Raw genomic sequence first — 72089 nt, 5'->3', positions numbered from 1 at the left:
CTTTTTCATTTCTTCTTATTTGTTGTTTTTTGGTTTGCTTGGTTTTTGCTTTATTTTCAGTTTTGTTTTGTTTGTTTGTTTTCTTATTTTGTTCTGTTAGCACGAAACAATAGCAGCTGGCATGACTGGTTGGGTTGACGCTCACAGTCAGCCAGCCTGAGAGCCAACCCACCTACAAATGGGAGCAGCAATCAAGACCCAGTTACACATAATCCACACAAGGGACAGTCCCAGAGTACACAGTTCTGAAGATCAATGAGACTGCACCGCTGGGTCCCACAAAGTACACACTATAGAAGGCTACCCTAACAAAACTGGGATCATAGCAACTCTATTTCATGCATAGAAACAAACACAAAGAAACAGCAAAATGGGACAAACAAAGAATCAGGCCCCAAATGAAAGAACAGGAGGAATTTCCAGAAAAGGAGCTAAACAAAATGCAGGCAAGCAACTTATCAGAAACGGAGTACAAAGTAATGGTTTTAAGAATGCTCAGCAGGGGGCTTTATCCTGGTTGCCCTTTTGACCTCTTGGGTCTGTTCACAGAGTCAGAGGCTCCAAAGTGCTGGGTCATGAATAGAAGGAGGCATCAGAGGCAGGTTCCCCGCTGTGCAGTGGTGTGTCTAAGGCAGGGCAGGGGCTGGGTAGAGGGGGTGGCAAAGGAGGGGAAAATGGAGGACATATGTAATAGTGTCAACAATAAAAAATAATAATATATATGGAAAAGAAATAATTTTTTTTTTAAGTGAACAGCCCTTCTCTAGCCAGTTTGGCTCAGTGGATATAGAGCATCAGCCTTTCCACCAAAGAGTCCCAGGTTTGATTCTGGTCAAGGACAAGTACCTTGGTTGCAGGCTCCTCCCGGGCCTGGGTCCTGGTCATGCTCATACTGGAGGCAACCAACGGCTGTGTTTCTCTCACGTGAATGTTTCTCTGTCTTTCCCTCTCTCTCCACTCCCTCTAAAAATCAATGAAAAAATATCCTCGGGTGAGGATTAACAAAAAATAAAAGGTGAACAGTCCCTAGGAGGCCCTGCAATGAGACCACTTTCCTGAAGGTAAAATTTGTTCCCTCGCTCACTCACCTTTAGAGCTGGGAGCTTTCATGCTGTTGGCCCTCAGGATGGAGGACACATCAGCCCAGATCCTGCAGAGCTACCAGTAATGAGGCTGCAGAGAAGGATTCTTGACTCATCCTAATTATATTATTATTATTATTATTATTATTATTATTATTATGTCAAACTAGTTCAGTGAAGCAGTCTAATTAAAAGTAGAAAGACATTTAAAGTAGTAGGCAGCCAGCTCTATACAAATCCCAACTCCACCACTTACTAGGTATTTGGTCCACGCCCCTGAGCCTCTTTATGTCTTGATTGCCTCACCTGTAAAAGGATAGTCACAAGCAGCATCTACTTACAGGGTTGTTACAGCACATATGTTTACGGTGGACTTGGGGTATAATTTTAGAGTGAGCAGGGCTGCAGGTTAACCTGATTCCAAATGTAGCACAAAGTAGGTCCTCAGTAAATATTAATTTAATGAATCAAGATCCATACTACATTCTTCAGGGGAGACAGCTGAAAATGAATGTTCATGACATATAGTATGCACAGGGTGAGTTTTACAAGGGCATACTGATACTTTGTGAACAGAGATGGCGCTGAGTCTTTCATCAAAGGAAAATTCCTGAAGAGAAATTAATATATGGTTCTGTGGAAATGGTCTTGGCATCAGGATGCCTGAATTTTATTCCTGATTCTGCTATTAATTTTCCTCATGGCATTGAGCAAGCATACTTTGTGTTCATGTTTTTAGGTGTTTTTTTTTTCTTTCTATTTTCTCTTTTGTTTTTATTTGTAAACTGAAGAAGTTGGACCAGATTACATCTAAATTTCAGGTCTACTCAGTATATAATTTGGGGAAAGATCTCTGGTACTTCTGAGGGGGGGGAAAAAAAAGTTACTTGTGAAGCAAGTCAAAACTGGTTTGGGGGAAGGAGAGCAGCACAGGGGCAGATCTGTGACCTGTTGAGAAATATGCCTATTTTCACTAGGATAAAAATAATCACTATCATGAGTCACCATTATCTATGGCGGGGTCTCTCTTTTCTGTGTCCAGCACAGAAAGAGAGATGAACCGGTTCTGAGTAGAGGCAGCTGGGGACTGACAAATAAAAGAAAGAAAGAGACAAGACTCAAAATGGAAGGAAAAAGTGGGGAACTGGATGGGACCACTGCACTCTTCTGCTGGAGAGACCCAGAGCCAATACAGCATGTTTATTTTATACCCACAAATACCAGGAAGTTTCATCAAAAGGTCAAGACAAAGAAGATTATTTGCATTCTTGAGTAGGCCTGAGCATTCCTGGTGCTAACCTGGATTTACATATCAAAACATACTATCGGACACCTGGGCAAAGATAAGAGTCAATGCTGATAACACATCTGTCTTTTTGGTAAGTGTGTACCCAAGATCGGTTTTGCCTATGGCCTTGGGTTCAGCTGACAATAATTAAAGAATGCCCATGTGCCTTCCCAGGCGCTGTCTACAATTATCATTATCATCATCATCACCATCATGTACTGTTCACTGTATGCCAGACTGTGCACTACAGCATGCTACACGTATTGTTTTATCCAATCCTCTCAACAATTCTTATCATTTTATAAGATCCATTCACCAAAAAAAATGATTTGTTTTCCCTTAAAAAAAAGAATGGGATAATTATGGATTACGTGACTAAAATCTACCTTTCATTAGGAGTCCCCTACATGCCAGGTGCTTTACCTATCTTTTTTCTAATCCTCATAACCACCCTGCAAAGTAGGTAAAACAAGTCCTGAGTTAGTTTTCAACTGCTGTGTAACAAGCTTAGCAGCTTAACTCAATATATTTCCATGGGTCAGGAGTCCAGCATGGGTTAGCCCAGTCCCCTGCTTAGGGCTTCACAAAGCTGCAGTCAGGGTGTCATCCGTGTCTTCTTCCAAGCCCACAACTGGTGCCCCCAACCCCAAGATGGCCGGCCCCTGAAATGACAGCCAAAGTTCCCTGAGGTTGTCACACTGAGGTCCCAACACTTTTGCTGTCCGTCACCTAGAGCTGTGCTCTAGCATGTGGTCTCCACAACATGGCAGTTTGCTTCTTCAAGGCCATCAGGAGAATCTTCCTGACTTCTGTCTCTGACCTTTAGACCCCCTTTTCAAAAGCTTACTGTTTAGCCCAGGCCTACCCAAGATAATCTCCCTTTCATTAACTGAAAATCGACTGATTTAGTACCTTGATTACTTCTGCAAAATCCCCTTACCTTTACCATACAATGTGAGAGGATCACAGGTGTGATGTTCCACCACATTCACAGGTCTCACTACACTCAGGAGAGGGGTTCACCCAGGAAATGCACACCAGGGAGGAGAACTCTGAGGATCATCCTGAAGCTCTATCACAAGACCTGTCTTAAAAGTCATCAGGTGCTTGTCTAAGGTTCCATGGGCAATAGGGAGGGACATTAGACTTGCAGTCAAGTGTTAGAGTCCCGAGCCCAAGCCCATTCTTATACAACCCACCGCTGTCCTAACTGCAAACTTCGCATCTCCAAAATAAACCTCTGACTGAGGTCATCTGAGGCAGCTGCAGTCCATAAAATGCCTTTCATACAGTGACATCGCTGTGATTAAGTAAAATTCAACATCCTCCAGAAGCACTTCTCAGCTCCCACGTCAATCAACTCTAGGCTGAGCCATCAAGCCAGTTACCCAGAAACCAGCTGATATAAACTATGAATAAGACCATATGGAGTAAGGGAGCAGACAGCTGTACTCTATCGCCTCTTTTCTCTTTCTCTTCTCCTCTCACAGTCTTTGCCCAGGTGTCACACCATTGCTCGTGAAGCCTCTGTGAGTAGCCAATTACCTGTTTCAGCTTGTCATCATTCTTCTCTTCCCTGGCCTTGCACCCGTTGTAGATTGAGCATTCAAAGAAATGACCGTTGCGCCTTAACTGGTTTGGCTCAGTGGATAGAGCATCAGCCTGAGGACTGTAAGGGTCCCAGGTTCGATTCCAGTCAAGGGCATGTACCTTGGTTGCCAGCATATCCCCCAAAAGGGCGTGTGCAGGAGGCAGTTGGTCGATGTTTCTCTCTCATCAATGTTTCTAACTTGCTATCCCTTTCCCTTCCTCTCTGTAAAAAAATCAATAAAATATTAAATAAATAAATAAATAAATAAATAAATAAATGACTGTTGGCCCAGGTAATGTGGCTCCGTGATTGATTATGTGACTAAAATCAATCACCAGATTGATTCCTTGTGAGGGTACATGCCCGGGTTGCAGACTCAATCCCCAGTAAAAAGGGTGCAGGAGGCAGCTGATCAATGTTTCTCTCTTATCAATTTTCCAATCTCTCTATCCCTCCCCCCTCCTCTCTCTCTAAAATCAATAAAAACATTTTTTTAAAAGAAATGACTGTTGGATTGAATACTTCTCACCTGGTCATAAGCATAGTTCAGATTATCTTGATTTTCTCCCCTAAAGTTTCAATTGTTTGGGGGCATTTGAGTTAATTGACATTTCCTGTGGATAGAGCTGTATAGACAGTGCCTTTTGTCCACCAGCCATCGGCCCCAGCAAGCACGTGGAGTATGGGGCCACACCCTGGCTCAAACACTTTCCTCCTTTCTCAGTAGCATGATGCAATTCTTTTTCTACACTCGAGAGCAGCGTGTAAGGAGCTAACATCTGTGGAACACAGACAACATAAATACAATTATTTATGGCCTTTTGCAGTTGTAGAACCCAAGGCTCAGAGACATTAAATAGCTTGTCTGAGGTCACGCAGTTGTTCTGAACCCAGAACTGTTTGCTGGCAAAGCTATACTCTTCTTATACTTGGCTGTTGAGTTGTTTCCTTCCTCCAATAGAGTGTCACCCTCAAAACTCTGACTAGTGCTTAGATAGGGATGAGTTTCAAGAATTCAAATGGGGCCTCTTCTTAACAGATATGCATTTCTCAAATGGGACATCCTAACAGATTAAAGCTATATGTTTAAGATTTGATATTTCTATGGAGTTTTCTACATGTTTCTATTCCTTAGTAATTTGCAGGCAGGAGACATATCAGTCCTTCAGGAAATATTTGAAGAGAGAAAGGCAGGAAGGGAGGAGAGGATGGCCATGTGTGGTAGCATGAGAAGTGCATGCTCCTGGTGATCGGAGGAGAACCCAAGACTAGCTTGTCAGTTACAACTACACCAACAGGAATATTCTCACTACTTTTGCATGCTTCTATCGCCACCTAGCCATCTTGGGGAGAAATGTCCCTCTCTGAGCAAATCTCCACAAATGTCATTGACAGTCCTTTCCACAATGTACACCTCTGTGCTTTGTTTTTTGTTTGTTTGCTTGCTTGCTTGCTTGCTTTTTCATTAGGAGACCTCTTTAGCAATTGTTTCCAAGGTTATTGCATTTAAAGAGAAACATGAAAATTTGGTATCACTGAGGATTGGCGTCACTTAAGTCTTTTCAAGCCCCCAAAGTGGGTTTTCTCAGGTTTTGAGATGCTTTTTGCAGGTAAGAACCAGGCCTTGTTCATTCCTGAGGCCCCGACTCTACCACGAACACCCACGTGCACATGTCCATATCCCGCCTTGGCTTCAGGGCCAGGTCAGATGTCCTCTCCTCTGTGAAAGCTGCACAACAATGGCTTCTGTGATTCCACATTTACCATGTACCAGGGGCTTTATGAGCTTGTCTCAAGTATTCTCATGACAATCCTGTGAGGTAGGCAATATTGATTTCTTCCAACCTTCAGTCAAGGCCTCCTGAGGCAGAGTGAAGTGACACAGCTCACCGTGGCTAAGCTGGGATTTACACTTAGTTGGCCCCTCCATCCTCAGCCAGCATTTTCTTGTCTTCTTCAGGCCATTTTTGTTTCCCCTGCCCCAATACCTTCAGATTAAATTTCCTCTTTCTCTAAGCCAAACACTCAAATTCCATCAGGGACACTGTTCTCTGCTGTTTGATCTATGCACACACAGAACCTCACAGGTGGGGTGCCCACTCAAGTAAGACACGCTCATTCATTCACTTCACTTGTGAAATTGCAACTGCTTCAAATGCCAAAAGATTTTTAAGTTCTGAGTTTGTATTTTCCAAAGATGAATCTAAGGATTCCTGGGGTCAGAATGACTTGGGACCTTCAGCTAGTGACGTACATGGGTATTTGAAGAGAGACCCGCGGCTGTCTGAAAGCAAACACATCTGAAAACAGTCTCGATTGACATTTTTTTCCCGGTAAATTGGTTGACAGCCGAGGAAGGGAGCAAGGAGGTCAGTGTGGGTGCCTTATCCTTGAGCAGGCTGAGTAGAGGCATCAGAGCAAACAATTCCCCAAAACCTTGGGAGTCTGGCTGCAGTGTGAGTGACGGGCTGTCTCCAGGGTCCTCTGCCTGAGGTAGGCTGCCTGCACATCCTAGATCAGATTCCTCCTGGGGAAGGTGAGCACTGACTGCTGACTGCCCAGGACAAGGCGGGGAAGGCAGCCCTTGGTGAGTGTGGGAGGGAGAAAAGTAACCACAGGATTCTGAGAGAGAGGAGTCCTGCCCCACATTGTTTGGGGGGACATTGGAAAAGGGGACTAGCCAAAAGCAGAATTTGGGTTGTGTAAGTAGGAAATGAAGAGTCCATGGGGGCAAGGAAAAGAAAGAAATACTAGGTGAGGACAAGGGTTAAGTTCTCAACATGATACCAGCATGTGGGGCGGAGGCAGATGGTCCTGCCACCCTCAAGTCCCTGCCGTGCCAGGCATGAGCATTCACCCCTGGACTCTGGGAGGTTCAGGAGCCCCTGGACAGGTGCCTGGCAGTGAACGGGCACTCAGGGCTTGGGCACTGGCGACTGACCAATAGGGGGGCAGTGTAGTATTTTACCCACCACTACCCCCATCAGGTGTGCACTGGTTGAATGCTGCTCGGGGAGTAAGAAAGAGAAACTTGAATATGTAGGATCATAAACCAACATGGAAGACAGGGAGAAGAGGGAAACTGGCAACAGCACTGAGGAGCTGTCCGTCTGGTCAGATGGGGCACGTACTCCTGCTTCCGTGGCTGGGGGGCTGGCGGCCACCCTGGTAAGGGAAGGCAGCCTGGCCGAGGCGCCTGTCCAGCTGGCTGGGCGGCAGCCCAAATTCCCAAGGCAGGGTGACCAGCTGGCCGGTTGGGTCGGAGCCGAGAATGATGAGATTGGTGTCTGATCCTGGCAGTGGCTTGTGCCTCGCATCAGTTGCAGGGCCCACAGGTGGCTCTCCTCCACATGCCCGAGTCAAAAACAACATCTCTGCCAGCTGAGAAGGAGGCGCCCGACTGTTTGCTTCTGGCTGCATGAGATGTGCAATGCTAATCATGCCATAGAATTTCTATTAGAAATCCAGAATTTCTGGCTTTCCGAAAAGGAACCCAGCATTCACGTCTTTTCAGAAAATAATAGACACAGGAGTTTTCAGAGCCACTTCCTCAATAACCACAGGTTCCAAAAAGTTGGAAGACCATCACCTCTCCAGAGTCCCTCGCATGGCATTAATACCAGATTCAGGAGCTGCTCCCCTGAGGGCATTTTTATGGCTCTTCCTAATTACTCCCTGCACTTAGGGAGTTCATTTTGCATCACAGTTTGCTTTGGGCCCTGGAAACTATTTCCATCTTCCCATATGAGTTTGGCTATCACTAATTGGACAAAGTTATTTTTAGTATTTCCTCTTCTTTTCATCTCCCCAGATCTGCCCTAGTTTGGAAAAAAATAACTTAGGAAAGAGTAAGTTTGTGTTGTTGTTTTGTTGCTGTTGTTTTCAATGAACATACCAGAGATGCTTTTAAAGTTCTGCATGCAACAATTTCATGTTCACTGTGGAGGTCAGTAGGCGAACAAGAATCTAAAATCCTGGATTTTATCCCCCACTGTCTGTGCAGGCATAGGGGAAAAAAAAAAAAAGAAAAAAAAAACACACAAGGATCCTTTTCATCCTTCAAGACCTAGATCTGTCATCTCCTCTAAAAGGTTTTCTTCTAAATCTTCTCCTTCCTCCTGCTCCTGCTTCAGGCAGACTGGTGATCCCTAGAATTCACTAGAACTGTACTTTAAGATGCTTTCGTATATTGCAGCACTGCAACTTGTATCCCTAAAGAAGTCTGCCAAGTTTAAGGTATCTTTTAAAAAGCTAAAGATGAAGGATTCAAATCATATTTAAAATTGGTTTTTTCACTGAATGTATTGGAGTGACATTTGTTAATAAATTATATAAGTTTTGGGTGTACAAATCTAAAATCAATTTTATCTAACCTATACCAAAAGCAACGTCTATTGGTAAGTTAATAAGCAGCTTTAGAATTACTTCAGAACTTGAATTTAAAATAATCTCAGCACACAAATATTTGTTTATTGATGTCAAAATTAAGAAATAGTGTTTTCTTTGCAACTTCCTGTGACTCCAGTTATTTCAAATTAAGAATTTTTTTAAAAAAGAAATATCATTTTTTATTATGTGGTTTAATATTTTATCTTTAACTATCATGTATCAAAAATAATAACAAAGAAGTTTTAAACCATGAAAGCAGGAATATTTTACTAATTTTGGTCAGGGCAGACTGGGTAGTGGAACTCAGAAACTGGTTGGTATTGAAGCAGTTCAATTTCTTCAATTCTTCATCACTCAAAGACTCACAGTTAGGATCTCTTTGAATTATGCGAGTAGAGAACTTCAGAAAAGTATTAATTAAAAAAGAATTAACCACTATTCACATATTAGAATGGCCAAAATCTAAAACACTGACAACTCCAGATGCTGGTGAGGATGTGGGACAGGAGCCCTCATTCATTGCGGATGGGAATGCAAACTGGTACAGTCACCTTAGAAGACAGTATGGAGGTTTCTTACAAAACTGAGCAGACTTATCATATCATCCTGTTCTTTGGTATTTATCCAAAGAAGTTGAGAACTTATGTCCATATAAGAATCTGCGCACAAATGTTTAGAGAAGCTTTATACTCAGCTACAATAAAGTCTCTCTTATATGCCTATGACTTCTCATATCTTCTCTGTCTAGTACCCAGCGTCCAAGGACCTGTGCTCCCACAACTCATAAATGCCAAAACTGGGAAGCAACCAGATGTCTTTCAATAGGTGAATGGATTGATGAACGTGGTACATCCAGACAAAGGGATATTATTTAACAAGAAGAAATAAGCAATGAAATCATAAACAGAAATACAGGAAACATAAATTAATATTTCTAAGTGAAACAAGCCAGTCTGAAAAGACTATATATACTTTTGTAGAATGCTTATTGGAGTGAAAGATTCAAAAGTTGAGAACAAAAAAAAAAACAACCCCCAGTTTAGTATCAAAAATCACAGTGCTTTTCTAAAAGCTATTATGCAAATTGATTATGTTTCTCCATAGATAAGCTATCCTTTCACTTTAGGATCTATTTTCTGTCATTACTATCCTCTTTTATCTTGCTTTCTTTTTCTTCATAGAATTTCATTTGAACATCTTTTTTATCTATACCTGCCTCCCAGCACCTAGAATGGAGCATGGCATACAATAGGTGTTCAGTAAATATTGTCTCAACAGATAAATGGATAGACAAATAAATAAGCAACTTAGGGCCAAAGGCAGAGAAGACATATATGGACCAATAGCATTTTGGGCCTTCCTCTTCAGGAAAATGAAGCATTTTATTAACTTGCTATGCACACAGGTTGCCCCAAATATTCATTATATGTGCACAGCTGTATCCAGACCACTCTGGAGACCTCTGCTCCCTTCTCTCTCCTAGCCTCACCTTTGTTAGAGGCTGCAGGACTATGCAGCTTCAGGGGAGCTAGAAAGAAGGATGTGTTCAGGGGTCAGGAATGGTAGCAGATGGCTGGATGCCCTCATTTTGCAGATGCTTCTTTATCTGTGCTGCTTAGAAGCGTTTAACCTAATATAGGGTGAGACGTGGATTACCTTTGGTTACAGCCCAAGCTTCTACAATCCCAGATCAGTGCCCAGTCCCTAAAACTTCATAGTCACTAATCCTCAGGGACGGCTCCTCTGCACAAATTGATGGTAAGAGTGCTTTCAGATTTCAGTGAATTCTGCTTCATTATATCTTCTTTGGGGTTGGATGTGGTTGGGTATCCCCCCCCCCCCCAACTATTTAAAGATGAGTAAACTTGGAGAGGGTAAATAAGGGTGATACAGGATACCTGAGAGAGAGCTAAGCCTGTCACTGTTGACCTAGTCACCCAAAGCTGACAATGATCTATCACTGTTCTGTGACAGGTGATAGGAAACCATAGGTTGATCAGAGATTCAGTAAAATGGGGAACAGCCACTCTTCAATTCTTCTGTGAAAGAAGTTGACACGAGAAAAACAATTTAAGTGCACAGAACATCATAAAAGCACAGTCCATGTTGATACCTAAGCTCACCTGCAGTGTTTTTGTCATTTCTAGCTACAAACAGGCCTTTCAAGCTGTAATTGTCCAATAGCTTTCAATCTGAAAGGAAATGATGATGTCTGTTATGCTAAGTCTTTAAAAGGTAGAATCTTTCTTAGTTTCTAAAGGAATATTTTCTAGTTTAAGTAATTTGTGGTGTGGGGAGAAAGAGTAAGGGGGGGGATGTCATCTTTTTTTTTTCTCTCTCAGAAGGAACTGATCAGACAGAACAAGTAGAGGAAACCCCAAATGTTGAAATCAGCAGATCTTTAAACTGCACAGAATCAAATTTCTTAAAACATATTTCAACCTGCGTTGCTGAAAATACAGTGGAGAAATCCATCGGCGGTTGGCCTTTTTTCCATTTTGTAATTATCGTTTTCTCTTCCTCTAAGTATCTATTATGCAAACCCCACGGAGCATGGCTTTCCATCTTGATCAGCTCACGGCTGCTGTGCAGAGCTCCCTGGAGACCGCACTGAAAGCCTACCCAGAAAAGACAGACAGTGTGAGCGTAAGGAGTTGGGTTAGTGTGTGATGGCTGTGGTCTCCATTGTAGCTGTGCTTCCCTGAACCATTTTGGATGCTTTTGGCTTACAAAATCATCTCCAAGAAGATATCCAGGCATGGAGTGTTTTGCGTCCTCTTTTACAGGAACATGACCAGCCATATTTTAATGGCCCCAGAAGGAATAACATCCTTTCTCTTGGTGGCAGTGATGTTTGCTGGGCTTGTAATTTCAAGGTAATTGATGTAAGAAAAAAGGCCCATTTCCTCAAGGAGGCAAGTGGAGGAAAGCCTGAGACCTTCTCAAGGAGAAGACGGTAAAATGTAAAATTATAATCAGGAAGAACCTGACCATTCACCCATAATAACTTTCACTATGTAAGTGAAGAGTCAAAGATGTCAGGAAACAGAAAGGGTGATATACACAAGCACACATGAGCTTTGACACTGAAGAAATACACTGTGACTATTTCCTATGGAAGTAAATAAAGAGGCACTGTACGTATTTATAGAACATGGTTGTTATTTAGGCCAGCCTTGCAACATTGTGTTGGTCAGGAGCAAGGAGCTAGAGAATTTTGGTCAGTCTTCCCAGAATTATGCTTTTCAGTCAATCCAGTGAGTTGAGTGGACATGGAAGAGACCCATTGCCCTTCTCCACCATCTTTCTCTAAGCATATGTAACCTGCTAAAATATATTTAAATGCATAGTCTATCTTAGAAGGTTTAGGAAGAGCACTCAAAACAAAAGGAACCAAATTAGAGTGATTATTAAGAGCTCCAGCAGCCTGGCCCAGGGGGTATGAGATAAAATAAAGGTCTTATCCACTGGGAGTTGAGGTTTTCATACATACACTGAGATGGCAGAGTTTGTCCTAGGTGCCATGGGAAAAAGAAGCTCTTACATAATGTCAAGAATCTTAAAGTCTCATTTCTTTTGTGAACTTATGAGTAGAAAAAGTCTTTCTATTTGCCTGGGAAAGAAACAAGATGATTGCCATCTACTCTGGTCCCTGGATAAATAGAATTACCCTCAGTATATCAAAATGGAAGTGTGAGGTCTGAATTTATCATTTGGATATGGTAAGAAAACCCCCAAGCTAAGAAATTAGTAAAAAAAAAAAAAAAAAAAAAAAAATTAATTGTATTAATACAAAAATTCATTAGAAACACAGCAGAGGTTCATGCAAAACTATTCTAGAAAATTCAAACTATCCCACGATGATAGAAAGAAGATCAGCGGTTATCTGTAACAGACAGGAAGGGGATGTGGAGGAATGAGGGAGGCATCACTTCTATAGTTTGTTGTGTTTTATTTAAGAAATCTTTGCCAAGTCAATCACAATGAATATTTTCTTCTGTTTTATTCTAGAACATTGTGATCAGTAATAGATTAGTGTTGTCTGCTATGGTCACAGAGCTGAAGTATTAGCATGTCATTTAGGATGTGTGATATACTAACTGACCCTGGGTTAAATGTTTACATTCATTCATTCAACAAACATTTACTGGTCATGCACTGTGTGTGAAACCCCAAGTCTACGTAGATTTAGAGAACATTTGTAGTTTAGGTCGAAAGCAAACTGGTGGCCGTTAGTAACCTTCCAGTTCTCACACAAGTACAATTGGGTCCATGCATTCCAAAGGCCTTTGTGGATTCTGGAGCAGGTGGTGCTGCCATCACACTGCCTTGCACACCTCCAGGATGGACTGTTTGTCGATTGTAGGCAGTGGGGAAGAGAGACCTGGAGAGCAGAGGAAAAGGCTTAAGGGTTCTTTAATTCTCAACTCCCTTAAAAGGAATGGAAAGAAATCACTAAATCTACCTACTCATTAAGCTAATGCCTTAGAAAGCAGCATGAAAAAAAATACATGAAGTCAGAACTAAACACAGTTAATTCCACCAAATGGATGGAGAAAAATGAATGTTCTCTTCAGCAAATGTGACTACATTCAGTTATCCCTCTTTTTCCCAGTCTGGATACGGAGAGCAGCCAGGGGTTCTGGCTCTTTGTTTTCCCTGGCACATTCAGGCTGAACAATGAGTCCCGTGAACCATCTACTCTAAGCTTAACCTCCGCCTGAAGGCAGAAGTTGTGGAGAAACTGAAGCAGAGAGATCGAATGACTTGCCCCAAATCATTCATTCCACAAATATTTGTTGAGCATCATATCTGCAAGAGCACACTAAAGAGGCAAATTCCAGCCTGGAATCTATCATCTTAAATATCAAATTGGAGCTTTTCCTGCTGCCTGCTCTGCCCGGGCTGCCCTCTCTGTGGGTATTCAAGGCACACAGGATTTGATTCCAGGAGACCTGGGTTCGCAGGACTGCAGGGCAGAGATAAGAAGCAGTGAGTCTCAGTCCCAGATGAGGGAGAGGCTCCGACATTGCTTGGATAGTGAGAGGACAGACATGACCACTGCTCAGGAAGGACCTACTGCATTCAAAACCCCATATGTACAGGACCTCAGGGGAACGGCCAGCTAGGAACACCTAGGGGGATTGTGCCCTAGGTTCCAGCATCCCCAACCTCTGCAAGCCTGTTCTGGGCTGGCTTGTCATAAAAGTCTTGGCCTCACCCATCCTATAAGAGCTCAGCTATAAACACAGAAGGCCCTTCCCCAAAACTAGATTGCATGAGACTCCATGACCTTACATATTCCAAGAAGGTCAGGGGAAAGAACTACAATGATGACCAAGATCAGCATTTTAACAATCTTTAGGGAGTGAAGCTTGGGAGTTAATTCACTTCGATTTTTTTAAAATGAAATAATTGCTGTATCTTCGTCTGTAGGTTGTGGTAGAACTAAATCCATAGGCACTCTATGTATTTATAGGACAAGGCTGTTATTTAGACAAGCCTTGTAGGTCATAAAATCAATTTGGAGAGTTTTGACCAGCCATTTTAGGTGAAATGGAATGGAAAAGAAAAGAAATATCCCAGTGCCATTTCAGGATTTTTTTTTTTTTCTGAAGTTGATAATAGGTATGGGTGTACAGGGTAGCAGTGTTTCATATGTTGGGTCATGGTCACAAAATTTAAGAAGCACTAAATTAGACCACATTGTCAAAAATGAACAATTTCCCTTTCACCAGATAGGGCACTCTCTCTCCTAATTCTATAGGAGGAAATACACAGGTTAGTGATTCTCAACTTTGGATCCTTAAAAGAAGTCATGGGGACATTACAAACAATTTTCAGTAATAACCACCATTTACTAAGCACCCTGGACAAGAGGTGTATAGTGTGCATCATCTCCCTTTTCTAGGTAGGGTTACTTACATATTTCTATTTAGTTGGAAAGCTACATTTTAAATCCAAGTTCTTCTCTCAAAAAAAAAAAAAATGCCTTCTCCAGTATACTAACACTGCAAATCACATCCTTCAAAATTTACAAAGCTTATATTGAAAATAATATAAGCGCCTGCCGAAATGCTGGCCAGCAGGAAAGAAAAGAGCAGTTCTGAGGGTAGTTTGTGCTGTTGGCTAATCCATGTGAAAAGTCAAGTCATAGAAGACAATGTGTGGAATATCGAAAAGGCCATACAGCAAAATAAAAACGTAAAGTGATATTAAGGTTAGACAAGACTGTTTTGGTGTCTTTTCCTCAGATCTCTCAGATCCAATAAGTCAACCCGTTACCACAACAGGCCAGTTAGGATTGGCTTTAGTGTACCTTGTTGGTGGCCTCTCTCTGGAAATTTCCATGGGCACGGGAGCCTATGTTCTGTCCCCTGCTGCTTCTTCCTGTCCTGCTGCCATTCTCTGCACTGGCCTTCCTCCACTGCCCCATTTCCTTTCCATCCAAGGACAGATCAGAGCTCCTTCCTTTCCCCTGAGCATCTGCCCCTCTTATTCATCAGGTTTCTCTTGTCTACCAAAAAAGAAAAGCTAAGCATGTATGGCCCATCGGTACACATTTTTGTAGTAACCTCAGGCTCTATTTCATATCCTTTCCTTGATTTATTTTCTCTCTCTTGTTTCAATGTTATGCCTTCTTGCTATAGTCTTTGTATCTCCATAAACCACCTTTGGAACGAGGTAGGGATAAAAATAATTTTTTTTTAAACTTATAAGCAGAGGTAGTTTCTTGTCCCAGGTTTTCTAAGTTAATACTGTCTTTCTTCCTGTGTTAATGCAGGCTTGGTGGAACACGTCTCCAACATGGAAAATTACTGAGACACCTGGCTCTGTACAGTTAGTTGTGTATGCATTAGAAGCCTGCTCTATTTTGACAACTTTGCACCTTTTTTCCCTCTGGATCCAGAAACAATTACATCCAACAATTGAATAGACACTTTCAGTATGAGAGTTAATAGTCACCGGATTAATTCCAAAACAGCCTCATTCTCAGGGCTTGGTTTGTTTGTTTCTTTGTTTGTTTGTTTGTTTGTTTAAACAATGCACCTTCAAAACTGTACCGATGAGATGCCTTCATCACAGTACTTCCGTCCTCAGCTTTGAGCCAGAGGATATTTATAAAGAATAAGGAATCTGTGGTATGTGTGAAAAGGAAGAGTCCCCAAGAGTGATCTCCTCAGAGTCTACTAACTATAGACCCACGGTCTTCAGTGCAGGAAACTGGACAACCTGTTCAGCCTCCTGTATTTGTGACTGCCACACAAGCTGCCCCACTGCATTGCTGTTTTGTTTACGCAGGTCTGAGCCATTCTAGTAAGTAATTTATGTTAACTGCATTCCTAGTGTGTGCTAGAAAAATGGTGTTTAAGTTTATATTTCTAAGCAAGAGAATCTTTTATAAAAATAAAACATTACAATGAATTTCAGTCTAAAAAATGGAGCTAATTGGAGTAAAGTGAGGGAGATGGGAGAGGGTAGATAGTGAGAAAGAGAAAGCATTTCTGTGACTGGACTATTCCATTCATTCATTCATTCATTCACTCACTCAGTCGGTCATTCAGCATTTACTCCCATTTGGAGATTCTCCTTCCAGAATCCTTCAGCAAACCTGTGTTCAGTGTCAACAAGTCAGTGTTCCCATGTAACGTGAAAGGACTTTATAAAGGCCTTCCTGTGCCAACCTACCCTTGACCTGAGCCCATGAGGCCAGTGCAAGGCCATGGACCGTTACACGTGTTACATACTGCACATGTTTCTAGTATTAAAAATATATAGATCTTGTACAAACAAAATTCAATGAATTCTGACCATTCATCGACAAAGAGAAGTATGATTCATTGAGGAAGATGTACCATTTCCCACCAGCATAAGGCCCTGAACTACACCAGTCGGTGCTCCTTCCCAGGCTTACTTGACCTGAGCCCTGAGTCCCCGCTGCTGTGTTACCAGGGAGACAAGGGGGCCATGTCTTCTTGAGGGAAAGATTTCAAGAGACAAAGTGTAGAAAAGCAAGCAAGAATGTACTGACCGCAGCAAGAATATACTTAGGAGAGTGAAACAAGGAAGGGCATAGAAGCAGCAACAGGGGAGCCTAGGCTGGGAAGTCAGAGAGTAGGTTCAGGGGGTTAGCCCGGGAGGAGCTGCCACTGCCCATTGCTTCCCTGGTTGCAAGTCTCATGGGGACCCTTAGAGGTTAGGGGATACATGCCTTTCCCCTCCCTCCCATGCCCAGGACTGCACACCTCCCACCCGTACAGTAAGGTGGCACTGTTGTCTGGGGAACCTGGGCCAAGGCTGGCACCACTGGGCTGATCGCCTCCCTGGTTCAGTCTGCTTTAAAATTACACAGAAACACACATGAGATTCCTACACACTGCAGGGCAACATGGGGGTTTAAGGACGTGCTTTTGAGGATATGTCAAGAGAAGGGAAGTTGCATCACACATCACGTGAAAAAACTTTCCTAAAACCACCATTTCAATATCACTTGCCCCCAAAAACCCATTCCCCACTCCAGATACTCAACTGTCCCTCCAGTGCCTCCAGTCTCTCAAAACCCCTCCATACACAGACTTCCTCCCACTGAACTGGAACTTTCCCCTCTAATTTTCCTCTCCCTTCTCCTGTTATCAGGGTGGTTTGTTGTTGTTGTTTTGTTGTTGTTGTTTTGTCTTTTGTTTTTTTAACATATTTTTATTGATTTCAGAGAGAGAGAGAGAGATAGAAACATCAATGATGAGAGAATCATTGATCGGTTGCCTCCTGCTGCCCCCTACTGCCTCCTGCATGGCCCCTCCTGGGGATCGAACCCACAACCTGGGCATGTGCCCTTGACCAGAAACAAACCTGGGACCCTTCAGTCTGCAGGCTGATGCTCTATCCTCTGAGCCAACCGGCAAGGGCCCCTGCTACCCTTTATTATACAAATCTCTCATTGGAACTACCTCCTTCCCCACCCACCTCCAAGAAAGGCCTGCTGCATCCACACAGAAGGTCACTTCTCTTTAAGAGAGGGGATGGAGGGCTATTGATAAGAATCATAATTCAGGTGTAAATCATTTATCACTGCTCTTTACTTTTATTGTTATTACCCATCTACACCTTCTTACCCCATTTGACCTTGAGACCAATGGCATGTGTTGGAAAGATGGCTGGCAAGGTCAAAAGGGCACAGTCTGCAGCCATAAGACAGTGTAGCTCCAGGCAGCCAGCCCTCAGAGCCCAAGGTGGCTCAGAGGATAGAGCATCAGCCTGCATCTACTCCCCTCCACGCCCGTCTCACAAGGTCACCCACACCTCAGAGAGGAAGGAAGTGACCAGAGACCGGATAGGATGGACGTGCGGCAGTCTTCCTGCTCAGATGACAGCCATGGCCGGAAGCAGCCAGCCCCAGTCACTGTGCCGTGGCTGTGACTCAGCCGGCCGGCAGGCCCCCTTGTGACACACTCTGAGGCTGACCCTGTGTTGACTGGTTACTCAGCATTGGATGTACCTTGCTTGTTATCTGCTGAAAACAGGCAGCCTCCTGCTGGACCGCTCCTCTCAAACAATAAGCAATGGTTTTCCTCCTCACAGTGCAGTTTCCCTCTGAGGCAACCCAAGATAAAAACATAATATGCTCCTGCCCAGAGAAGAAGGTGGGTGCTTCTGGGGTACCTGGCAAATCTCCGTTAAAGGACCAACCATCAAGGGAGAAAAATCTTCCAAATAGCTTCTGGCCCAAACAGTGGCACTGCGCCATGACGGTGGCACTCTGAGCTTCTCCCCCTCCCCCCTCCCCCCAATTGCCTTCTCTCTGTCAGGATCCCTGAGAAATGAGCTGAGAGCCTCTGAGCTGGATGTGTTACAGGGCAGGCCCGAGCACTTGCCTGGGTAGGTGGTCCTCTGGGGAAGCTTTGTCTTCAGGGCTGGGCGAGTCAGGGCTGGCTCAGGCACAAGCACCATGCAGCAGCCTCAGGGGCTAACGTGCTAAGGGCCATGAGGAGCCATCCCTTCTCCACTCATCTTCGTGGGGCCCACAATTCCTGAAACCTGAGCCAATGCAGTTCATTTCACAGTGAAAGAGAAAGCTTTAAACACAAGTTGTCTAGCAGTGCACAAGCAAAGACCAAGAACTGGCTGCGTCTTGTCATAACACCAACCAGGCCCACACAGAAAGAGGAGGTGTGGCTAGCTCACACCAGAGGCCCTCGGCTGGACCTGAATGACCCCTTGGGTCACATTGCTTCTCACCATTTCCTTGGCGAGAATGAACTGAAGACAGATTAAAGAGCGTACTGTTTGTAGAGTGTAGAGTGCATTGCATGTAAGTAAACTCATACGATTCTGTAGAACTGATTCAGCCATTTTTGAAAAAAATATATGCTATTATCTCCAGAAGGTTTGGAGTTTATAATAATCTCAGCAGGCCCTGCCTTTTAAATAGTTGTTATTGGTTTTATTTCGAATAGGTAATACATTCAGAAACTTAGATATCAAACCCATATAAATTATTTGAATCTCTTTTACACTTATTTGGTTATGTGAATCTTTAATAATACATTTTATTTTAATTGTGTTTCAATATTTCTGACTGAAGATAACAAATACTGACTGAATCAAAAACATTAAAGTTAAATTTTATCATTCTAAATTCACAAGAGCGCGTAAATAGCTGAATAAGAAATGTATACATTCTGCCGAGGCCGGTTTGGCTCAGTGGTAGAGCGTCGGCCTGCGTACTGAAAGGTCCCGGGTTCGATTCTGGGCAAGGGCATGTACCTTGGTTGCGGGCACATCCCCAGTAGGGGGTGTGCAAGAGGCAGCTGATCAATGATTCTCTCTCATCGATGTTTCTAACTCTCTATCCCTCTCTGTTCCTCTCTGTGAAAAATCAATAAAATACATATTTTTAAAAACTCTTTAAAATTAAAAAAAAAGAAAAGAAATGTACACGTTTCAAAACCGGTTCGGCTCAGTGGATAGAGCATCAGCCTGTGGACTGAAAGATCCTGGGTTCAATTTCGGTCAAGGGCATGTACCTTGGTTGCGGGCACATCCTCGATGGGGGGTGTGCAGGAGGCAGCTGATCGATGTTTCTAACTTTCTATCCCTCTCCCTTCATCTCTGTAAAAAAATCAATAAAATATATTTTTTTAAGCCGAAACCGGTTTGGCTCAATGGATAGAGCGTCGGCTTGGGGACTGAGGGACCTGGGTTCGATTCCGGTCAAGGGCATGTACCTTGGTTGCGGGCATATCCCCAGTAGGGGGTGTGCAAGAGGCAGCTGATCGATGACTCTCTCTCATCGATGTTTCTAACTCTCTATCTCTCTCCCTTCCTCTCTGTATAAAATCAATAAAATATATTTTTTTTAAAAAAGAAATGTACACAAATAAGATTTCAAATCATTTTTTTAATTTATAGTATTCCTACTTCTGATATTATTACAGTTTAAAATAGCACAAAACTTTTTGGATATGGTGTACATTCTTCAGCACTTTGTTTTTTGTCCATCAACAAGATATTCTAGAGATACTTCTGTGTCAAAACATAAGAGCTTCCTAATTCTTCCTACAGCTGCACACTCTCCTGTCATGTTGGTGTACTGTCTCCTATTAATGGATATTTGGGTTGTTTCTAATCACACAGAGTTCTACAGTGGAAAATATTGTGCATACCTCATTTTGTGTGTGTGGATCTGCAAGGCACATTATCAGAAGTGGGGATGTAGAGGTCAAACCTACTTTTTTGTAACAATAGTAGGATGTGCACATTGTTGGCAAAAATGGTAGTGGTGACTCCTCCTACCACACCTTTTACACTGTGACCTGGCTGCTCCTGTCGTCCAGAGGCCTTGCTTTGGAGAAAGTGACTTGCAAGTTTAGGCTTCCAAAAGCCCTTCAGCTCCCTCTCTCTCTCAGAAACCTGAACCTTCCCTGTGAAGAAGCCTGGACTATCCTCCCTGAGGCAGTGAGACCAGTGGAAGAGGTGCAGCCAACAGCCAGTGAGGAAGGTCTTAGTGGAGCCAATACATGCCTGCAGCTGCATGAGTGACCCCAGAAGAGAGGGCAGCAATGCCAAGCTAAGTCAGTCCAACTGCCAACCCAAAGACCTGCTGTGAAGTGTAAACAGAGTAGTATGGCTCAGTTGGTTGGAGCATCCGCCCAAACACCAGAAGGTGGCAGGTTTTATTCTTTTGGGGGCACATGCCAGGATGCAGGTTCAATCCCTGGTCAGGGTATATGGATGTTCTCTCTCAAAAAAAAATTTTTTTTCCCCCAAATAAAATGAGTATAAAGCTACTCATTTTTTTAGGGCATTTATTATGTAACAATTGATAGCTGCTGCCTCGGGGAAGTAGTTTCTCTTAACGAGATTTATTTTGAAAGGATGTACAATCTGTTAACCACAGTAAGGTGACAACCAACTTTTAGAGCAGTCTGTGGACTCTCTGAAGTTTTCTAAGGAAGTCCAATTCAGCTAGTCTTATGGTTAGTGGTAGGTGTAGTAACTATTCAGATACACCTCAACCCTGAGCTTGCCAAAAAAATGGCTGGACAACCAAAACTTCTCACTTTCAGAAAGAGAAAATAGAAGGTTCCTCTGGGTGGAGTGGTGACTACATTAGGGGAATTTTCTCCAGGAGGCATCCCATTTCCTTGTTGGGAAATTCCCATTGTTAAAGGAAACAGCTCTGTTATGTCATCCCTTCTGGCACATACTAAGGCTCTTCTCAGTTCAAGAAAGGAAAAATGAAGATCTGACGGTGCCCTGGTCACCTTGATCTGGCTCAAAGGAAAGAGTGCATTTGATTGAACTAGCACACCAGTGTTTTTCAAAGTCAAGAAGATCAATTTAATGTGTTGGAAAGAGCATTTTAAAATGGTATTTATACACCTTTGTTCACAGCAGCATTATCCACAAGTACGAAAAGGCAGAAGCAACCCTGATGTCCAAATGGGTAAGTAAAATGTGGTAAATACACACAGTGGAATATTAGTCAGCCTTTAAAAAGAAAGGAAATCCTGATGGATGCCAGGACATGAGCGAACCTGGAAGACATTAAGCCAAATGAAATAAGCCAGACACAAAAAGACAAATACTGTATGATTCCACTTATATGAGGTACCCAGAGCAGTCAAATTCATAAAGACAGAAAGTAGAATGGTAGTTTCTACTTTGAGGGAAGAGGGAAGAGGGGAATCGATTATTATTTAAGGGAAACAGAATTTCAGCTGGGAATGAGGAAAAATGTTCTGGAGATGGTTGGTAGTGATAGTTCCACAACAATGTGAATGTATTAAATCCCACAGAACTGTATGCTTAATAACAGTTAAAATTGTAAATTTTATATTATGTACTAGAGGCCCAGTGTACAAAATTCGTGCACTCGGAGGTAGAGAAGGGGGGGGCGGGTCCCTCAGCTTAGCCTGCTCCCTCTCACAGTCCAGGAACCCTCGAGGGATGTCTGACTGCTGACTTAGGCCCGCGACCTGTGGTGAGCAGGCCCAAGCTAGCAGTCAGACATCCTTAGTGCTTCTGCGGAGGCAGGAGAGGCTCCCTCCCACCACCTCCGCTGCGTTCGCCAGTTGTGAGCCCCGCTCAGGGCTTCTGGCTGAGCAGCGCTCCCCCTGTGGGAGCGCACTGACTACCAGGGGGCAGCTCCTGTACTGAGCATCTGCCCCCTGGTGGTCAGTGCATATCATAGCAACTGGTCGGTCATTCCACAGTTTAGTTATTTGCATATTAGCCCTTTATTATATAGGATATTTTACAATAAAAAATAATTATAAAAAATATAGGTCATATGGGTATACTCACTGTTTAAAAATATATCAAGCTGTAAACTTACAATAGAAAGTGTCAAAGTACATTGCCCATAATAAGGATAAATGTTGTTTGGTGAAACTTTAGGTACAGTTAAGGGTATATGTGTGTGAGTACTGAAACATGATGTAAAATGTATTTCTGATTGTGGTTTGAAAAAAATTGGGGGGGGGGGAATATGCTAGGGGCTAGTTTCTATTTCTCATTGTTGTAGTTCCTTCCCACCCACCTCCTCCTTTAATGTTGTTGTTGTTACTAATCCTCACTTAAGGATATGTTTTCCATTGAGTTTTAGAGAGGAGGATGGGAGGAGAGAGAAATATCAATTGGTTGCCACCTGCATGCACCCCAATCAGGGCCACAGATAGAAACTACAATCCAGGTACTTGGCCTTGATCGGGAATCAAACCCGAGACTTCTTTGTTGTGCGGACAACACTCTAACCACTGAGAATACCATCCAAGGCAGTGCTTTCCTTTTTCAATTTGATGCACTTTTCTTAGCAGAAGTAATATAATTTTGACATTTATTAATTCAAACAGAAAAATCCTTTCCCTGGGGAATTCTCTTCATTACAATCATTTTTCCCACTTGGCTGCTCTTGGTAACTAGATTTCATATGCTAGATTAGCCAATGAATTCATGTACAGACATTTGATCATTATGTTCCATGAACTGTTAACAAAAGCATTAGCATACATTGTGATGAGGGATTATGACATGGGCTTTCTGCTTCAATCCAGAAAACTGGAGTTCCCTTCATACAGTGTTTGAATTAAAAAGTCCTTGGTGGTTATGGCTTCTAAACTTTTCCTGCTCATAGGCATCCTATCTAATAAAAGAGTAACATGTAAATTAACCATCACTTCACAACAAAAATGGCTACACCTACAGCCAATAAGGAGGAAATATGCTAATTGGTGGGCCAAAATGGCTGTGCTGGCTGGAGCCACAGAGCCTGAGGAGACTGGGGAAGGATTGGAGTCCTGGGTTGCCCCAGAGCAGAGCGAGAGATGGGAGGGAAAGCTTGGCATCCTGGGTGGCTGGAAAGGGCAGTTGGGTAGACCAGGCCAGCATGGGAGGGAAGATAGGAGGGACCAGGCCTACAGGGAGGGCAGTTGTGGGGAGACCAGGCCTGCAGGGGAGGGAAGTTAGGAGGGACCGCACCTGCAGGGGAGGGCAGTTGGAAAAATCAAACCTACCAAGGAGGATAGTTAGGGATGACCAGGCTGGCAAGGGAGAGCAGTTAGGGGTTACCTGGGCCATCAGGGGAGGGAAGTTGAGGCAACCAAGCCTGTAGGGGAGGGTAGTTAGGGGCAATTAGGCCAGCAGGGGAGCAATTAGGCTTCAATCAGGCTAGCAGAGGAGTAGTTAGGGGATGATCAGGTTGGCAGGCAGAAGTGGTGAGGGGCAATCAGGCAGGCAGGCAGGTGAGCGGTTGGAAGCCAGCAGTCCTGGATTGTGAGAGGGATGCCTGTTTAGGCCCGATCCCTAACAGGCAGCCGGACATCTCTTGAGGAGTCCCAGATTGGAGAGGGTGCAGGCTGGGCTGAGGGACACCCCCCCACACACACTCCCCATGCATAATTTCATGCTCCAGGCCTCTAGTCTTCATTATAACATCAAAAAATGGTGGGTTGTTCATCTTGTGCCCGGTATTTCTAATGACCATGAGGCACACCGTCTCATTGTTGAGTGGCTCCCACTGTGGAAAGTGGTAAGAGAACAGTTTTATGGAAGAACTGAGTCACACTGGAACCTGTGGAGACATCTTCTATTATCTGGCAAACAGGTTCCTGGATATATCCATTACCCACATTTCAAAGTTATTCTTCATGGGGACTGTGTATTGGCTTAGAAGAGTGCACTCTATTCTTTTGCATGTGGCTGTCCACTTTTCCCTGCACCATTTATTGAAGCTACTTACCTTTCTCTATTGTACATTCTTCACTCCATTGTCATGAATTAATTAATCATATAAGCATGGGCTCACGCTAGGCTCTCTATTCTCTTCCATGGATCTATGTGTCTGTTTTGATGCCAGTGCCATGCTGTTTTGATCACTATGGCTTTGTAAAATCAGGGAGTGCAGCTTTGTTCTTCTTTTTCAAAACTGCTTTGGCTTTGTAGAGTCTTTTGTCACTCTGTACAAGTTTTAGGATTTTTTTTTTTTTTACTTCCGTGAAAAATACCATTGGAATTTTTATAAGAATCTGCAGATAGCTTTGGGTAGTATGAATGTTTTAACAATATTAATTCTTTTGATCTATGAGCATGGAATATCTTTCCTTTTAGTTGTGCTTTCAATTATTTTATCAATATCTTATTGTTTCGGTATATAGGAGTAGATGATGTTAATTTGCAGTCATGTCAGATGTCATGTGCCCCAGGTGCACTCCTTTACAGAGAAATCTAAGCAATGATCACAAGCAAGGGGCACACACACATCAAAGTTGAGGAATTGGGTAATGTTCTTCATTGTTGCTACTGCTTTTTATTTGTTTTGTTTAAAAAAAAAAAAAAAAAAAAAAAAAAAAAAAGCAACCAATGCACAAAGTTTAAAATATTTTAATCACAAATTTTCAGAAGAACAACTCACTTATCTTCTTAGCATTTCAAGCTTCATTTATTCCTTTCTTATATCCTATCCCCATGGTCCCCAGTACTCAGGTGCTATTTTAGCAAATTCTACTTAGTAACTTTCAGATTCAATACAAATTTTGTTTTTGTTGTTTATACCAAATTAGAAAGGTTAACAACAAAATGATACAAACAGAAAATAGGGTAGGATACACTTCAAAGCACTCAGAAGCAAAATTTACATACCTCTGAGTGTTGTTGTTTTTTTAATCTTTATTGTTGAAAGTATTACAGATTTGCCCCATTTTTCCCTGTTGACCCTCATCACCCTATCCAAGACTTCACCACACTATTGTCTGTGTCCATGGGCTATGTACATATGAATACTATTATAAGTCCCCCCTCCCCCACCTTCCCCACCTTCCCTCTGAGATTCGTCAGTCTGTTCCATGCTTCTATGTCTTTGGATCAATTTTATTCATCAGTTTATGTTGTTCATTAGATTCCACATATGAGTGAGATCATGTGATACTTATCTTTCTCTGACTGGCTTATTTCACGTAGCAAATTGCTCTCCAGGTCCCTCCATGCGGTCTCAAAGGGTAAGAGATCCTTCTTTTTCACAGCTGCGTAGTATCCCACCGTGTAAATGGACCACAGCTTTCTTATCCACTCATCTGCTGATGGGCACTTGGGCTGTTTCCAGATCTTGCACCTGAGTGTTCTTGGCACCTTGGCATGTTGAATATCTCAAGCTGAAGGGATCTGAGGAATAACAGGTGCAGGAAGAATTTTATGACCTTCCCCTGAAGCAGATTATAAGACGCCCATGTGAGAGGTGCCCTCCCAATTCTCCTTCCCTACATCACCAACTGAGTTGGGTTTTAGACTCCCAAAGATTGAATATTTACTAACATGTTTCACTATCTGGAGTAAAAACTGGAGGTTTTCTTTTCAGATATTTCGTTTCATTCAGAATTATTGTAAAGATCAGGACTGACACACAGATTTTACCATTCTCTCCCCAGCCCTTCTGAGTTCCCCCAGGTGCCAGATTAAAAAAGAAAACAACTCGGCCTAACTGTCTCTTAAAATAGGACTGCAGAACTTTTGTGGGCTTTATTTTTTTAATCAAGAACTATTAATCCATGGCGGGGGTGAGGGGAAGAGGGGAAGGGCAGATACAAACCACCTGGTTTTGTTTTTTTCTGCTTTTTTAATAGTAATTTTACTTTTAAGAGAAAGATATAGCTCCAACTTATCTGCTTTTTATACTGATAAGCTTTATTTCAAGCTTAATTGATCACATAAGTTAAAATGTGTTTTGTTTTTCTATTAAGACCAGTAATAGCAGAGAAAACATAGTGGCGGGGGATGAGGGAGGAAGTAAGGCAAGTGAGAGAAAGAAGCAAGGGTTCACATACTCCTGTCAAGGAAATACAAGAACCACACATACAGAAGAGACCCAGGAAACTTATAGGGCATTTCGACTTTTGTGGAAAAAGAGCCCTTTACTGTCACCTGGATATTTCCCCCAAGATTTCATAAAGTCCCTGTTTCATTTAGTACAGACATCAGCAAACATGCCAATATCACCAGAATTTAAAAAAAAAAAAAAAAAAAAAAAAAAAACTTGCGTATGAACACAGAACTGCTCACTGGAGCTTTGAAATTTCAGTCTATGAAACAGCTTCCTTCACCTGCCCAGGGTTTAAAACTGTCTTTAAAACTCACCTTTCCAGATTTGGTAAATCAAGAAATTCAAAAGCAGCCAAGACTCCAGATCAAATTCTTACAGTGCAACTTTAAGCAGCTTTTGTGAGTGTCTGGTCTCTACTGGCTCTAAAACCACCAAGGCCACCCATTGTGAGAAGAAACTATTCTAGAACAAGGGTAAGGAGATTTTCAGAGTGGTCTACCGACTTCCTAAGCATAGAAACAATGGTGGGGGGAAACTGAGAAAATAACTCATTACATTGGACTATGTAACATTTTTCCATTTTAAAAAATATTAAAAGTCAATGGCAGGGTGGGAGTTTACAATAAAATCAGGATTCTAGCAAGCACTGTGGAAAGTGTTGGGAAGGAGGTCTACAAGAGGAGAAACTTGTATAGAAAGCACAGCAATAAGGAGTTGGAGTGACAATGGGAATGAAAGACGAGGGAAATTGGTGTCTATGAAATAAACTAGCACTGTTGCTGAGTTTTATTTTTATTCAATATTTTCTCATCATGTACAAACATGAATTACCATTCAGTGAAACCTCCCTAGTCTTTGTCATTTGGGATGAATAGAGATTTTTTGGATGTGCTGTTTTAAACGTTCAGAAATAGAAGCAACCATGCAGTCTTAGAAAAGAAAATGTCTTACATTCTTTGCTATAGAAGTATCTGTATCAAATTACTAATGTTGTACTAAACAGGCTTGGGACATATTTTATTTATTTTCTTATGACACTTTTTCTCACTATTTTCGTTTTGTGGTGAGCAAATAAAAAAATTTTAAAAAGTGGAATAAGAACAAGATGACCTTTCCATTTTGTCCTAAACGAGAAAACAGGAAGAGTGAGTACTGCCATCTCTTGGTTACACAATGTAGTAATTTTAAATCGTTATACTTAATAGCCAGAAGAATGCTGTTAGTCATCAAGTGAACAGAAACATTGTCTTGTATGAGTCAGTTCTTTAAAGTATTTCCTCATAACTTTCTTCTTAAAGTAATCACAGATATTTTGAAATCTCACTTTTCTTTCAATAGTAGACATAGAGAGAAAGCACTGGTGGGTTGAATAGGTACCCTTAAAGACTAACAGTTCTAATTATATTTAATAATTCTAAAAGATTCTCAGTGGGAAAAGAGAAGAAGTGGAGAACTTTGTTGTTTAATCATTAAAGCCAATTTCGCAACAGCAGGGGCCTGAGCGAAAGGCTGGACTTCCTAAGACAAGGAAATGCCATGGCAGAAACTCAGATACCCACCTCGTGGTTTCAGCTACACCAAGCAAGAGAAAAAAATATAGGAAGTGTGAGCAGGCACTAGCACATCCCAGGAACGTTCTGTTTTTGAAGGAAACATTGACCTACTGTGGAAGGAAGCTCTGAGTTCACCGATGTCACTGTGAGGGCCGGCCTCTTAGTCAGCTGGGATAGCTGCTGGGGAGCCACAAACACTGTGACTACATGACCCAGATTTTGCTAAGGGGCCTGAAGAAAAGACTTGGAATATGTAGGTAGAGAGTATGTATTTTTTTAAGAAGAAACATGAATTTGAAGAGGAGAGAATTCTGGAATGGCAATGTAAACCTCTCATATAGTGTGTGTGTGTGTGTGTGTGTGTGTGTGTGTGTGTGTGTGTGTGAATCCAAACAGGAAGCTATCAAAATAAGCGCTTTTAAAAATATATATATTTTATTGATTTTTTACAGAGAGGAAGGGAGAGGGAGAGTTAGAAACATCGATGAGAGAGAAACATGGACCAGCTGCCTCTTGCACACCCCCTACCAGGGATGTGTCCGCAACCAATGTACATGCCCTTGACCGGAATCAAACCTGGGACTCTTCAGTCCGCAGACCGACGCTCTACCACTGAGCCAAACCGGTTTCAGCAAAATAAGCTTTTTAAAAGGCTCATCAGGAAACAAAAAAAAAGGCTCATCCGGGTAGCATAAGATAGAATATAAAACCCAAATGAGGATTTTAGGAATATTTGGGATAACAGGGGAAACATGGAAATGTCATAGCAGTTGAGTGAAAAGAAGTGAACTGAACTTGACATTTATTTGGATGTCCTACCCTGATATTCTCCTTTTGCTGTAGAGACACATGATACTTTTCCATATACATTGACACATTTTTGGAGATAAAAGAGTGGGATTTACTTTTTCTTGTTATATAACACACACACACACACACACACACACACACACACACACACGATTTCCATAGGGTGCCAAAGAGTAGACTGGGTAGACTGGGCCTGGTTTATAGTCACATACCTCTACCCAGTAGCCACATGCCTCCACATGAGCCTCACATTTCTAATCTACAAAATAAGTTTGTTGGGATCTCAAGCTGGGGTCTGAGGACATCTCTGCTTCTATGGATCATTCAAAGGTTCAAGTTTGAGAATTACCAAACTACTTTATTTCTAATGCCTTTGCTAGTTCTTAAATTCTAAGACAAAATATTTTTTTCTTCACTAAATCCCTCTAGACTTAGAGAAGAAAGAATAGTCAACATGCTATTTTTTCCCTCTATATTTTTCTCCCTTTATTTTCCTTTCTCTTTTAAAAAAAAAAAATTGATTTGAGAGAGAGAAGAAAGAGGAAGAAATATCTTGCATCTCTCCACTCAAAACTCCTTCCTCTAGCCAATGGTCCATCCCTCCCCAGGACACTTGAAAAGTGGTATCTTTCCTTTCTTAACCTAATGCTGCTTTCCCAAAGCACACCCAAATGTATTGTACTTCTCAGCAAGCCATTCAATGGGGAAGAGACTAATGAATCCATCTTTGGATCCAGGCAGATAGTGATTACCCACACACCCCTGCTGTAGAAACAATAAGCATTTGTATTAGGGTTCTTCATTTTTGTAAAAATGAAATGAAACTTCCATTTCTTTTCCAATTCTACTGCAGGAGACCTGATTCAAAGACTGTTTGCAATTAATGTAAATATTTTTTGCTGTTATTGTATGTCATGATAGCAAAAGAGCATGGGAATAATTAAAATCTAATTTGGGCATCAGCAATCTAGATTGCAGTTTGAGACATTATGCCTGCTATTTTATTTAAACACCTAGAATAGTGAGTAATGGGAGTAAATAAGATAAAGATTTTTTTTTTTTTCATTCAGCTGACACACTGCTGTCTTTCCGTTTACTTATATATTTGGGCTGACAGCATAGTTTAGAGGCATAAAGAGAAGCACTGGGTTCAAGTGCAGTCAAGCCTCCTTCATCTCAAACCTCTCCCATCTTGAACCCCTCCCACCTCGAACAAATCAGTTTTCCACCAAGTTGTTCATGGGAAAAATATCTCCCTTGTAGAACAAAACTTGGGATCAACCTGACAACACTTTCATGCTGATACCTGTGCAATCAGGCATGTGTCTCTCATGCCAAAGGAGAGAATGCATGAGTATGAGTAGGTTTATCAACTAAACCTGGCGCTGTTAACATATCAGGAAATTGTGCTGTATTTTCTTTTTGCTTTTGTTTGCTGCTAATTATTATTAAATATTACAGTAAGTCACCATGAGTCCTAGGAAGGTTAATGATAGCAGCAAAGTGGAAAAGAAAGTTGTGAGAACAATAATAATGTTTTTTTTTTAATTGCAAAGTATGATAGAAGTGTTCATGTGTCTGATCTGGCTACCGGGTATGGCATGGCAAAATCAATGATTAGCACAATTTTAAAACATAAAGAGGTCATCAAGAGTGCTGATGTTAAGGGTATAAAAGTGCTCACAAAACACAGGCAATTGAGAAACAGGGAATCATTTGGGGTTTGGAAGGGATTAATTCAATTTACATTATTTCTAATGGGAGGGGGCGGAATGATTCTGTTTTCGAACAAAACACTTCTCAAACAGCCTTCTAGAACAAATTAAGTTTGAGAACCAAGTTTCCACTGTATTTCCTATTTTCTTAGCAGAAAAAAAAAACACGGAAAAAAAAAAACACGTGAGTACAGAACATCTAGATCAACATCAGCTTACTTACGTATAGTTTGTCACAGGGTGCCTCTGGCACTCTCTCCTTCATCCCTTTAAAAACACGCTGGGCCTCTAGTGAGGAATAAATAAGTAAATCATTCCTTCACAAAGCACAAGGCTCCACAGACCTGGGCTCCACCCCTTGGGACTGGGCTCAGTCCTTATGGATAAGGTTCACCTCTGAGGGCCTTGACTCTGCCCTTCAGATCTGGGCTCAACTCTACCAGGCTAGGTTGGGTTCTCTGGGTCTAGGTTCATGCGCTGGGGACTAGCTTTACCTCTTCAGGCCTTAAACCAGCTCCTTAGAGCTACTCTGTGGGGCTAGGCTCCAACCTTCTGGACTGGGCTCAGCTGTTCGGGGCTCAGCTGGGCTCTTTGGGTTTAGACTCAGCTCTTAGGAAATAAGGTTATCCCTTTGGGACTCGCTTCAGCTCTTAAGGCTAGTCTCGGCCTTTGGGGGCTAGACTCAGCTTTTTGTGGTTAAGTCATCCTATTACTATTCTGTGGATGTGGCAGGAGACACAAAACTCCTGGGCCATAGACAAAAGACTTTATTACTAACAGCACAGTCTATACCATCGACACATTCGCATCAGTTTTCCTGGCCCCCACATGACGCCTGCACATGCAATGGCTTACATTATAGGAGAGGAGCCCAGGGTCAAGGGCCCAGCAGGCAGCAAACAAGCCACTTCCCCAATGTGACTGACTTAATCACCTATGTGACTAACCAGAGAACCTGCTCTGTATCAGAAGACAGATCAGCCTAACATGCTGGGACAGTCAGGGCCCTCAGCGGATGCCTCTCCCAACAGGATTCACACACATTTATAATTCCACGCTTCCATTCAAAATTACCTAAAACCAAAAGCCCATAACACCGAGGGCTCATAGCCCTGGGCTGGCTGTGGGAGCCTGCATAAAGTGCTGTATTCATCACTGAAGGAAAATGGGATTGTAGGGTGTAAATCTGTCTCTCTATGTTTGAAAAAAACAATCATACCCCCCAACCCTTCCACAGTTTCAATTCCTGCCAGAATAAGCTCTCAGTTCCTGTTAGATTGTAATACTGAAAAAGAAACACCACCTACTCTCCAATTTGGATGGAGAAGTCAACAACAACAAAAAAAAAGAAAGAAATATATGCCCAATAAGCAATTCAAAGTTCATGTACCCAAAAACCAAGCTCCTGGTCTTCCCCACACCTCACACCTGCTCCTCCTGAGGTCCCTGGACAGCAGAAGGCAGCTCCGTCCTCCTGGTTGCTCAAACCAAGAATTTATTTTTTTTATTTTTTATTTTTTTTAATATATTTTATTGATTTTACACAGAGAGGAATTGAGAGGAACAGAGAGTTAGAAACGTCGATGAGAGAGAAACATCGACCAGCTGCCTCTTGCACACCCCCTACTGGGGATGTGCCCGCAACCAACGTACATGCCCTTGACCGGAATCGAACCCGGGACCCTTCAGTCCGCAGGCCGACGCTCTATCCACTGAGCCAAACCGGTCCCGGCCAAACCAACAATTTAGAATCATGCTTGTGATATCTATCTATCTATCTATCTATCTATCTATCTATCTATTGCTCATTTCACAGCCTGCTCAGTGAATCCAGGCCCTAACCTGTGCGCTTGCTCCATGATGAAGCCACCATAACTTCTAGCCTGGATTATTATTTTTATATTTATTTGGTTGGGGGTTTTCCCATATGGTAATGATATTTCTTCTTTCAATTCATATCATCCAAACAGTAAAAACCAGGCCCAGCCGATATAGCTCAGTGGTTGAGCAACAACCTATGAACCAGGAGGTCATGGTTAGATTCCCAGTCAGGGTACATGCCTGTATTGTGGGCTCTATCCCCAGTAAGAAGCAGCCAGTAGATGATTCTCATCATTGATGTTTCTATCTCTGCCTTCCTCTCTGAAATTAATAAAAATGTTTTTGGGAAAATAAAAGCAGGAGAAGACATATAAACCTAGTGGTTGCTGAAACTGAAGGGGTTGCTGTAGTGTCTGGAAGCATTCCGGGGTCTCTGCTTGCTGGAAAATGTTGCTGACATTTTTTCTTTGTAATTGTTTGTTTTGTAAAGAATAACAGGAAACATTCTAATGTCCACACCTTGGTTAGTCTTCCACTGTATTGCTTGGATGTGTCTTTGGTTTTGGTAAGGCCACAGTCTGCTTTTTGCTTTCTGTTGTTTTTGCTGCTGCTGCTGCTGCTGCTGCTTTGCATGGTGATGGATTCTTTTCTTTTTCTTTTTTCTTTTTTAATATATTTTATTGATTTTTTACAGAGAGGAAGGGAAAGGGATAGATAGTTAGAAACGTCGATGAGAGAGAATCATCGATCAGCTGCCTCTTGCACATCCCATACCAGGGGTGTGCCCGCAACCAAGGTACATGCCCTTGACCGGAATCGAACCCAGGACCTTTTGATCCACAGGCCGACGCTCTATCCACTGAGCCAAACCGGTTTCGGCGGTGATGGATTCTTTAGGTTGCCTGCTGATGATAAAGGTGACTGGGGAGGCTGGTGGTACTACACCATGCAACACTGGCCCAGGAAGCGGACCAGGACTAGCAAAGAAGTGAGAAAAACTGCGGCTGTCATGGAAAACTTCAGGTACTGCTGACTGTAGAACAGTGGCAATATTTGGTCCTGGTCTTTGAGAAACGGTGATAGGATTAGCTTGAGAAAGACCCCATTCCTAGTGCCCCTGGTTTTGCTCTGAAATGGGGGCCACCTGATTCGGTAGGATGGTGGTAAAGCCCCTCAGATGCAGGTGCCAGGATCATTCAAGTGGCTCCACTGATGAGTACCAACATGGAGATTCTCAGCAACTTGCAGGGCCTGCCTCAGCATACCCGCTCCCTTCTCCCATCATCCCTCTGACCAGGAACAAGCATTATTTTGTCTCCTAAGGACAGCCAATCCTGCAGGACTGTGGCCTGGTCTCTAGGTTTTCTGATAGGACCACCACCCCCCACTCCTGCCTGGTCTGGAAGGTTCCTCTCCTCGAATTCAAGCTCACGCTGGTCTGAATTGATTGGTACATGTTCTCCTTCCCCTGTAGCAAGCCCAGGCCAGAAGTTGCTATGGGTCTGGTTTCTGAAAAACCAGAAGCTTCTCTGGCCTTTTATTTTCTATCCTTTTAGTTTGTCCGATGTGTTCACCTTTCAAACCTTTCTGGCTGGTTTGCCTTTTTTTTTCTTTTTAATTGATTATGGTATCACATAATTGTCCTCATCCCCCCATTCCCATCCCAAATCCTTCCCCACATGTGTCCCCCACTCCTCCTTTGTCTGTGGCCACTGACTAGGCCCATATGCATGCACACAAGTCCTTTGGTTGATTTCTCTCCCTTACCCCCACCTACTTTCCCTCTGAGGTTTGAGAGTCTGATCACTACTTCTCTCTGAGTCTGTTTTTGTTCATCACTTTATGTTGTTCATTATTTCCTCTAGATATGTGAGATCATGTGACCCAAGAAATACCCTTCTAAGAACCGAAACTGAGGTTTGCCTTTAAATGAGTCTTGTGCTCCTTCCCCCTTGCCTTTACTATCCTGTTCAGTTGGCATCTGGGGCCATGGAGCCTGCTGACCACAATAGCAGGTGCTGCTCTTGGGGAACCCATCTACCTTGCATAGGACCTTCCAACAGCAGCTGGTACTTTCTGTTTGAAAGCTTAAACCCCACATACAGTCACCCCTGCATCAGTTTCCAGCCTGGGGATTTTTCTGGCCCTTAGCTCATTTGCACAACAGAGATGACAGACACTACAACAGGTCCCTCCCAGCCCAGGTGACCAGCGCTTACCAGCCCACTCTCTTCCCTCGGCTCGCTCTGATTATTTGTCTGTGGTTGACACATCTTCCCCGTTGGGAGGACTGAACCATTATGTCATAAACTGCCCAACCCGAATCCATTCTCTGCCTTGAAACGCCCACTTCAAACCTTTGAGCCCAGACCTCAGAAACCTATAAATATTCTTCCTTGAACCTTCTTTCTGAGGCATAACTAACTAACATGGTCAGGGTGGCGAGCTCTTTTTGCAGTGAGTCGAATAAACAGCTTTGCTTGCTCAACAGGTTTTTCTGATGGTCTTTTGGGAGCTGACAGAAACTATGAAATTTTAAGACGTTGAACTGTGTACCAAGTAAAATCACCTCATACCCTGTGAATACACAGAGTACCCGCTGACAAACATTCCCTTTAAGACAAACAAGAAGGAAGTGGTTGTTCCGGCACTGCGCTCTCTTCCCTCCCTGTTTCTCCTCCTCATGTCCTCACCACCAAGGTCCTTTTGGTGGCTAACCTCTCCCCGCCTTCTATGACTTTAAAGGCAGGAACTAAGGGAGAAAATCTAACTGCCGAGCAGATAATACTGTGAAAGTTAGAAAGTAATACTAGACCCCGTGGTTTGAGAAGATTGTTAACCTAAGAATAAATAAACCATTCATGGAGCCACTTCTTACATTGGCTACTGCATAGCCAAATTTCAAACTAAATGTGAAAATTCACCACTCCATTGCAGAGCAGTATCAAGCCCAGGTAGTTGCTCACATGATGTGATTTTAGAGTGTCAAGAAGGCTCCTCTGCCCAAAATTTCTTGCTTTTCTCCCATTTCCTCCACAATGCACAGGCAGGGTTTGTTTGTTTGTTTGTTTTCTATATTGATTAAGGTATTACATATGTGTCCTTGTTCCCTCCATTACCCACCCTTCCTCTCTGACATCAATAAAAATATATTTTTTTTAAAAAAAGAAAAACTCTTCCAGAGATTTACCATAAATGAAACAGTCATCAACAGAATAAGAGAGTGCAGAGTTAAGGCTCTCACTTGACTGCCCTGAAGAAGAAAAAAATCCTATTGGGGTTCAAGCTAGTTCATAGGTTTTAAATTGTTTTAGGGAGACTTGCAATTCCAAGAATGAGGAATCTGTGGCAATGCAGGAAGGTAAGCACTATTTATTGTAAATGGTGTCAGTGAATTGGTGACTCTCGCATTTTCTAATAGCTACTTAGATTGCACACCTACCGTGTGCTGGGCACATCACCTACTTACCCATTGGTTTCTCACAACACATGCAGTAAGAAGTATTAGCTTCACCTCAGATTAGGCTGCTAAGGCTCAGAAAGGTTAACATGCAGCTAGAAGTCTCTGTATCGAGATTCAAAACCAGGTTTGTCCTGCTCCAAAGGCTGTGTCGTATTCCTGTAAAGCTCCCAGATCAGTCCTACCTTATCTTTACATCAAAGAGAAAATACTAGACTGGGCTGGCAAACACAGAGTTCCCATTTATGCGCCTCGGATGCTATCCCATTACTGCCTCGGTGCGTCTCAAATGACCTTTTTTAATAAACAAGGAAGCATGAGAGGGCTTACCTACAAGGAAGTCTAATTCATTTGAAATACAACATAGATTTTTAGCTTTAGCCCGATTTATTTTTAGAACAATAGAGCGGAGGCTTTTTAACTCTTTTGAACCTGATCCGTGGAATGAAAAACCCTTTACATCACGTCCTCGTTCACACACGTGTAGCAGATGTTTCACAGAACAATCCTCGTTACACACTCGAGAAGCACTTGGACATTTTAGATTCTGGTCTAGTCTTAGGTGGTGTTCATAGTCTTCCTGAATGACCTTTTGTTTTTATTATTGTGGTAAGAATGCCCAATATGAGATCTACCCTCTTAACAAAATGTTAAGTTTACAATACAGTGTTGTTAACTATGGACACAGTGTGGGTGAGTGGGTCTCTACCCATCTTATATGATGGAAACTCTGCACACATTGAACATTTCCCTGGCAACCAGAAGGAGCGCCTGAGCCACTGTATTGATGTCAGGATCCACATACGTGTTTGAATTACATTCATTGCAAGGGACTTTAAATTATTTGCTTTTGCTTTAAATTACACAATACAGTAGAGGTGGTATGGAAGACATGTGATGTAGGTAGGAAGGGGGGGGGGGAAGAGAGAGAGGTTTTAAAAATGAATTATTGATGGTAACACAGTGGAAATATTAACATCCTCATGCATTCTTAATTCTTGAACAGAGGAAGAAATGCCACTTTTATAAATGCTGCTTATTTTTCCCTACAAGCTGATTAGAGATGATGACATAACAGATTGGATTCACTAAATAGACGTGTTAAAGTCCAAAGAAAACTAAAACTCAAAGATTAATTCATCCTCTGTTTCTCAAATAGTATTCATCAGCTCACTCGCTAACTAGGGCAAGTCTCTCTCTGAATGAAGCAAATGCACCAAAGAGTATGGATATCATTGTCCACTAGATGGCGACATAGAACAGGAGTAGCCCCTTCCTTAGCCATATTTACTGACATGTAGATCAACCTATGTCAGTAAATATGGCTAAGATGCTACAGAATTTCTAAACACAGGGCTAACCAAGAATTCACGTGAATTTAGCCTGAAAGTTTACTCACTGCTCCTGGCATGTTTCTGCCAGGACCGTCTTGGACCATCCCAGGATTTTAGCTTTATTCTTGCTGACAGACTGCCATTTAAAATTAGTAATATTCTTGGCTATTTCCTGTGGCAGTACTGATGAACTATTGCTGTGTAAAGTTGAAGCCATCATAATGTCTGTATTTATTAATAATCTGAAAACTTATCATATGCCATTAAGTTTTTATTTATTGCCTCTTCCATGTAACATTTAAGAAATACTATGGGCCCTAACCGGTTTGGCTCAGTGGATACAGCAGTGGCCAAGGGACTGAAGGGTCAAGAGTTTGATACCCGTCAAGGGCAGGAACTTCCATTGCAGCCTCTATCCCAGCCCTGTTATGCGATGTGCGGGAAGCAATCAGTTGATGTGTCTCTCTCACATCAATGTCCTTCCCCCATCCCTACTCCCTTCCACTCAAAAAATGAATGAAAAAATATCCTCGGGTGATTATTATAAAACAAACAAACAAACAAAAGCACAGCAAGTGTTAATTTCCCTTCTTCCTTCTGCCAGCGGACTCTACCACGGCTCATATAGATTCACCCACATTTTCACCAAGAGAGAAATAGACATTGAACGCTTCCTAAAAGTGCTATTGTAAACATTTTACAATAAACTCCTTGTGGAGAAGGACAATGGTGTCCAGTGAATCCACCCCAACTCGGGAAATCATCATTCCTCCAGCAGAATCCTGCTCTGCTGGTGCTGAGCAAGCTGATGCCACCCACCATCCTCCTATTTGTAAAACCGGAACAATAACCATCTGTATCCTACAAGCACAAAAGTAATTGGTATTTCCATATATTAACTAGGATAGTCCTGGGGCTCACCCCAGGCTGTGAACATTTCGCCTCACCTGATCTATGTTCCTGTTGCCCCCACAGGGCTGAGGCGAGGCCCGGGGGTCACAGGCCTGAATCAGGGACCTTCTGTGAGAGGGTTGCACCTGCTCGGATTTGGCATCAGAATCAGGACTGAAGTTTCGAACTTGGTCTCCCCAGTTCAAATGTCTATTAATAATCCCTGAAAGAGGTTACGGGTCAGTTGTTTATTTTCTTGTTTTTTGTTTGTTTGTTTGTTTTATAACTCTGGGATTTAAGAAAATCATAGATGAGAGTGATCTGTTGAAGAGAGGTTTTCTCAATCACCCCCTTTAAGGAACCCATAGGCATAGTTGAGGTAGCAGCACCTTTTAAGATTCCATTAAAATTTGCTTGAGCATTTCCCCCAATCTCTGTAAGAAGCCTAATGATCTCCCCAGATTTGCTTATTAATTGTTGAGATTTTGCAGACTTGTCTTTACTTCTGGTTCCAAAATTCTGGTCTTGCTGAACTCACATCCCTCTTAAGATCCACTCACACTTCTGTATTTTTTTCTCTTCTGGCCAACCCAGACATGGGACTTCAGCCTCTGCTTTGATTTCCCCCAACAACTTTCCCAAATAGAGCCTTTTGGATTTCCATTTCTCTCTCTCCCTTCTACTCTCTTGACTGTTGTGCCCCCATTCCCAAATTCCTGTTGATGTTTAGGTTCAGATTGATTTAGCTATGACTTGACTTCCTTCTATTTTCCATTCCTGGCCCAGGGCCTTACTTTCCATCTGCAAGTGGATAGTCAAAGTATTATTCTAAGCAAAGCTAGTTCTCTTAAGAGTAACTTTGGTGCAGCCTGGCCAGAGCGATTCAGTTGAGCTTCGTTCTGTGCACCAAAAGGTTGGAGGGAGGCCTCATTTGGGGGTGAGAGTAGCTGATCAATGTTTCTTTCTCTTTCTTTCTCTAAGCATGTCCTTGGGTGAGGATTAAAAAAAAAAAAGAGTAACTGCAAATTTTTAGAAAAAGATATATGCATATACACACAGAAACACAAAAACACATATATACACACAAAAACACACATGCATATACCTAATATGTATTATACATGTGCATATTACATAATACATAGAAATATATAATTGTGTAAATAGGTAATTGAATGTGTAATACATATTGTGCATACATATACATACATGCATACACACATACATACATATATAGTAGCCTGCTGCATACATTCATCTACATAATCTAATCTAAATCACTATGAGACTGTGACCTCGACCTCCTGTCTCATTCTGTTGGGTTCCAATTCTCATCTTTTTGTTTGTGCATTGCTACAGATCCTCCTCTCTGAGAGAAATGGGTCCCATCCGGTTTGCACTGTTTAGTCTGAAAAATGGGGCTGTAAATATTTGTTCAGTCAGTCATTTATTCCACCACACATGCACTCAACCTACGGTAATCAAGCACCCACCATAGAATGCCATATGGAATCCCATGGAAGAGAAAAGATGAGTAAAGAAAAGAGGGGTTTGTAGCTTTAGCTTAACATCCAGCTGTACGTACAATGCTCAGCATGAAACAAACTGTTCCCAAAGGCACAATTCTCATCAGAAGAACAGCAAATTAGAGCAGAAAGCCGAAGCCTTGCAGTGTACACCCATGCTGCTGCTTCAGCAGAACGAGCAGGAGGAAAAAAACCCACTGTGGTTAAAAGAAACTGCTGGCTTATGGATTTTTTTTTTTTTAATTACAATTTGCATGCTCTCCTAACAGTGTTAGTTTTGCTTAGACGGCAGAGTGGCTTTCATGAAAAATTTGAGCTCAGCCTTGCCTTAAGCCTGTTTTAGAAAAAGAGGTCAGGTAAAATGACTGCAGTAACTGCACCAAGCTAGTTGAAAACCGCAGTGTCTTTCGGATGAAACAAAAAAGCCACACACTGGAAATTTTTTGCCCGAGAAAAACCCCTCGAAGTTGTCTCAGAAACACACGTAGGGGTGATTTCCTCTTTTCTCTTCAGGACTGTCCTCAAAGGAAACAGCTTTCCAAATCGGCAGGGTTAGACCAGTGGGACGGTTTAGCAGCCAGGCGGGGTTAGTTTTGAATTGAGCAGGAAGTGCTCCCTGAGTATTCAAGGAGCACACGTCAGGAAGAACCGGGGCGTGTGGGTGTCTGACTATACTGCAGGGGGCTTGAAAAGAAGGGATTGGGCTGCGTCTTCACTCTTTCATTAAGGAAACTGGGAATACAGTCCCACCAGCAGCCACTATGCTTTGGATTGTTGTTTTCTATTCAGCCGATTTGGTTTTAGATGGTGGCAAAAGGGGGAGGTGGGAACTGAGACAAGGCAAAATATTAAGAAAAGTATCTTATGTATTAAACTCGTTAATGTGGTTCTATTTGGGATCAGGGACTTAATCTTTATGTAGCTCTTCCAAATCTCTTCATGTAGCGCTGCAACTCATAACTGAAACTCTACACTGTGTCTTCTTATCATTGAGTACATTTTGAACGACTTTGGAGCAGAAATGAGTAATGACTGAATACATGTGTAAAAACCCCTGCCATATGTTTTATCAAAATGTCTACATAAAAGCTGAAAAACTTCATCAGTGCTCATTTGACATCAGGTAAGGGCAGAAAACAGGAGTCCTTTCTATCCTGCATGTTGATAAACATGGTCTACCTGTAGTATCAATGATATTTTTAATTCACAAATCAAATGTACCCTGAATGTACACACGGAGAAATTTATATACGAATTTCATGAAGAACAGCAAGTATTAAGATAATGAAGGGATAATATTAGTGTATACAGAGCAAAGATATGATCAACTGTTTATTGGTAGTGTAAAACATGATAAATAACCCTCAAAAATGGAGTGACACAGGTACAGGGGTCCTCCCTTATCCACAGAGGATATGTTCCAAACCCCCCCCCCCCCCCCCCGTGGTTGCATGAAACCACACATAGTACTGAACCCTGTGTACAGTGTTGTTTCCTACATGCACATATTTCTGCTAAAGTGTAATTTATAAACTAAGCCCAATAAGAAACTGATGACAATAACTAATAATGAAATAGAACCATCGTGACAAATGCAGTAATAAAAGTTATATGAATGTTGTCTGTCTCTCAGACATTTTGTCGTGCTGTACTCACCTTCCCACTCACGAGAAGCATTTTACGGCTTCTCTTTGGCATTGCCACCTTCACTCCTCTTGCACTTTGAACCATAATTGAGTAAAAGAAGGGTTCCTTGAACATGAGCTCTGTGATATAACTACAGTCCATCTGATAACCAGGTTGGCTGCTAAGTAAATAGCAGGGAGGAGTGGACACAGCATGGCGATGAAGGATGTTGGGATGAGTCACGTCCTGGTGTGACTTGCACCATTTTATCACAATACTCAGAATGGCACATAATTGAAGCTTATGAATTGTGGAATTTTCCATTTCTTTTCAAGCCACAGTTGACTGTGAGCAACAAACCACAGGAAGCTAAACTGAGGATGAGAGGAATTACTGTATTCATATTCCATTGAAGTTAGACAATGCTTTTCTAGGAATTGGTTCTGTTTTTCCTTGCACGCCTCTGTGCCAAAATTAAAGAGGAAACACTAATTGTCTTCATTTGAAAACACTTGCAGGATGGACCTAGCATGCTGGATGGGAACCCGAGGGAGCTGGGCCCCAATTCCATAAGCTTGCGGTTCCTCATTTTCATATTTCCCAAATCACAGAAGACCTGCCATCCCGGGGGGGGGGGGGGGGGGGGGGGTCCTTACTTCTCACCTAGTGCTCCATTTTATTCTATTTACTTATTCATTACTGCTTAATGAAATCAGGCGGTCACATGATGTACTCTAGCTTGAAAATCCTTTAAGCTGACCCTTCAAATTCTATAAATTACATCCAGATTTAATATTAATTCTCTAAGTTTGACTGAATGCTAGAAAAGTCATCTCCTTGTGTTAAAGAGGTACTATTATAAACAAGTTGGGAACGGATAGACTATCAATATCAGTGGTGCCCAGCAGGCATGGCTCAGTGGCTGAGTGTCAACCTATGAACCAGGAGGTCATGGCTTGATTCCCAGTCAGGACACATGCCTGGGTTTCAGGCTCAATCCCCAGTGTGGGGCATGCAGAAGGCAACTGATCAATGATTCTCCCTTATCATTGATATTTCTAACTCTCTCTCCCTCTCCCTTCCTCTTAAATTAATTAAAAATATAATTAGCCCTAGATGGTTTGGCTCAGCGGATTGAGCATTGGCCTGCGAACCAAAAGGTCACTGGTTTGATTCCGGTCAAGGGCACATACTTCAATTGCAGGCTCCTCCCTGGTCCCAGCCTGGTTAGGGAGTATGCAGGAGGCAAGTAATTGATGTGTTTCTCTCAGACCAATATTTCTTTCTGTCTCTTCCTCTCTCTTCCATTCTCTCTAAAAATCAATGGAAAAATATCCTTGGATTTTTTTTAAAAAGCCTTACAAATAAAAAATAATAAAAATATATTTAAATATATATTAAAAAGACATCAATGGTGACTAGCTAAAAGCAGTAGGGTTTCAGGTGATTTAAATATATTTCTTCATTTTAATATATTTTAAATAAGTGCTTGAATTTTAATAATGATCATGAATTGTTTATATAATCAGAAAGTTATTTCCATTGTAAAATTTATATTATTGAAAAAAATGGTTTCCTATATGTAAGTAAATAAAATGAGATCTTTACCTAACACTCTCTTCACAGATGTAATAGAAAGGATAAAGACCAAAATATATGAAGCAAACTTTTACTAACAGAAGGAAATACACAGGTTATCTTCATGACTTTGACTTCAGCAGAATTTCTTAAAACAAGGCAGAAAGAGCATGCAACATAAATGGCAAGGTTTATAAATTTGCCTATAATTTTTAAAAAATATTTTTTATTGATTTCAGAGAGGAAAGAAAAGAGAGATAAAAACATCAGTGATAAAAAACAAAAAAAACATCAGTGATGAGAGAGAATCATTGATCGGCTGCCTCCTGCATGCCTCCGGCTGGGGATCAAGCCTGCAATCCAGGCATGTGACCTTGACTGGAATTAAACCTGGGACCCTTCAGTCCGCAGGCCGACGCTCCATCTCCTGAGACAAACAGGCTAGGACTGCTTATAAATTTTAAATGACACAAAAATTAATGCTTAACTTTAAATTTTGATTTTAAAAACAAGCCACAGATGAGAAGATATTTGTAATATGTATTAAGTACCTAAACTACAAGAGTTAATATTACTAAGCAACAAAACAAAGCCCCAATTTTTTTTTTAATGGGGGAAAATATGAAGAAAAAAGGGAATCAAAATTCACAAAAATGTGCTTCTCACTAATCTTAGAGAAATACAAATTAAACTAGATACCTTATATCCCTCTGATTATCTACAAAATGCTTAACCTGAAATTATGCAATGTTGGAATGCAGAAAATATGAACTTGTATGGAGTGAAAATAAATGCAATTATTTTGATATCAATGCACAATACAATGAAACTAAAAATTTAAGTTCATCGTTACCTTGAAAGTCCTCTTCTGGAGAAGCTTGCAAATATGTGCACAGGAGACAGCTTTTTTATTAAATAAAAAAAAACCGGTAATTTATTTAAATATAAACACTTCTTCTTCCCCAGTGTTATTTGTCAATATTCTAAAAAATTATTGGGAAGTCTGCATCATTAAAACATTATTTCTCAACTCAAAGATAAGGCAAACAGTTTTCTTTAAAGTTGTCATTATTTCTTTCTGTATCTCAGTCTGGCTTTTTAATTTAATTTTATTTTATTATTGATTTGAGAGAGAGAGAGAGAGAGAGAGAGAGATCGGTTACCTTCCACCTGCACCCCAGCCAGGATTGAATTCACAATCTGGGCATATACCCTGACTGGGAACCAAACCTGCCACCTTCTAGTGCACACACTCCAACCAATATAGCCATACTGGCCACGGCAGGTCAGCACTTTGATATTTTTTCCTCTCTACATTTCTAGGTCAATATAAGGATAAACTGACATTTGATAAAAGCATCACAAGTGTGATTTAAATAGCTACCTTTCTCAGAAGACTCATGTTTTTTGTAACCTCCCCTCCATTTTAACAGGCCTAATGAAAACAAATTTAGCCTGATGTGTCTTGGAAATTGAAATTCCATCAGTGCTGTGCACAAACGACTAGCTGGGCACTCATAGATATGCACTCAGTATTTTTTCCAGGCCCTGGAGACAAGGCCGTGACCAGCAGGTGCCGACACCCATCTGGCATACTGGCCAGTGTCCCTTTTCGTTGGCTAGGACTGAGCCTTCCAGGGAGTTCAACCCTGTGCCTACCACCCTATCCTGGAAGAGCATTATGGCAGCAGATGCATGGGTCTTCGCAGATTTTGTATCTGAGAACTGAAATCTGGTTGAGCCCTTCCTGGCCCAGTGCTTTTCCAGCCTTCCTGTCCATGTTGCTGGAGCACAGTCTTGTCCTCATTGCCACCCTTAACTTTGACCGGTCTCTGGGACCAATCAGAACGTAGGCAGGAAGCACCTGAACTTCTCTAACTCATCACCTGGATGTAGTGCTGAGTCTCTGATAGGGAATACAAGGTCTGACACCCTGAGGGCCTCTACAGCTTTTCTTCCCCCCTTCCCTCCTCTTTACACACACACACACACACACACACACACACATACACACACACACACACACACACACACACACACACACTCTGTTGTTCCAGATTGTGCCAGCCTGTTTAATAACCCAGTCACGACCTCAGTCATGACCTCAATCACGCTGCTTTCCCCTGCCTGGAATGCATCATTTTTCAGCAAAAGTGGTTGGCTAATATAATAGGGTTCTTGGATCACTCATGTTTCTTTGAACACGATTACCTTTTTTCTGTGTCCAAAGCATGGCTTGTCCGGGCTGCCCCGGCTTCCTCTGTCATACAAGTAATCCATTCACCTTGTACTCCTACTCGACATGCTATCATTAAAATCCTTCTACAACTTTTGCGAGGGAAGAAGCATTACCATCAAACCTCGGTTCTCAAATGTCTCCCATCTCAAACAATTTGGTTCTTGACCAAGTTGTTCAGGGGGCGGGAGGAGGGAGAGTGGGAGAATGTCTCAGTCATTGCACAAAACTTCCTGTTCTTCATCCGACAACCCTTTCATGCTGATGCATCAGCATGACAAAAAGCGTCTCTCAAGACACAAAAGAGAGAATGCGAGTTGATGTACCGCTAAACCTGTGCTATGAATATTTTTTTTGCTTGGTTGCTGGTGAAATGGATGATTAGCACAATTTTAAAACACAAAGAGGCCACCAGGAGTGGTAATATTGCTAAGGATGTGAAAGAAACGTTGATAGGAGGCAAATGAAGAGGTTGAAAAAACAGTTGTTGATTTAGATAAACAAAAAGCAGTTTATCTCTCACTGCCTGGCTGCCCGGATGCTCAAATACAGCCTGATCCCGCAGGGAGCATGCTCCCTTCTCGGGTAGGGTAGTGGACTCACGCAGACCAGCATATGGAAGCCTACTGCTGGCAGAAACTACATCTCTTGTTCCACATCCTTTGCCTACTGCAGTGGAACCTCATTTCTCTCCACCAGCCACTAAATCTGAGTCTCCTGTGTTCAGTCCAACTCAGTGACCAAGTCCACCCATAAGTCCTGCCCCCTCCCCAGCCTTCTCCATTGGATCCCACTTCAATGAGCTGTATAGCTGTCGCCTGAGGCCCTGAGCAGGACAACCTCAGTGGAACGAATTCAACAAGACTCTGACTTAAGCCTCTTATCTTTGTTTATTTGTTCTCTGGCGTCATAACTTGGGTTTCCCCAGGAGCCAGCTTTGAGACAAAGATTTGAGGCCAACTAGCTTATTTTGGGGGCGACCCAAGGAAATGTTGAGCGGGTTTCCCCTGTGAGTACCGAGGGTTCAGTGCCACTGAGGAACTACGGATGACAGCACAGAACATACCTCTGAGTCAACCCGCTGAAAGGAAGGCAGGCAAGGAAGCTTGGGGATTTTTTTCCCCCCTTCCATTCTCATGGTCATTGGCTAAGGGCTGCACCCTGCACTTTGGGCTGGAGCCCTCAAGTGGAGAGTTGTAGGTGTTTACAGTTGGTTGCTCTGGCATAAGCTGTTATGGCAAATTCCTAGGAGTTATAGACGGAGCACAGATAGGATCTGATATAGTCAGTAACGATAGCACTTAAAGCTGCTGTTTTAGTGATTCTGGGAAGCCTCTGGAGGAAGTATTCAGTCACAAAGAATACTGCCTAGCCCTAGCTGGTTTAGCTCAGTGGATAGAGCGCCAGCCTGAGGACTGAAGGATCCTGGGTTCGATTCCGATCAGGGGCACATGCCTGGGTTGTGGGCTCAATCCCCACAGTAGGGGGTGTGCAGGAGGCAGCCAACTGATGATTCTCTACCATCATTGATATTTCTGTTTTTCCCTCTCCCTCTCTGAAATTTATATAAATATATATGTAACATAATAACATTTCTGTCTTTCTCTTTCTCTCCCTCTCTGAAATATATATATAAAAGAATATTGCCTATGGAAGTCTTCCAAAGTTTCTTATATTTGGGTTGTGAATTATACCTCAGAGCCCATTAGGATTGCTTAGAGACCCTCCCCATCTTCAGAACATGCACCAGAATTCTCATGTCTTCAGGAAACTTTGAGGTCTTTGCTGTGTTTTTTGCTCTTTTACTAACTGTGAGAATATAGTTCATCATTCATACTTAGTGAGTCCTCTCCTCAATGAAAGGCATGAACTAGGGGCTCTAAAGAGCACTAATGAAATACTCATCCTACTCTCAAGGAACTTGTAGTCTAGTTGGGCAATGACAATATGCATTGTTATTCTTCTTTGTTGGAAGAATACGGGGTAAGAACTAAAAGATGAGTTGCTTAATAAGTAGAAAAGTGGGGTTAGGGTTAGGGTTAACAGAAATCAAGTTAGCTTGAGACTAGAATTGAAATGCCAGAATCACAGACTTGAGTCCCTTATTTAAACCTCTTCCAAGTTCCTGAAGATGGCATGGTTTTTCTTTTTAATTTTTTTTTTTAAAGTATGGACTATCACGGGGAGAGAGAGAGAGAGAGAGAGAGAGAGAGAGAGAGAGAGAGAGAAATGAGAAGATGTATATCAGTTCTGAAACCAATGATTAATTTCTATGAATAAAAAAACTTTCTTTCCTAACCAGCATTCCATCTGAGGTAATAATGACACATTCTCTTTTTTAAAAAATTAAATATTGAGGTAGCATTTAAATTAAATATGGAGATGGCGAGAGGAATAAAGGGAGGTGGCATTGGTTAATAGGATCATATAGACTTCAGGTATACATTTCTATGATACATGATCTGTATATTGCATCATGTGTCCACCAACCAAAGTCAAATCTATCTTCTATCACCAAATATTTGACCTCATCTTCCCAGGTGAAATGCTGGTTAGGAAGGAAAGTTTTTTATATACAGAGAAATTAATCATTGGTCTCAGAACTGATATACATCTTCTCATCTCTCTCCTTTCTTCCTTCCCTCTCGCCCCACCCCTCGCTTTCTCCCTTTCTTCCTCTATCCATCTCCATCTGCAGCTCTATCATTTCCTCTATTTCAAGGAAGAATATTCATGTCAGATATTTGTGAAAATCATAAATATTATTGGCCAGTTCAGTCGTCTTCTCTGTTTTGGGTGATTTAAATCATGCATAGTAATACTAGAATTTCTTAGCTGTTGACAGATGAGTAAGACTCAGATTGTGTACTTCATAAGAACTACAGGGGAGTTCCCAAGAGCTACAAATTCTGCAAAACAGATCCCTTAAGTAAATAATGGAAAATGATAGTTTATTTTAAGTCCTTTGAAAAGTTGAAAAATGATGCAAATGGAAAGGGCTCATCTGTTCTTAGTCAGCTTTTGACCTTTGACTATATAAACACAAAAAACACATGAGCTCGATAGAGCTAGGAAACAGCGTTACTTCCCTCCTATCCACAAGAACGAAATGAATCTTTCCATTGAGTTTTACAGAGATATACTGTACAAACTTTTCATTCAGAGAACAAACATTGAATATCTTTCATATGCCAGGCACATTGCAAATTGTTGAACTGAACAGGTAGGGAAGGGCAGGTGTCTGCACCTATGGAGGTTATAATTGTGTGGTAAATGTGGTAATGAAAGCGGAGGCAGGCATATTTAGGGAAGCTATCGTGAGCACTAATCTAGACTAAAAAGTTAGAGAAGGCCCTAACAGAATCTAACAAAAGCATACACACCAGATTCAAAGAATCCATGCCAAATCAGTTAGTATCGTCCACTTTTAGTGTGTATGTGTTTAATCAGTGATATAATTTGGTTTTAGTTGTAGAATAACTGTCAGTACAGTGTTGTGTGCATAACTGTATTGGGTTTATATGTATTTAGGTAACTTCATAATAAAATAATTTAAATCAGCACCGAGGACCAGAATATTTTCCCCTTTTAAAAGGAAATACTGCAGGCAATTTTGGAGAATATAAAGACAAAACAAAGGAAAGGGAACCAGAGTGTTTGGTTTCTATTTCTAGCTCACTGGCTGGCAGCCCTCTGTGACCTGAATTCCATAATTTGTAAAATATGATTCATCAGGAGTTGCAATGGAATATTTTAGAATGTTTAAATTAATGAGGAAAAAAATCCCAAAAACCCTTGCGATGCTGTGAAAGTTCCAGAAATTATTCATAATTATCTCTTTGTTATAGCAAACAAAATGGGCAAAATAAAGGGGGTGGATAACAGGGCATGAAACACAAGAAAGCAGAGGAGGGAAAAATCAGGAGGCAGTGAGCGGCTGGCAAACGCTCCACAGCAGGGAAAAAGGTCTGTGCATATTACAGCTGTAACTGAGTAAGTACTTACTGGAACTTCCAGAGATGACCAAACACCAAGAAGGAAGTGATTTTTTTAAAAAGTTTTATTATGGAAAAATTCTAACACCCACGAAAGTACCGAGAATAGTAATGAGAACTACCACGCAGCCTCAACAATCACTCATGCCCGACAGTCCTATGTCATTTCTATCTCCCGCCCCCCTTGATCTGAAGCAAACTCCAGATATCATATTATTTCACCCTTAAGTAAGTCGGCAAGCATCTTCAAAGCAAAAGAAGGAGAACTAAGGCACTTGGGGGAGGGAGGGTCTATGCCTAGCTCACCCGGTGACAGCCCTTTGCATCTTCAATTCCATAATTTGTAAAGTGATTTGTAGGTAGGGGTTGAAACGGATTTTTTTTTTTTTAAGTAACCACAGTAAAAAAAAAAAAAAAAAAAAAAAAAAAAAAAAAAAAAAGGAGGTGAATTACATCCTAATAAGGCTCTCCAGAAGGGCATCTCACCCCATAAATCCAGGTCCCGGCTCCATTCCCCCAAGAGCCTAAAGCGCACTTCCTTTCAAGGCTGGGACCCCAGCGCAGCCGGCCAGACCTGGCCTTTTAGGGCGCTGGCTGGCCCTCGCCCCGCCCCTCGCTCCGGGGAGGCCCCGCCCCCTGGGTCCCAGCAGCCCCCGCGCGCCCGCGCGTGCCCCCGCGGTCCCGGCGAAGGGAGCGGCCCGCGGCGCCGGACGCTCTGGGCCTGACGCCGGAGCGCGCACGCACGCCGTGCGTCCCGGGCTCGCCGGGCCGGGGAGCTGCGGGAAAGACTGACAGTTTGGTCCGCCATGTTCTCCACCGCGGCGTTCCGGGCCCGGACGGCTGGCCTCGCCGCCCAGTGGGTAAGGAGGCTCGGAAGGAGCCCGGGCACTGGCGCCGCTCTTCTCCCTCTCTCCTCGCCTCTCTCTGGTCGTGAGCGCCCGAGAGCCCTGAGCTCTCCGGACAAGCCTTAGGGCGGCGGCAAGGGCACCGCGGCCTTCGCCCTCCCCCCGGAGAGGGTGCTGCAGCGGGGAGCTCCGAGGGAGGGTCGGCACGTTTAACCGAGGCGGGTGCGCGGCCGCCTCTGCAGGCCTGGGGAGTGCACGCCTGGTGTTGTGAGGAGGAGGATGGAGGAGGGGCCGCTCGTCGGTGTTCTGTTCGGTCCTGCACTCGGGCGCCTGCGTGGGCCTGCTCTGTGTGCAGCGCCCGAGCTCCCGCTGGGGGCGGCCTGCACGGCGAGCCCGGTGACCTTGGCCAGCAGGCTGCTTTGTTCTGGAGAGAACTCTGAGGTTGTAGATCGGGCTTGCATGGTTTAGGAGCGTCTCCTTAGGCCAAGAGAAGGGTGACCACAGTGCTTTCCTTTGTGCTTTGCATATCGGCAAAGTTCGGAACAGCAGCACAAACTGCACAGCAGGATTTTTAAAACTTGAGTGGTGTTTTTGAGATCCAACTGCATCTCGTGTTAGGCAAACACATGCAATCTCAGAAAGGTTGAAACATTCAGATTACAAATGCAGATTCCGGAAATTGTAACCATAGGGCATTTACTGGAAAGAAGGAAGCCTTTTTGTCTTTGCAGTAAAATAAAAGGGTTGAGTCAGTTCTCAGCCGAAGAGAGGGAGATCGATGGGGCGCAGCAGAATAGAATGAATTCGGGGCTTTGGAGTTTGGACGGTGACTTCTCCAGGGTTTGGATGGTGACTTCCCTGCGTTTTTCGCTTTGTGACTTTGGGTGTTATTTTTTCTCAGTTTCCTCAGTTGTAAAATGGGAATGTTGTCATTTGCAGAGTTTAGTCTTTTAATAAACGTTTGTGGTCCTACTGTGGGTCATGCCCTGATGGACTCCAGATAACAATGTGAGTAATAATGATAGGTGGCACTTGGTGACTACTTTCTATGTGCCAAGCACTGTGTTCAGTTATTGACACTTTTTAAAAATATATATATTTTATTGATTTTTAACAGAGAGAGAAAGGGAGAGAGAGAGAGAGCTAGAAACGTCGATGAGAGAGAAACATCGACCAGCTGCCTCCTGCACACCCCCTACCGGGGATGTGCCTGCAACCAAGGTACATGCTCTTGACTGGAATCGAACCCGGGACCCTTCAGTCCGCAGACCTACGCTCTACCACTGAGCCAAACCGGCTTCAGTAGTTATTGACACTCTTAAGTCTCTGTTTGTGAGGTTGGTACTCTTATCCTCCCACCCCCCCATTTCACGTCATCGGGTTTAGGCAGTCCCTGTTCTTGTGGAGTTAATAGTCTTGTATAAGAGGAAAGACAATGCAAGAAAAGACTATTGATAGTTGGCAAGAAAAAGCTTGTGGGTATGAGAAGCACAAGCTGTGTTGCTGGACTCCATTGTTGCAGGAAAGGTGCTTAAGATGAAACGAGAGAGTTGGAGCTAGTCCCTTGCGTGAATTTGACTTTATCGTAGAGGCAGTGGAGAATCAGTGAAAGGTTTCAGAGGAGCAAAGGGACATGGCCAGGTTTCTGCGTTGGATGGGTCACCGGATGGGACTGAAAGGGAAATAGGTTTGATGGGAGCCAGAGGCTGGGAGACTAAATAGATGAGAAGCTCTTGCAGAACCCCAGGTGAGACTAATGAGGATCAGACCTTGTCTACCAGTAGAAAGGAGATAGAATACAGATAGATTTTAGTTTCTTCTGTTTTTGAGGGAAGAGGTTAGAGGGTGTAAATTGAAAAAATTAACTGAAAAAAACTTAAGGTAGTGGAAGAAAATAAAAAAAATTTAATATATGTTTTTATTGATTTGAGAGAGAGAGAGAGATAAAAACATCAATGAGAGAGAATCATTGATGGGCTGCCTCTTACATGCCCCACACTGGGGATGGAGCCTGCAACATGGACATGTGTCCTGACCGGGAATCGAACTGTAATCTTCTGGTTCATAGGTCAATGCTCAACCACTGAGTCTCGCCAGCTGGGCAAATGATACTGGTTTAGGTTAACTTCGGCATCTCTCTCTCTCTCTCTCTTTCTCTCTCTCTCTCTCTCTCTCTCTCTTTCTATTAAGTAATCATTACTTGGTATGTAGTATGTGCCTAATAGTTGTTGAGTTGATGAATAAGATTGTTTTGTTCATTTCCCCCTCAATTTTATTGAGAAATAATTGACAAACGTTACTGTAGAAATTTAAGGTGTACAGCATGATGGTGTGATTTACAAGTTTAATTTTTCAATTGCACAAGTATTGTCCAAAAAATATAATATTAAGAATGGCAAATAGAATAAGCTCAAAAAATGAAAATCACCCATAGACTCATCACTTGGAAATTACCAAATGTTTAACATTTTGAAGTCTGCAATTAATAGAACTTAATAGAACTTTAAAAAAATCAGATGATATTGTTCACACTATTTTTTTGTTTTGTTTCTCATAATATGTTTTGATCAGCTTTCCTTATCAGCAGACATTTTATACGGTCGTTTGTAATGCTGCATAGCATTCATTCCATTGTATGTTCTATAATTTATGTAACCAGGCCCTAATATCTGCTAATATTTTACAAATAGTGGGATATCAGATGACCTAGGAAAAATGAATAGGACAATATGAATAAAGAGGTTCCTAATAAAATTGCTTTCCTAAAAGAGAAACCTTTAAAGAAAGCATTTTCAAACCTTTTACATTGCTTATTCTGTTATAATTTCTGCTTTATTAGCCAGCTGCTTTTCTTCAGCAACAGGCTTTTCAGTTCATCATTGCTTAAAAAATAACAAGAACTTAGTACTGGATCTAGAATTGCTTGGAAGACACTACTTGTATAATAACCTTGAGCCATATTTCTTAATCTCTTTGATCCTCATTTTATCTTCTGTAAAGTGCAGTAATAACTTAAGTGATTGTCAAGAATTGCCTGAAAATCATGAATTATGGATCAAGAATAGACTTATTTTCTTCTTTCCTTTAGTAACTACTGTGGCTTTCTGTAATGTTGATACTGCAGGAAGGCAAGATCAACACAAAGCAATATAAATGTGGGAAGTCCGGTCAGAAAGCTGAATGGGCCTTTGATAATCACAGGGCAGAATATCTGTGCTGCTGACTCAGTGGCCGAAAGCAAACTCCCTCAACCTGATAATCTTACTGTTTACTAAACTTTGCCATTGCATCCCTAAAAGGCAATTGTGTATTCTAGTAAATAAAAAGCAGATGGGAACTTGGTCCTCGAACCAAGTTCACAACTGGTTTCCCTCATAATTTCCAAATTTCTATTTCTTGTCTTGTGTATTAATTTGCACGTCAGCCCTCTCTCCAGGTCTTTGAACCCAGGCCTTGCTGGCCGTGGCCTCACATGACACACTGTATACAGCTCATTACTGCCTCACACCCAAGCCAGTACTTAGTTTTGTAGGGGTGACAGGGGTGGCATTTTCAGGGATTGTGTTTTTAGTTTTAGAATTTTCATGTTTCATTTTTATGGTTTCTATTTTTGCCTTTTCAGTCATTGGTTATATTTTGCTTTATATCCTTAAGTGTAGTTGCAGCCATTTTGAAATTGTTTGGTAATATCCATTGATTATGCTGACTGATTTTTGGTTGTGGATGGTATGTAATAGAAGCTTTAGATTTTGTTAATTCCTCCAAAGAGTTGTTGTAAGCAGTTAATGTAATTGAACCCAAACTGCAGTTCACCTCCCTTGAGGGCAGCAACTCAGATATTGGTTCAGTTCTTTTATCAGAGCTGCTTGGAATCTGCCTCATGTGCATGGGGTCATCCACAGAATTTGGGGTTTCTCCTCTCTATTCCTTTTAGGAATTTCCCACTTTCCCATGCCTGTGATTGTCCCAAACTCACCTGTGTTTATTCATACCACTAGAGGCCTGGTGCACGAAATTCATGCGGGGAAGGGGGGGTCCTTCAGCCCAGCCTGCACCCTCTCCAATCCGGGACCCCTCGGGATGTCCAACTGCCCGATCCTAGGGATCAGGCCTAAGCCGGCAGTCAGACATCACTCTCACAATCTGGGACTACTGGCTCCTAACCACTCGCCTGCTATCTATTCAAGTACACTAGAAGTAGAACCTTTGGTGGTGGCATTTTTTTCCCCTCTAAATTTTAAGTCTTATAGAATGAAATGCTCTCATTCTATTAGAGATTTATTTTTTATATATTCCTTTTTTTAATTTACTTTCATTGTTGAAAGTATTACAGATGTCCTCCATTTTACCCCCCTCCATCTGGCCCCCACCCCAGGCCTTTATTGCACTATTGTCTGTGTCCATGGGCTACAAATATGTATATATGCATGTAAGTTCTTCAGTTAATCCCCCAGAGCACTACTGCCTTCCCCGATTCCCTCTGAGATTTGTGAATCTGTTCCATGCTTCCATGTTTCTAGACCTATTTGTTGATTTTTAAACCTGATTTTTGCAATGTCCCAAGGTTTCTCCATTTTGCCTTAAAGATTCTAAAGTTCTTAAAATTAAAAAAAGTATTTGTTATCGCTTCTCGGCCTTTTGGCTAAGATCAAGTGTAAAAAAAGTATTTGTTAGTTTTCATTTTCTTTTTCTTTTTTTTTTTTATATTTTATTGATTTTTTTTTAAATATATTTTATTGATTTTTTTTTTTTTTTTTTTTTTACAGAGAGGAAGGGAGAGTGATAGTTAGAAACATCAGATGAGAGAGAAACATCAATCAGCTGCCTCCTGCACATCTCCTACTGGGATGTGCCTGCAATCAAGGTCAATGCCCTTGACCGGAATCGAACCTGGGACCTTTCAATCCACAGGCCAATGCTGCCAAACCAGTTAGGGCTGTGTTAGTTTTCTATTGCTGATGTAACAAATTACCACAAGTTTGGTGACATAACACAAATTTACTGTCTTATAATTCTGTAGGTTAAAAGTGTGACATGGTCTAAAATCAGGGTATACTTCTTTCTGGAGACTCAGGGGAGAATTTGTTTTCCTAGCTTTTCCAGCTTCTAGAAGCTGCTCTATTTGTTGGATGATGGTCCTCTTCCATCTCCAAAGCCAGCAAAGGCCGAGGAGTTTTTCATGTCATATGTCACATCATTCTGACCCTGCTTCTGCCATTTGTCACATATCCTTTTCTGACATTGCTCCCTCTTCCAAATTTTAAGGGCCCTGATGATGATCCAGAATGATCTCCCTATTTTAAGGTGAACTGATTAGCAACCTTAATTTCATCTCTTTTGCTGTGTATATTAACATATTCACAGCTCCCCAGAATTAAGTCATGGGTGTCTTTGAGGCATTATTATTCTGCCTAACATAGCCTTAAACCATTTATTTATTTTTTTCAGCCTTAAACAATTTAGGGGAAAGAGAAAATGACAAATTTTTAAGTATTCAGTAAAGTTTAGTAGGCCATTTTTGGCGTACTACAAATTCAGATCTTTCTATTGGATATGTGAATGCAGTCTCCATTTTAAGTATATAAATAGCTGAACTTTCCTTCTCTTTAGCACTCTTTACTAAAGAGTATCAGTTCAGTACATTTGGTAATAAATTGTAGGTTCGTTTACCATGTTGGTCTGGTTTTCCATTGGGAAACATTGACTCACCGCTTTTGGAGTCAAGTCAGGAAGCATGTTATAAATCAGGAAATTTCTTTCAGTAAACATTAAGGACTATGTTCAAATACTTTTTGCTTTGCCTTGTTGGGGGAGAAGGAAAGCAACTTCATAAGTGGGATACTTTGCTAGGTGTTATCCCATTTTGTAGGTGAAAATCTGAAGATGCCCAGGCAAATGTGCCCAAAATGACATAGAATAAGCCTGAACTGGGTTTGTCTGCAAGTCTTATTTAAAAAAAATTTTTTTTTAAACCTACCTTTCTGAAATCGCTCAACTTTACTGAGGAAAGTTGGTTTTTTATAGTGAAGATTTAAATTTAATAGGTGCTATAAAGTGATTTCATGTTGCTTAGGAAAAAGAGTCTGTGGTTCAGGGGCCTTAGAGAGATAAGAGGAGGAGGTTAACCTTGGTCATGATGGATGAGGGAGGTATAGGGTTACACATAATGTTGCAGGTGCAGGTAGCTCCATGTACAAGGGCAGTGAATGTGAGAGAGCATGATACTATGGTCAAGGAATAACCTGCTATGGAAGGTGAGACTGGAATAGGTCACAGAGAAGGCCTTTGGTACGTCACATCACAGAGTTTAGATTTTATTCTGTCGGCAGTGAATGATTTTAGATTGATCCCCACCACTGCCACCTCCTTCTACTCCATCATAATTTTAGGACAAAAATCTCTGGAGATGTGGAGAAGGCTGAGATTGGAAGGCAGGAGACCAATTAGAAGGCTATTGTGGTAATGTAGGAGGGAAATGAGAAGAGTTTGAACTGGGGATAGTTGTAAGAAACATGAAGTAGTATGAAAAACAGAATTTAAAAGTTATTTAGGTAGAATGGGTAGGACTTGGTGACTGTCTAAATGAGAGAGAGTAAGTGAGAGATAAGGGATTCATGGAACGTCTTCATGATCATAGTTTAAGCCACTGTCTATAATGACTGTCTACAGTTGACATACCATAGATTAAAAGAAATATTCTGTTACATTCTTTTTTAAGTAAGGTGAGGCGTAATTTTTTAAAAGTTGTCATGAGTAGCAAATTGACATAAAAGATAGGAAACAAAATGGAATCATAATATGTCATTTCTCTCATGAAAAAGTTAATAGGTTTCCCTGGGGATCGATATAATAGGCAAACGTATTTGAAAATATCAGAGGTGAAAAGGTGCAGAACTTACCCATTTGTAGAAGTATATGACAAATCTATGAATCCTTTCTGTAGAGAAGTAGTTATTTGGAATAAAACTGCAGAAGTACATAGCTATGATGGCTAGTAAATTTAATTTTATCAGCGACAGTTAAATCACTACCTTTACTTCTATTATGTTTGCCTTGTTTGAATTGTCCAACTCTTCGCCAGTTCCATGCTTGCTAATCCAATGTTCTACCATTTGTGTTTAGAAGAACTCAGAAATCGGAGGATTTCTGAACCATGGTTGAATTGCTTTTGGGGAGAGTGAGTGTTGGGTGGGGGAGAGGTGGAGAAGGTAGAAATGATAGAAGCAACAGAGCAAAGAGAAATGAAATGCAAAGGAGAGGGGATTCAAATGGGTTTCTTCCAAAACAATTGAGTTGGTCAGTCTTTATAGCATCCATCATAAGCAGCTTTCTGCATCTTTTTATGGCTGGAGTTTCTAAACTAAATTAGTAAAGAATTTAAAAGGAGGATGCAGTTGACTCATTAATACAGAGTATATGACTCATTTGTACAGAATGGAAACATGTTTATGAATATCCACACTGAATGAATGAAAGCCTCCAACTTTATTCACACAAAAGTGAAAGGATGTAAGTTAATGGTTTATTAACTCTTCAAATGTATGCTAACAGTGTTGTAGAAAGGGTACATGACTGGGTTTGATTCTGGCTCTTCCACTAACTCTTATGTATGACCTTAGGCAAGTTAATAACCTTATCTTTGGACTTCCGCTTTTTTATACGTCTCCGAAAATAGAATGGGGAGGGTGTAGTGTAGTAGACTATAACTCTTAAGATCTTTTACTTCTGTAAGTTGATTCTGTTGTTTTTAGTTATGGATTATAAAGTATATCCATATGAAAAATTTCTTAAGGCTTGTGATTTACAAAATTTTCTTAAAATTTTAGGGAAGACATATAAGGAATTTGCATAAGACAGCTGTGCAAAATGGAGCTGGAGGAGCATTATTTGTGGTAAGTAATTACTTAGATTTCTTCATAATGAAAAAACTTGAAAATTTGGGTAACTTTGTTACAATAATTCAAAATATTTTAAATAGCCATGTCTTTGGTATATCCTGGCCATTATTTAAATATAGATAATTGAATTCACTATTTTTCAAAAGATATGTGGTTCCAGCTGACTCTCTCAAGTTTAAGTTGGTTCCAGAGCAAATCTGAGAATAAGAATTTAGATTATTATTTGGTGAAATTACTATGAATAAACCCTAACCCAATTTCACACTTTGAATTCTTAAAACTCAGTCATGTTGGTTCACTGAAGATTCTGAGGCTGCAACAACTTGGAAAATCCCAAAATAGCACTAGTTTTGAAATTTACAGATTTTAGTTATAGAGTGAATACATTGGTAGTTGGCCTTTGTAATTTTGGTTCCCAGGGTTAACTACAAGTAAAGGTCAATGAACTCCTCAGCTTAGTTGCACAATTCAGAAAATGCAAGATAATTTATCCCTCTTCTCTGGCAGAGATACAGTGTTCAGGAATTAATCTGGTGTTGTTGAAAGACAATTTACTGGACTAGTATGATTTAGAGTTAGTGGTATAGCCTTGTAAACTGAGTTATTCCCAGGCTGAATCTTAATGTTAGTTGGCCTACTATCGATAAGTACATTTCTGCTTTATATTTTATCATCTTTGTCTAAAGACATATCAAATATGCCATGTGTTTGAGATCTTTATTCATAGTTTTCATTTTTTTCTTGTGTATCTTTGAAAAAGAACTAGAGTTAATATATTAAGAGATTCAGTTCTTGTTCACCTTACGTACAAAACATTAATCATTGTAAGTGTTAATCTTAGTGTGACTCATTTGATTTCCTGTTGACATGCCATTTCTTGTCAGTTTTTAAAGAGGGCTTGCTCTTTTATGGAGAAAAAAATATAGCTTCTTGCTGTTGGCTAGTTTCTGTTATGTGGAGAAAAGATGTTGCTTTTGTACCTTCCCTAAAGTAAGTGAATCCCTTTGACAATTTGATACACTCTCTTTGGAAAAATACACATACGTTCAAACTGAAAATTCTGCCTTCATAAGGCTTCCAATAATTAGTAATGTTTTGATAATTATATTTGAAGATCCTATCCTCTAATCAAGTTGGATAACCCTTTGGGGTGGTTTTTTTTTTTGGTCCTATAGCTACTTCTCTTAAACCATTAAATGGTAATTTCTAAAATTGTCTGAAATTTTGAATTCTGCTAACATTAACTTGGGTAATCATACTCATCACATGTGTATTTACTAATTAGTTTAGCCATTTTTTTATGCAAGGATAAATTGATTTATATTGTGTTGAAAATAAAGTGAAGAGATTAAATTAGCAACAGTAATGTGCATAATTATTCACACTTTTGAGGAGTTTTGATGATTTTGGAAAATATTTTTTTTCTTTTGTATAGCACAGAGATACTCCTGAGAATAACCCAGATACTCCATTTGATTTTACACCAGAAAACTATAAGGTACGATAAATTAATATTATAATTAATGGTACAAAATATTTAGTGTCTTCCAGAGATATAAAAACAGGTGCTTTTCCTTTGATACAGAGGATAGAGGCAATTGTAAAAAACTACCCGGAAGGACATAAAGCCGCAGCTGTGCTTCCAGTCTTAGATTTGGCCCAAAGACAGAATGGGTGGCTGCCTATCTCTGCTATGAACAAGGTACTGAATTCATTTTTGTCTTAGTTCAAAAAAAGGGTAGAGATTGTGTATGAACTTTCTTGTATAGAAATTCTCTGACATTCATTAATAACAAAATATAAGAGTTTAAGTCTTAATTATTTGTTTTCTCAAATTAAATGTTTTTGTTGGTTCCCTTAGTAACACAGAGAACTGAAAAAGTAGAGTTTTTTATCCTTGCAAGAAATAATAAAAGCATTATAATGAGGTTTTCTCCCCCCCCCCCCTTTTTGGTCATAATACAGATTAAAGATCCCAAATGTGTATAATTTGCTGTCAAGATATTCTGAAAATTAATGTACTGTTTAAACACCAGAATTAAAGAAAAAAGGATCTGCTCATAGCTAATGGTGAATCTTTATAATATTTTTATCTTTGGTGACAGGTTTTAACAAAAACCTATACAATATATGATATATGATACTTGATTGTGGCACCTTGGATCAGCAACCCATAGAAATGTTATGAGTAATCCATTTAAATGAAGTTAGTCTATTCATACATATTCAAGATTTTGTTTTTTTTACTAATTGTATTTTCAGTACTAATCCAAATATCAAGTTTATTCCTATTCTATTAACATAACTACATTTGTGTGGTATTATGTTAAAGTGTATAGTTTATAAAGTGCTATAAACAAAACCATATATTTGATTCTTATGAGAATCACAAAACTAATAAGCAAGTGTGATGTAATAGAAAATATGTTTGATTTTAAATTAAGAAGTCATTTTTATCTGGACATACTTCCTCAACTGCAATGAAGATTTTGAACTATGTAGATATTTTCTAAGTGTTATGATTTCTAAATGATATGAGCTAGGAACTACTTCTAATTCTTAACATTTTCTACTTGACTTGCAGGGATTCTGCTCTACTTTATTTTACTTTTTAAGTTTTATTTGCTATGTTAGGCTAGACCATTGTCATCTTTCTTGGAGAGTAAGAATGTCCTCAGTTTATCTAATGGAATCCCAAGTGCAGATTTTTTATTTAGCTAATTTATCTCTTACTTGCTTTGTATAGTACCCTAACACTGTTGTGGACCCTTACTATTTTTTTGACTATGAAAAAATCTTATAAAGAAAGTTGGGTTGGTACCATACTTAGTAAACATAGCCAGATGTATGTCTGTTTTTTTCCTTCAGTTAACCACATATTTCTTTTTTTGGGAGGGAGGGGTATAAATAATTTACATTGGTTTCTATATTATAATAGCCAACTTTATAAATAATTATTGAAGTATGTTTTTAAGTCATAGATACCTTTTAGCAAAAATGTATTTTTTTTTTAGTAGAGCAAAATAAAATAAATGAGAAACTTATGTGAGAACATTTCAAGAAATACTGTCCTATTTCATATTGGATGTGTTTGTGTAAAAGCAGGAAATAGCATATAAAGAATAGGATCGAGATTCTTTCCACTTTATAGTTGAGACTTTTAATATTATTGTTTCTCTCTGACCCCAAAGAAAAGCCCAAGCTTACAACAATAACAAAATCCAGAAACTCACATGTTGGTTTCTTAAACCATCACTATGGTGCATAGTAGCCGCCCCAGGGAAGTTTTTTCAAAACTTGCAAATACCAAATACAAGTATATTTTCTGCTTTTGAAGAACTTTCTGTTTTTACCAAATTGCAGCAGTATCAAAATGTGCTTTTAATCAAGCTGAATAATTAAACTTTATAATTATGTTTTTAAAAAATGTTCTATTTTTAGGTTGCAGAAGTTTTACAAGTACCTCCAATGAGAGTATATGAAGTAGCAACTTTTTATACAATGTATAATCGAAAGCCAGTTGGGAAGTATTTCATTCAGATCTGCACTACAACACCTTGCATGCTTCGAAACTCTGATAGCATCCTGGAGGCCATTCAGAAGAAGCTTGGTATGGGATCCATTATACTTACAACTTTTATGAAAATTATAATTGTCTTTTTAGAGTTGATCAATTTCTACCTAACTTTTCCAACTTTTGTCATTTTATGGGATCTCATTGGATCACTACTTCATGAGTAAATTTTGTCCTACTGTTTGTCTGCATTTATTTCTTACTTTGTACTCTTAGTTCTCAGCCTCAAAGTTGAGTTTTCATCTTATCTTTTCCTAGTCAGTAAGTATGTTAGAAAACCTAGGAATTTTAAAGTTTTCATTATTTACAAAATAGGTTTCATTGTGTAATAATAGCATATGGTATCTAAAAAGTGAGTATCTTATCCTTAGGTTCTTTCAAATTAGCCTATGGACAAATAAAATAGTAAGAATGTGTCAGGAAGAGAAATTTGATATGGGGTTTTATTATAGTAGTATTTACAGAATTAAAAGGGCATTTTCCATACAAAACTATCATTACTGCACATATAACTATACATAATCAAGTAAAGTAAAAAGAGATTTTTGGTTTTTTTAACCATTTTAGTTACTGAATATAAAGTACTTGGATGTGGTAAAATTTGAGCAGTATTGAAGTATATAAAACAGAAATCTGAACTCTATTCATAATCCTACCCTTCACCTTCAAGATACAAATTCTGATAATAGTTGAATAGTTTTAGGTTTTATATTGTTTTCATTATTAAATACATAAATGTAATGTGTCTGTGTTTGCTTTTTGTACTTTTTTTGACTACAGCATAATATGTATGTCTCATATTTCTATTATTAAGTTATTTTGCAGTTACTTTTATGTATATTCCTCTTTGTATTCCTGCTTTACACTGAGATTATTTACAGGAAGTAGAATTGCTGTGTCAGATTTTGACAAAATGCCTTCTCTAAAGATATTAAAGTAATTTTTTCCCTCTCATTCTATTTTTAAGTTTTTTGGGTTTTTTTTAATCTTGATCCATTTTTCCATTGATTTTTAGAGAGAATGGAAGAGAGAGGGAAAGACGGAGAGAAATATGGATTTGAGAGAAACACATTGATTGGTTGCTTCCTGCACGCACCCCAACCAGGGCCCAGGCTGAGGAGGAATTTGCAACCAAGGTACATGCCCTTGACCATAATCAAACCTAGGTCCCTTCAATCTATAGGCCAGTGCTCTATCCACTGAACCTAACCAGCCAGGGTGTCACATTCTTAATGATGTTTGATATTAGCAATTTTCTGAGTCTTTGCCAATCTTTTAATATGATTTTAGTAGGTTAATTATCACAGTCAAAATTAAAATTGTACCGTCAGTTACACTGCTATTTGATGACAAACACTGGAGTTGAGTCCCCTGAAATTTGATCATTTTTAAAGGAATGAGTTCACTTAAGAAATCCTTGAATTTTCTAGTATAATTATGCAGGCTTGTTTTGTTTAAGAAATTTAGTGCTCTTAAATATTTTTTGTACACCTCTATAATATATCATTGATTTTCTTTTTTTTTTCTTTTTTTCTTAAATCATATTGCTATTAAAATATAACCTGGGGGTGCAGGCAGGGAAGGGCTGGAGGGGGTCAATGGGAGAAAAGGGGGGACTTATGTAATACTTTGAACAATAAAGAATTATTTATAAATTTTTAAAAAACTGGAAAAAGTATAACCTGGTCCTTACAATGATCATTTATATTTTTAGGAATAAAGGTTGGAGAGACTACACCTGACAAACTTTTCACTCTTATAGAGGTGGAATGTTTAGGGGCCTGTGTAAATGCACCAATGGTTCAAATAAATGACAACTACTATGTGAGTATTTCACTTACTATGAATTAAAACTGTATGATATCATGTTTAAAATACTTGTTTTCTCATCCTTGTAATGGTTTCTAAATTATGTATTTAGAAGAAACTATTGGCATAAATATCTAGATTTTTTTTGTTTCTTTCTTTCTTGGTTTCCTACTCATAAAAATATCAGGAATAGAAAATCTTTTATAAAAATGTCAATTTTAGATTCCACATATTGCCCATCAGATGATTTTTTAAAAATTATCTTTTGCATTTAAGTCTTGGAGGTAATGATGTATTTTTAAAAATTTTAATTATGAAAAATTTAATAATTTACATACAAATACAGAAAAATAACTATCAAGATTTAACTGGTAATAATACTTCCCATACTTCAGGAAATTATTTTTGTCATTATTATTTGTATGATTAACCTACAGATGTAAGTAAACCATTCTCATTACCACCAAAAATCCTTTTCCTTTCAATTCATTCTCAGAGGTAATCACTATCATAAATTTAGTGTATATTATTAGTGTGACTTATACATATATTTAAAAATTTTTATATATGTATAAGTCACACTAATAATATACACTAAATTTATGTATAAGTCACACTAATAATGTAATACTATATTGCTTTTTCTAACAATTTTATAGAGATGGTATCATATCTCTCTTTTAGTACTGTTTTAGCCAGATCTCACAAGTTTTGATAAGTAACATTTTCTTCATTTAGTTCTAAATATTTTTAAATTTGCATTTTTTCCTAAAACATGTTTTTAATATCCAGTGGGTGGAGTCTAGTTATCTTTTTTTAATTGCCTACTATCCTAATTATATCATGGTTTTCATTCATAATATCTTGTTAGCTCATACTTCTTAGAAATTTGTTTAAGGAAATTCTTTTTTCTTTTTTTTTCTTCTAAAATATATATATATATATTTTATTTTGTACAGAGAGGAAGGGAGAGAGATAGAGAGTTAGAAACATCGATGAGAATCATCCATCAGCTGCCTCTTGCACACCCCCTACCGGGGATATGCCCACAACCATCGTACATGCCCTTGACCGGAATCGAACCTGGGACCCCTCAGTCCCCAAGCCAAAGCTCTATCCATTGAGCCAAACCAGTCTCGGTTGTTTAAGGAAATTCTTTGAAGCCTGTACTAAAGGTGGATTCTTTTAGAAGAGATTTGCTTTGCTACTTCTCTTGCTCTTGGAAATGCCCAAAAGAGAGTCCCTCTCTTTACACCCTTCCCTCAGACCTCAATGTGTGAGATTCTAAGCTAGCAGATTTTTCTAAGGGACAATTTAATTTCTGTTTACACTTACATTGAGGGTATAGCTTTTGGGGTCTTCATTTGATTTGGTTGTGTCTTACGACCTGGGGCTTTGTCTCCTGCCCCTCCAGACCAGTGATTTTCAGCCTTTTTCATCTCACAGCACACTATTATTAAAATGCTGCGGCAAAACAAAAATATCTTTTCTTGCCATTCTGACCAAAAAAAAAAAAAAAGGTTGTAGCTGATTCATTCACACCGGATGGCTGTCGTATTGGCTGTTGTCTTTTTTTTTTTTTTTTTTTTTTTTTGACAACCTAAGAGAAAAGAGTTCAGTGCCCCTGACTAAGTGGTTAGGTATTGCGTGTTTTAAGAAATTCTTGTGGCACATGAGTTGAAAATAGCTGCTCCAGACTGTGAAATCCTGAAGCCAAATTTGCTTGGTGTTCCACTTCTCTACCTGAATTTTCTTGGAGTTTTTGGTTTCTGGGTATTTCTTTGTCAGTATATTAATGAAATTTAAAAGCACCTGTAGTTGTTACAATAGGAAGTTCAATCAGGATAGTTATTCTGCCATAATGCCTGAAATGGATATGTATAACTTTTTAAATGAAGATGGAATTATATATTTTTTGACCTTTTAGATTTCTAGGGTGTTTTCATTCCCTATAGTGATTTTCTTCATTTTAATTTTGAGTGATAGGGAAAAGAAGATATCCCTAGGATATTAAATCTTTAGGTTAGGGATAGTTATTAGTCATTTACTTTTAAGTTACTATGCCTGCTGGTGCTGTTTTTTTTTTACTACTAGAGGTCTAATGCATGAAATTCGGGCAAAGGTAGGCCTTTGCAGCCCCGGCTGCCTCAGGGCCCCGCCCCCCTCCCAAACCTGCCTTGGCCTGGCCCTGCCTGCATCCGTAACCACACACCCTCAGTTCCCTAGTTCTGCAGAAACCCCTGATAATCATCCCACAAGGGGTGGCCTGGGCCTCCCTCAGTGGGACAATTGTGGGGCAATGGCGGCCCCCAACCAACTGCATCATACCCGCCTTGGCTGGCCTGGTGCCAGTGTGTGTCATACAGTGGTCGTCCAGATGGTCGTTCTGCTGTTCAGTCGTTTGGTCGATTTGAATGTTACACTTTTATTATTATAGATGTACTGCCTCAGCTTTTGTTTAGCATGTGCCATAGATAGCACGGTTCTGTTTTATAGATTTTCTCATTTAATTCTCAAGTAGGTTTACAAATGAAGAAACGAACTTAGGGAGGCTAAGAAACTTGTCTGAGATTACTAGCTAGTAAGTGATAGGGTGAGGACTCAAATGCAGAACTGTTTCCTCCAAAGCACTACTCTAGTGTCTCTTTAGCTGCAGCTCTTAATACATATTGCATTTAGCAGTATATACTATCGATATATGTAGAAGTTATTCCGTTGCCGCTATCTTGGTAAATAACTGTAAGTTGTGAAAGACAAACAATAAACTAAGTTTATTACTTTGTAATATTAGAGATTTGCACAGATTTCAAGTAGAAAGTAATTTTATATGTGTGTGTGTATATATATATTATTGATTTCAGAGAGGAAGGGATGGAAAGAGAGAGAGAGAAATATCAATGAGAGAGAATCATTGACTGGCTGCCTCCTGCATGCCACCCACTGGGGAATGAGCCTACAACTCAGGCATGTGACTTTAACTGAAATAGATTCTGGGACCCTTCAGTCAGCAGGCAGATGCTCTATTCACTTAGCCAAACCAGCTAGGGTGAAAGTAATTTTAATATTTTTTTAATAGGAGGATCTGACGCCTAAGGATATTGAAGATATTATTGATGAGCTCAAGGCTGGCAAAATGCCAAAACCTGGGCCAAGGTACGCTTTTATTTTTATATAATAAATTTTAATGGTTTAACCTAAGTTAGTCTTTCATATAAACTGATGGTAAGACAATGCTTGCTTTATTTTGACATAAACAAATATTTGTGTGCTGAGATTGTTCTTATTTTAAGTGAAAGTATTGGAAATAACTTCTAAACTTGTTTTTAAGTTATTATTAAGTAGAAGTTTATTTTTCAGTATGGATTAGCTAAAAATAATTTTGAATCCAATTTGAATTCTTCATGTTCAGTTTTATAAAGACATCTTAAAATTTTGCAGAATTCTGCGGGATGCAGAATATTTTAGATGTAAAAAACATATAAGTAGTCTATAAAGTATATATAAAAATATATACGTGGTGGCCAATGAATAACTCTAGACAGTAAAGTCATTTGTGTGTGTGTGGGTGTGTGTGGGTGTGTGTGTGTTTTATAATAAAAGTAGGGACAGTGGTGGATATATCTCAACAATGTTTTTTGAAAATAAGCACTAAACTTCATTAAGTAGATTTTCTTTAAAAGTACTTCTTTAAGTCATAAAATCTGTATAGAGCTTTCTATGAAGCATGCCCGCCCTCACCTTTCCCTAACCTCTTCCCTCAGGTGCATTTTCCTTGCCTTTCTCCTAAACTCCAAGGGCCCTTTTTATGCCTAAGTAACCTGTTTCCTGAGCTCATTTCTTCTATGGCTCACTTCTATATCTGTGACTTTATAAATAAACTTTCTCATATATATATATGTGTGTGTGTGTGTGTAAAATCAAGTTTTCTAGAATGCAAATGAGTTAAAATGATGAATGTACAAATAGTGTTGAAATGGCTAAAAAATCAGATTTACCTTTTGAATTGTGATGAAGAGAACAGGGTAATTAGTGGATGAGATTTTAATCATAAATTATCAGGAAAACAATTTTTTGTTTTTTAGTAAGTGAAAATCCTAATGTAAATTGTAACTGTCAGTTGAATGATAAGGCTTAGGGCTTAAATCATTGTCTTTATTTGTGTTCTGAGGAATGTTTACAAATAAAATGAGGAAAGTTATGACTAGTAAATTAAACCAAGTTTGTAGGCTTTTCTAGAAGATCTTACAGCCTTTATAACATTTTAATATGTTTTTTGTGAATGATAGGGGGAGGAGAATATTTGTAGGCAGACATAAGAACCCTTGGGGCTCTGTTTTTCCCCTCAAGTATGTCATGGGACTGTCATTTCATAGAACAAACTTTAGGAATCTGGACCAGGTTATTCTTAAAATAACCTTCTTTTATAAAATTCTATAATCCTGTGAAGAACTCAGGCAGTATACATAATTAATTCTTCCATTTATTGTCCCAGAAACTTTCATTTTTATAATCTTCTTAAATTGGTCCTTAGTGTTGAATAAAGAGCTTAAACCACAAGAGGAAACTTAGTAAAAGAGTAGCAGGTGTACCTGTGTGACTAGTTAATATAAAAAAAAAAATACAAAGCCAAGTATTGTTTTTGTTAAACTAAATGTCATTTTGCCATTTACCCTGAAAGTTTCAGGCTTTGATAGTACAGTGTCTGCTTTTTGATCTGGTTTTCATAGTAACTTAAAATGCAAATATACCAATTTCTGACTTTGTAGCCATTCCTCATTATAATACTCTTCTTAGCTACTTGCATTATGTAATGTACTAGTAATAGCTAGACAGATCTTTTTTTTTAAATATATTTTATTGATTTTTTACAGAGAGGAAGAGAGAGGGATAGAGAGTTAGAAACATCAATGAGAGAGAAGCATCAATCAGCTGCCTCTTGCAACCCCCCCCCCCCCCCCCCCCTGGGGATGTGCCCGCATCCAAGGTACATGCCCTTGACCGGAATTGAACCCAGGACCTTTCAGTCCACAGGCTGACGCTCAATTCACTGAGCCAAACCGGTTTCAGCCTAGACAGATCTTATAAATGATTGTGGTATCACTTTTCTGTCCTCTCAATAAAAAGTTATTTCCTAGGACTCTAAAACAGACTTATAAGATTGATGACAGAGTGTGAAGGGCAAAGCCAGAGGGAGTAAAAAGATGTAAATTGAAATTCTTCAGCTAAAATCTATTGGGAGGAACAGAGTAAATGAACAAAGCTAGGGAATAGGGGTGAAATGGTAGGTGCTGAGCTGGGCTCTAGTAACAGAGGCTAGACAGGGCTGAGCCAGTACCTGGGAAAGTATGTGTGTGGGTGAACACCAGACAGGTTCTTCTACCTCTGTGTGGCTTTTCTTCACAGACTCCTATATAAGTACCTGTTCTTGTTTCCTTTCTGACTATTAGCAACCCTGGTCTGGGTCCTGTTTTCTTGAGAAATTATTACTGATATGGCTTAAAAACATAAATACAAATAGATTTTATATTTACTACTTCTAAGATACATCCCTCCCAAATCTTCAAATTCCTCAAGGAATCAAGTTTTTGTTTAAAGTATAATATATAAGTGTGTATTCCCTCTGTTCACAATAAAATCCAAATAATAAAAGATGTAGTGTCTGGTTTAGTAAAACATGATTTTTTAAAATGTCCCCTGGGTTAAGTTATTTTCCTGTAGTTAAGCTCTGATACTGGGATACTTGCTGAATTCCCCAATACTTGGTTTCTGTATAAAGTAAGGCCAGTAATCTTATGTCATGGCATTGTTGAGATTAAAGGAACTAATAATGTATATCACTGCTTAATAAATGGGAGCTAGTATTAGGTTATTTTTATATTTTTCATATTTATATAGTGAATTTTGATATTTGATATATCAGTTTTCATGTTTAACTTTACGAAGAGAAAAATCTTGCAGCAGTTGAAATGTTTGGATTAAATAATCTATGCTAGTTATTAGATGAAAAATACTTAACTTAGCTGTTGTGAGGTAACAGTTATTTTTTAAATAAAAATTTATAAATAGTAATAATTAATAGTCAATTTAATGTTAATTTGCTTTTCTTTTTCAGGAGTGGACGCTTCTCTTGTGAGCCAGCTGGGGGACTTACCTCTTTGACTGAACCACCCAAAGGACCTGGTTTTGGTGTACAAGCAGGCCTTTAATTTATATTCAACTGTAAATATGTCACTGGAGAAATAAAATATGAATTTCTATCTACATAAATTTTTAATATTTATTTCAACCTATGTACCAGTTGGTGGTAACTTAACAATTTATAGCTCTATAAGTACCATGTCAAAACTTCATAGCTCCATGCCGAAGCCGGTTTGGCTCAGCGGTAGAGCGTTGGTCTGCGGACTGAAAGGTTCCAGGTTCATTTCCGGTCAAGGCATGTACATTGGTTGCAGGCACATCCCCAGTAGGGGTAGTGCAAGAGGCAGCTGGTCGATTCTCTCTCATCGACATTTCTAGCTCTCTATCTCTCTCCCTTCCTCTCTGTAAAAAATCAATAAAATATATTTTTTTTAAAAACTTTATAGCTCCATTTTTTTTTTTTTTTAAATCTCACTTGAGAATATGTTTCCATTGATTTGAGAAAGAGAGAAACGTTGATTGCTTGCCTCCACCTTTTGGCGTCTGAGACAACACTCCAACGTACTGAGCCACACAGGCCAGGGCATCAGAGCTCCATTTTAAAGTCTTCTGCTAGCTTTGGCTAACTATGAAGACATTAATCCATAATCTACTTAACAGTAACTCCAAACACACCACTCCCACCCCCATTTTCAACTGCCAGGTTATTTTTATCAAGATTACAGGTTGTGAAATAAAAATTCAAATTTCAAATACATTTTGCTTTTCCATGTTGAGCCATAGCCAAGTCTTAAGTGAATATGATCTTTCTATAAACTTTATGTCATTGCACTCTTGAAATATTTTTATATTTACAGCACACAATTGTTACTGTATTCCCAACTGGTGGTGATACTTCAAGCAGGCTGTAAGGAGGATAAGGTAGTTGATTCTAGGTCATTTGAGTTGAATATTGCTTTTTTTTTTGCCCATTTTTCTTGAAAATCTATCATATTCAACACAAAAGTTTTTAAAAACACCTAATCATGATGTCCTGAATAGCTTTTAAAAACACTTGGTAAAATTTTGCTACAATAATCCAAGAGGTTCCAAAATGTATATGTACACAGTGATTAAAAGTTCCTTGTCAATTTCTGGGAGCTGGAGGTAACAGCTATATCCTAGCCTATGTGTTTACCACCACTCAGTCCTCATTTCTTCTTAGTTCTTAACTGTGCTGGTTTTAAAAAGGTATATTTGGGGAGGAAATTTACTTATTGCTATTTAATGGCAAAAATAAACTAAAAATTCAACTTTTCATCTTTCCTATTGACAAAGAATCTAATATCTGTTTTGGTTTTTGAGCTGCTACTGAAAGTTATTAGGGGAAAAGCTACTGATAGCTCAGATTTACTTGCGGTAACTGTAAGAGGCCATAGTTCCAGAAAATTCTACAGCACATGATTATAGTTTTGCAGCCCTGGCCAGTGTGGCTTGGTTGGTTGGAGTGTTGTCCCGAACACCAAAAGGTAGCAAGTTTGAATCCCAGTCAGGGCAGGTATACAGGTTGTGGCTCCTGGGGGAGGCACCTAAGTGTTCTTTCTTTCTCTCTCTTCCTTTCTCTAAATTTTAAAAAATGTTACTGTACTCATTGCAAAGGTCTTAAATCTATAGAGATTAAGTCATATGATAATTTATCACCTGAGATTTTATTTTTCGTTTATTATATTCACCTTCCTGAAATATGGCAGTTTTAAAAAAAAATTTTTAAAGATTTTAAAATTGATTTTTAGAGAGAAAGAGTGAAGAGGAGACAGAGAAACATTGACTTGAGAGGAAACATCAGGGGAAAATGAATTGGCTGCCTCCTGCACACCCCCTGCCGGGGACCCAGCGGGAAACCCTGGCCATGTGCCCTGATTGGGAATTGAATGACAACCTTTCAGTGCATGGGAAGATGTCCAACCAGCATAGCCGTACTGGCCAGGGCTGGCAGCTTTTTGAACGATCTGATTTAACTGGACTTTTATTGTAGTTAAAACATAAGAGTCATTGATGCTAAAGGTGTAAAGATCTAAATAAGCTGGAAAGTAGATTTTGTAGAATGGTTTCTAATTCATATAAATCAAATATACACATTTTGGTGTCTGCTAACAACTAATCCTAATTAAATGTGATAAAATTTTTCTTTGACTAAGAGTGATGTTTAATGCTTGAGATCCTTGATCTCCTGGTACTATTTATATTTTACCCACTTGCTGAAGATGGATTCTAGGACTTGAACCAATGAAAAACCAGGCTATAAAATTAAAAGTCTTATTAGCAGCTTATTAATCAACTTACTTGTGGATGTTAACTAGTTTTCTTTAGGCTTCTTTTGAGACCTATTCATAATATCTACAATAATTACTTTCTTGATTTATATATATAGTTTCACATCAAAAAGGAAAATAAGGTCCTCTTGCCTTCATGAGTTTCATTAGGACCTTTCAAATAACATTTATAATTTGCCATGTATAATTTTAATGAGCTTCATTAAAATATTCCTGCAACTTGATTTCTACAAATAACTTACAGGTAGTGTCCTATTAAGCATAGTCAATATAGTACCTTGGATCATGATTGCCTATGAGTCTTCCTGTATTCATTGATTTTGATAAGGTTGTACATATGGCTGCTGCCATAAATTATGGTTAATGTACTTCAGCAAATTCAAGATTAGCTACCTTTCGATTTTTAAGTGAGGTACTTAGTGTTACAGAAATAGCTATTCCTATTGCAGTCAATACTACTTGACTTCTATGACCGTGACTTAAATGAGAACCAATTCAATGACTTCAGTGATATCACTTTATTTAAATGTTTAATGGATTTTTTTCTTTGTATTTCATGCCCAAAATATCCAAATTAAATAATATTCCATCTCTAGCCACAAGATGCTCTCTTAATATTAATATTAACCCTATGTTTTAGAGTAGAGAAATCAGGAACCTAGGAAAGAAAAAAAATACTGATCTTTAATGCACGTTTATGCTTTGTGTAGTAATTTGTTGGGATTTAGCTTTCTCTGTCAGGTCTGAAATGGCACATCATCTGTGATTGGTGACAAGGTTGTAACAGGTGGGTGCTGTAGCTTAGA

At 40.2% G+C, this 72089-nt stretch overlaps 1 protein-coding gene and 1 long non-coding RNA gene across 2 annotated transcripts; one reads left to right on the top strand and one right to left on the bottom strand.

Moving 5' to 3' along the window:
- The first annotated feature begins 49408 nt into the window (after window positions 1–49408).
- NDUFV2 (NADH:ubiquinone oxidoreductase core subunit V2) lies at window positions 49409–69094 on the top strand. The gene is made up of 8 exons (XM_036418593.2): window positions 49409–49567; window positions 57379–57444; window positions 58886–58948; window positions 59036–59152; window positions 60892–61060; window positions 62739–62848; window positions 65910–65986; window positions 68946–69094. The coding sequence occupies exons 1-8, from the start codon at window positions 49514–49516 to the stop codon at window positions 69037–69039; spliced, it is 750 nt and encodes a 249-aa protein (XP_036274486.1). The 5' UTR covers window positions 49409–49513; the 3' UTR covers window positions 69040–69094.
- Window positions 51737–53247, bottom strand: LOC123651558. The gene is made up of 2 exons (XR_006740351.1): window positions 53030–53247; window positions 51737–52670 (listed from the first exon to the last, which is right to left on the bottom strand). It is a non-coding gene; the product is annotated as an uncharacterized LOC123651558 (long non-coding RNA).
- Window positions 69095–72089: the final 2995 nt, after the last annotated feature.

This window comes from Pipistrellus kuhlii, unplaced genomic scaffold (assembly GCF_014108245.1).
Source record: "Pipistrellus kuhlii isolate mPipKuh1 unplaced genomic scaffold, mPipKuh1.p scaffold_m20_p_6, whole genome shotgun sequence".
NCBI lineage: Eukaryota > Metazoa > Chordata > Mammalia > Chiroptera > Vespertilionidae > Pipistrellus > Pipistrellus kuhlii.
This window is presented reverse-complemented; position numbering and strand designations above follow the sequence as displayed.

Coding starts and splice junctions, on each gene's coding strand:
- NDUFV2 (XM_036418593.2), top strand. CDS start 49,514: ATGTTCTCCACCGCGGCGTTCCGGGCCCGGACGGCTGGCCTCGCCGCC. Junction 57,445..58,885: donor CTGGAGGAGCATTATTTGTG/GTAAGTAATTAC, acceptor TCTTTTGTATAG/CACAGAGATACTCCTGAGAA. Junction 62,849..65,909: donor AAATAAATGACAACTACTAT/GTGAGTATTTCA, acceptor TTTTTTTAATAG/GAGGATCTGACGCCTAAGGA.